The sequence below is a fragment of the Abrus precatorius genome, unplaced genomic scaffold (assembly GCF_003935025.1).
Source record: "Abrus precatorius isolate BTA unplaced genomic scaffold, Abrus_2018 Scaffold3, whole genome shotgun sequence".
NCBI lineage: Eukaryota > Viridiplantae > Streptophyta > Magnoliopsida > Fabales > Fabaceae > Abrus > Abrus precatorius.
The window spans coordinates 17,877,166-17,940,632 of NW_020874373.1; the positions used below are offsets into that span (position 1 = coordinate 17,877,166).

Consider the following 63,467-nt stretch of genomic DNA (forward strand, 5'->3'; position numbering starts at 1 on the left):
CTTCAAACATAACAAAAACACGTCCTCACCTAACATATACTTAAATCATACATTTCATCACAACATTTTCATGAATACAAGCATTCAACTTTATTAGTAACAGAATAAAGCTCTCCTTACCTTGAAATGGAAGTTTAGTAAAAGGGGTTTTTAGGATTCTTGCTTAAAACGTGAGGTTCTTCTTAAATATCACAAGAGATCTCATTTAGAAAAGGAGAATCAAGAAAATAACTAAAGGAAAAGAGAACCAAGCTTCAAGAACGTACCAAACAACAAGAAAAGTGAACTGTCAAGCTTTGATCGGAGAAAGGTTGAGATTTTTTAAGAATTTGCTGAGAAAATAAAGAGAGAAATCCGAGAGAATGTAGAAGGTTGTAACTTGAATTATAATCCAAATTTCTCAACTTGGAAACCTTTAAATACCCCTCAACTCGCAACATTCTCGCTACAGTAAGTCAATTCTCGCTACAGCGAAAAACTAGAAAAAATTGCACTTTGTTGTTTGTCATTCTTGCTACAGCGAGAGCTCCTCACTACAGCGAGAGAACGTCAAAATGCCTGATTCTGGATACTGATTTCTCGCTATAGCGAGACACATCTCGCTACAGCAAAAAATCCTGCAACTCAAACATCTAAAACTCTCCTAATTTCAAGCAATATGCATTAAGAACTTATATCAAATACAAAATTAATAAATACTAAAATAGGGGTGTTACATTTGACCTCTAACAAATTATCTGATGATTTAATTGTATTTAAATGGCATGTTACCATGATTGTGGATCTTTATTTGAAAGTTGACATATGTTTGATTATTCTGTGAATGATATGGAAATATGATTTTTGAATTGAATCCAGAAGTGTCTAACCTTCGGCATTGTTGATAATTTTATGATAAAAATGATGAATTTATATCATGATGAGAAATGAAAAAGATGAAAGTTGTGCTATGACAAAAGGTGATAGAAATACATATGGATAGTTATAGAGATACACTAAGAATATGGAAGACAGAGTCAATTTTTGAAAAATTAAAAGAAATGTAGGGTGGTAAATGGTTGTCGTTAGTTGCGCGTAATTAATAAGAGCAAAAATATTGCAGGCTTTATACTTATTTCTTGTCTATATTTTTTGCTAAAAAGGGTGGTATTGGCACACATTGTATCCATATTACTAACTAGCGATTATCTGTACTTATGGAAGACTTCAAGGGATCCCAAAGATAATGATGGTGTGATTATAATATATGTGTTGTAACATAATGATTGTATAATTATAATATGAGTTGAAACACTAATATTAATATGATTATAATGTATGTATTGTAATACATCGACGAACGTGATTATAATACATGTGTTGTAACATATTAATTAATATTATTATAATACACGTATTATGACATATTGATTGGTGTAAACATATATTAAATAGTATGTTCTTAGTATATATTTTAAAATATTGTTGATATGATTGTCATCATATTTAATATGTTGTGAATTTGTTGAATCATTACTTCAATTTGATTTTAATGGTGAGACAAAGACTAATTCTTGCATTTTCAAGAAATAGAGTATGACCATTCTCAAATGACTGGTTAGATTGATCCAAACTAAGATCATATTCTCTGAGTTTTAGTGTGAGAGTGATTTGCTCGTTAAGATTTAATGTATTTTGATTTTTCTTCTTTTTGTAATTATTTAATTTAAGTTCTAATGTATTTTTACCATAACTTGTAAATATTGTACTCATATATTTCAATATTACAAATGAAGTAATTGTTTAATGCTATTCAAATTTTATTTTATTTAGTAAGTTATATTATGACGAGAAATGTTTAATTATGCTTTAAATTCTATTATTTTAAGTAATTATTAAATTTTAAAGATTGACAGATGAAAAATAAAATTTTAAATTTTTGCAAGTTTTTTCGTATTAAAATTGAGAAAAGATAAGATAATCTATTTAAGATCTTAAATTCATTATAAGTTATCATAGAATTGTTTATAAAAATACAAGCATCACATTATGTTGATTCTTATAAAGTTTTATTGAATATTTTTTGATAATCTTAAAAAAAAATCTATTTTTAGAAAAGTGCTGCTTGAATAGTTTAAAAAAAAAATAGTTATTAAGCCTAAAAAAGATAGTGCAATTATACTTAAAGAATAATACACTTTGTATTTGATTAAATTAATTTCAAGTGAAATTTTTAGTAAGTTGTCAAAAATCCGACATAATTTTAAGTTTGTAGAATGAAATGGTATATCTCTCAATATTCTTTCTCTCTTCCCTGTCTCTTATTTATTTTCTCACAAAAATAGTTAATTGAATTGGATACTTTAGTTTTTGAAAGTATTTAGCTAAATCCATCAAATTTTGTTAAATACAATAATTGTTTAATCAATTGAAAACCATTTAACAAAGGCATTTTATCTTCTTGCAAAAATTTCTAAAAGAAGGAAAATCTAAATTCAACTCCTTTCGTGTGTTTCTCTATTTTCCTTTTCAATAATTTAATTAAAAATAAAGATAGGTTGACTTCTCAAAACTGGTTTTTAGAAAAGAAAAAAAAAATGTAAAAATATAAGTCCACCATACAACAATTTATCCTGGTTTACCTACCTCCAGATACTAAATGTTATGTCTAGTATTATGTACATAATAGCCTCTGTAAGATTTAGTACTTCTCGCCAACATTAAGGCTCACTACCAATTTTAGTATATTTTTCCTTATACAAGAACATTTTTGGGTTTAGATATTTGAGTCTATATAAATGCTTAAGGAAAAGATAAAATAAAATAAAATTCACTACCTTATTAAACCAAACAAATATTTCAACATAGTATGTAGTTGATGAAAAAGATGTTCACTCGTATATGATCAACAAGTTGTTCTAGACTTCAACAAGTTTAATTGCGATTAGCTCTACATTTCTTAATTGATTTTTCTCTTTTTATATGGTGGATACATTTTATTGTATCTAGTATGACAGTTAGAAACAAGCTAAGATAGGTGCTGCAATTTTTTGTGCATTTTGAAACCCTTTTTTACTGCGTTAAAAGAGTTCCCAACTTTTTGTCTGCTTTTTTATTTTTCATGTTCTGGTTGATGTGAACTTGTTGATGCATACTTACTCATTGAACTTTCTCTTGAGATCTTTCTCATAGATCTTCATTTATGAATTTTTGTAGGTCTTGTGTAGCTAGTCTTATTCATGTATTGTGTTTGTTTGAACTAGCTCATGGAACTTGCTCATATTGTCTTGTCAGAAATTTTCTCAAGTCTAAAACTCCTGTGCTTTTTGATATCTCCAAAAACCTGACATTGTTTAAGCATGATGCAATATTAATTGATTGGAAGATTTTGTTATTCAAGATAAATGGCTGTGGAGATTTTAAGTATTAATATGGTTCATTAGACTTATTTGTCTAAACATGCTCACGTGAATTTGATAAGGTGTAATCTTATGACAACGTACTTTTAAAATTTTGATTTGTGGCTTGGTTTTGCATCCATCCTTGAAAGCAAAATTCAAGCATACTTTTTTGAGCTCTAACGAATTATAACTTCACCAATTCTGCAATTCTTATATTTCTTTGACCATTAACAACATAGACAAATTGTTATCAAACTTTGGCAAGTTGATTCAAAGAGAACTTGTAGATTTTTTTCCTTTTACTAGATAAAATCACCATAATGGCTATGTGGTGCATCTAGTCTTCCCTTAATACATCTTAAAGAGTTTTATTTTTTTATATACAACAACGTATTGAATCAATGACTTAAGTCTATGAACTTGTTATCAACAAAACACAGTATACTTAGAAATATTTGACTTATACACACTTTAAACACAAACGATTATCTTGGGACAAAATACTATCATATACAAGTTAATCTTTACAACTATAAATTATTCTAAACTTATTTACATACGTAATCAAGTTAGTCATATATTTTAGTGTTGTTTTTCTTTTAAATTAGAGTTAACATTAATAATGTGTTTATAATACTGTAACTATGTTCTGTTTTTATATTTGAGCCTTATGTATAATATCGCATATGGTATCTATTTTTAGTTATTCAAACAATATAATTGTATGTACTATGTCAGAAGTGAATTTTATCATAATGTTGAAAGGATATAAGTACAGTATTGAGTACTCAATATGGGTATGGATACTAAATTGAAAAATTATATAAAAAAAGTATGAATACTAAATAAATTTTAAAATTAAAATAAAAACCCAAATACGTCTATCGTCTACCAATACCCAACGTATAGTAGATATGGATGCATTGCACAAAATAAAAATGCTCAAGCTTCATAGATGAAGGGACCAGCAGTAATTTCACCTATTAATGCCTTCTCTGAAGTGCACATGAACGACATGAATGCTTTAACCCCTCCTCATCCATCTCCTCTCCTCCAAGTTTCACGCTTTTCTTCAATGTCCTTCCTTCTTTTATGTCATGTCAGCCCTAGTCAGAAGCACAGATGGTATTGGTAAATGAATTCAATAAATGAATTTAGTGGATTAAATGCACTGGACACACTAGAACTTTGCTCTAGAACCTGCTACTTGCTTAATTGCCCATGCCCTTAAAAGAAAATAGGAATGTTTCATATGCTTGATCCTCCCCAATTTATCTTAGGCACTGCCTTCCCATCTCCCTTAACTAAGAGCAATTTCGGAATCAACATTGCAATAGTTAGGTCCATTTTATTTATAAGGCAGTAGAGAAAACCGTGACACCTTATATAAGTATAACCCTTCATTAATACACACCCTTTTTTATGTGCATACCTTGTCTGCTTTTTCCTAACTAGTATCTCTATTTATACGGCTATCCCATTACTCAAGTTCCCCAATAGAAGCAATCCTGTTTTCCCCAACAAAAGAATCTACAACCCCTTCTCTCTCCTACTCATAAGATCCATGTCTTGCCAAACAACATTCACATGTCTTTGTTTCTTGTGAAACAAAAGATAAAATTATTTCCAACTTTTTGCTTGAAGTTGGTTCTCCACTAACAACTGCCCCTCTCTATCCACACAGCTAAACTCTTCTTCTATGTGCTAAATGCTAATGCTCTGAAAGCAAAACTCTACCTCTACACCATAAAGACACCATTCGGACACTTCCCTCCATTTTTTTACCAAAGTTGGCCATGAATCCCATAACCCTCTTGCTTCTTTTACCCTTGTTTACACAGTTTTTGGAAGTTGAGCCTGCAAGACCCAAACCTCCAGGGAAAACCAGGTTCCCCATCTCACAAATCAGTGTGATGGGTTTTGTTTATTGTGATTTCTGCTCCAACAACAGCTTTTCCCGACACAGCTACTTCTTGTCAGGTGATGAGTCTCATTTCTTAACAACCTCTGGTTAGATAGTGTTGCAATGTAACTTAAGTTGCATATGTTCTATTGCTAGTAGATTAGATTCAATTATTTAGTGAAACCTTTTTTCTAACCTTATGAAAAAATAACATTTAATTTTGAACAGTATGTATGTCTTAGTTTACATTTAGTTAAATAATCATTTATTTTTTCTAAATAAGCTGAATCAGAAAATGGGATGCTTCTTAGTTCTTACTCTTGTTTTTTTGTTTTCTTTATAATCATCTCCAGGTGCTGAGGTCAGAGTAGATTGCATGTTCAAAGCACTCTCTGAGAAAACTGCAGAACAGATTTCACTTTCAGTGAACAGAACAACCAATAAGTATGGAATGTACAAGCTAGAAATCCCTTCAGTTGATGGAGTGAGATGTGCAGAAGATTCTGAAGTCGTGTCTTCATGCCAAGCAAGCTTAATAGAGAGTTCATCTTCTGCTTGCAATGTTCCTGGCTACAAAACTACTTCTAATGTCATAGCAATCAAAGCAAGAAGAGCCAATCTCTGCATATACAGCTTCAATGCTTTAACTTTCAGACCACCCAAGAAGGACATCACCTTATGTGGTAATTAAAAGAAGCAGCCTACACAAGTAGCCTAGTGCTTGGTTACTTGTGTATACATACAAATTCCAAGGAAAAAAAAACTCATAATGTTCTCTTTTTCCACTCCATTGAGAACATAGATCTCTTCTCTCACTTTCTCTGCCTCTTCATTGTTTCACTGCATTATTTGTTTGGTAATACTATTATCATATCATGCTGTGCTAAAAAAAAATGTCCTGCAAGTAGAGTTTGGGTGTAAAATTAAGATAATTTGATTTTATGCAGTTAATTAGGTCATGTTAAAATGTACCAGATAGATGTATATAATTTCTCTTGTGAAATTGTAAAGAACAAGCGAGTTGTCCAACAAAGCAACGATATGAATAAATTAGTTAATGTAATGTATATCATAGTTCCTGTATAAATAGACACTTCTTATAAATAGCAAAAATAGCAAAAAAAAAAATAAAAAAAATAGACACTTCTTATAAAGAGAAGGAAGAAACAGCATATATATCAAAATCAAAATAAACGGGGAATCTTTTGTGCAGAGCAAGTTTTACGACTATTTATACATTTTAGAACTTGAAAGATGATCGATTTTATTAATTTGAGCAGCATTGTAGGTTATAATAATTAAAAGGTACATAATTCAATATCATAATACTGTTAAATGTTATAAGTTTTAATAAAAAAAGATTATTATACATATGATTTATTATGAGTTTAATTAAGTGTTTAGTTAGACAACTGAGAATTAATTCTTACCAAAAATTTTATTAAAATATAATCTTTATTTTTTTTTCTTATACTTTATTTATTAGTCTCTTTAATTGATATGATGATACTCGGTAGTATCTAATGGGCTATATCAACTATAATGACTAAAAATAAACTATAAAAAAGAAAAGAGAGACTATATCTTAAAAAAAATTATATGAGAAGTAAATTTAAATTGTGAAACTTCAGGGACTAAATAGTTAATTAAGTTTTTTATTATACTTAATATTAATCGAAAGGCATAAATACCTATTATGGGTTGGTCTAGAAGTTTAGCTCCCTAGTTGTCTACTTACTAACAAATTCACCTTAGCAAAGTTGTCAAGGTTAGCATAAGTTCATCAGTATAGGACCAATTGGTATTTTAAGAAAACTTCCAAAAGATAGGTCATGTGTTATGCTGAAAACTAATATTTGCTAAATGCAAATTGACAATTGATAAAAAAGAAATCGCATTCTAGGAAAATATCCGAACGAGGTAACATGAGTCGTTATTTCTAAATTAATAGCCATATCTGCAATTCTAAATTCCTAATGTTATTAGATCATTCACTAATATTTTGTAGAATTTGCCACAATATCATGAAGAGTAAGTGTCCTTTGTCGATTATATACGGGCCCTCAAGCATGATGCAACTTGCCATTAACTCCAGAACCCCGTACAAAGAATATGTCGGGTAATTATCATATATTGTCTCTCTGGTCCTTATTAGCTCCACAGTGGGAGATCGATGCCACCAGAACATGTATGGCCTAATCAATTAACAAATGACAACAAGAAGAATGACAACAATATACTATTTATCAGAAATGGCTATGAAATTATGGATTTTGTTGAACTAAATATATTTTTATCAGAAATTATAACTTCATGAGTAATATTAAATATTATATTTTTCAATAAAACTTTAATCATAGAAAAATACATATGTTTAATAATTAAAATTAGTACTTTGCTTTTTCTATTTGTTTTCTTGTTTCGATTGTACTTTTTTAAAAAAAAAATTAGTCTTCTATTTTTATTTTTATATTTTGTTTCAATTTATTGCTTTTATTTTATTTTGGTCATCTAACTTTTAAATATAAATCAAATAAATCACTTTTTATTAACTATATTTAACTTTGGTAATTAATATTTTTATCTTTCTCTCTTTTTTAATGTTGTCTCCTTCCTTTGTTGGATTGATGTAGTTAAATGTAATTAAAAATACTTATTTGATTAACATTTGTAAGTAAAAGTATTAAAAATAAAATAAAATAAAGTTAAAACGATAAATCACAACAAAATATAAAATTAGAGGACAATGTTTAAACCCAATAGCGGGCATATGCTAGGGCTGATGGCTGTAATGATGTTGACGAAAAAGAGAGAATCCAATTTTTCCATTCAGCATGTCTGATTTCTCTTCAAGAACTCTGTGGGAATGGTGTGCTTCTCTTTAAGAAAATAGCACTTTAAAGAAGAATAGAATACTACTCATTGAGCCCTAAAAGTTAAAGGGAGAAAAAAGGGACTCCGGCTAAAATGAGTTACAAGTAAACAGTTAGCATGTTTAAACTATTAAATATATTTTTTAAAATATTAATGGGTCAGATTTTTTACCTATATTTAATCATTTCAATTTTTATATATTTAAGATTTAATCTTTCATAAAAATTTATAAAATTGCTCTTTAGACTTTCAAAACTTATTATTTTAGATTTTTAAAAGTTTGTATTGATAGTCAATTTTTTTTTTTCACGCAAATCTTGTATGCATATCTTATCTAAATAGTGATTTTAAGAATTAAAACTTTCACATGCACTAATGCAATTTCAATTTATAATCAAAAATAACTTTTTAAGTAATAGAATATTGAATGTCATTTTAGAACTTTAGGGATTTTTGCAACACTTATGTATGAAGTTCATGATTTTTAGAATTAAAACTTTTATATCCACTCTCATAATCTCAATTTATCATGAGAATAAGTTTTTGTATTGATAAATTGTTCAATGTCATTTTAGATTTTCTGCATGTCCTACCTGCACATTAGTCACATCTCATGCGCATAATTTTTGCAACTTTCACTTAATGCATATTCACTTTGCTTAAGCAAAAGTTGTAGAAAAGAAAAATAATTCACTAGATGAATATTACTAAAGCAGTAAATAATTCACTAAAGTCACACAAGATACTCTAAAATTTGCTTAAGCGAATAAATTTTAGCTTAATCAAATATTAAGTTAAGAAAGCCTTCATATTATATCACATTTTTGCTTATTATGACTTAAGCGAAAGAACTTAGGCTTAAGCAAATGTCTTTCAATTCTCAGTGTGTTGAGTTACATTATATTTGGATTTATAATTGAATAGATGTATTAATAATTTTTCTTATTCAATCATCTTGAAGTCATGTGCAAACCAAAACTAAACTAGGTTCATCTTTTGGAGGACAACCAGAGGTTAATTATTTTAAATATGGGTTTTAAAGAATTGAATTATAAAAATATAAAGTTTATGGTGTCTTTACGGTAATATGTTCTATCAAAAAATGTCATTGTCATTTTTTTGCCTTGCTTAGAGTTGCAAAATGTCACGACCCCTTTTATAAGAAACTGAGAACATTATTTTTACATCACAAACTTATTTAAGATAAATAAATAATAGAGAATATAAGTATAAAATTCACTTTTCATTCAAAATAAAACAAAGTTTCTTACAACAAATATCCAATAAAACAACATAATATTACATTTAGTTCATAATATTCAAAATACCCAAAATTATACTACGTAGTTCCCTCTACATGAGGTCTTAAAATATAAGAAAAAAGGACTTTGATGCAATATTACTTGACTCCAGCTTCTAACATTTCTTCACTGGCCCCTCAGCCTGTGAAGTAGATGCAACACTTACTACATCTGCTCACGTACCACCATACGATCATCGCAGTACACACGCACACAACGACATAGAAAGAAATGCAAGGATGAGCTTACAAAAATAAAATAAAATCATATATGTAGAGCAAAATATTTCTCACAGCAATAGCCCCATGCATTCCCAACCCATCTAATGCACAGCATGAAAACGGTTTCCAACTGATTTCACAGCCTAAGTAATCTAGAAGGAATATAGCCGGTCCGGGAGCGACCCATTCCGGTATCTGGATCCAGACAGCACAGCACAGTAGCTCAGTATGAACTTACCGTTACACGTCTACCCACCTAAACATGTAACTCGGCTCTATAATGATGCAAAACATATCAGCATGATGCACACCGCTAAAATTATTTTAACAGCTCAGCTAAGGCAAGTTTAAGATAGATCAGTCAAAATCTCAGCATTTTAAATCAATTAACAATTGTCACAGCTTAAAAAATAGCTTTTATTCAATAGATCTAACAAAATCATATCAAAACATCTTGAAATAGCATATTAAACCGTTCAAAATGTAGTTTATAGGTTAAAGTAAGCTCCCCTTACCTCAGAACTATGATTCACACTAGATCTACCGAATATTACTTGTTTTATAGCAAGATTCACCAAAGATTTGGCTTTAGAACAGAGTTTCTCCTAAGAACACCATGAACTTCTATGAGAAAGAAGAGAAGAAGAAGAGAAACGAACGGTAAATCTAGCTTCAAACTTAAAGAAACTTACTTCAAATCCCTCAAAATAGACGTAGAATCTCAGATCTCGCGAGAAATCTAAGTTTAGGAGGGTTTAGTATGAGAGAAAATGGTGTTATTTGGCCTTAGAACCTTTGAGAACCTTGGATATGAGTAAAGGAATGAAAATTTCGTGTGAAGCCCCCTTTTTATAGAAAATTTTTGAAATTACTGTTCACCGCGCGGAAATTACTGTTCATCGCCAGAAATACTGTTCACCGCCTTACTGTTCACGCTGAAAATACTGTGCACATGTACTGTATACGCACTGTACGCGTACGTGACGTCAGCCATGACGTCATGATGATATCACTGATGACGTCAGCGGTCACTGTACATACGCGGTTTACACTGTTTATAGGCAGTTTTACTGTTCATACGGTACTGTTCACTTTTTTTTTTTTTAATTTCAAACTCTATCTAATTATATTCCAATACCAAATAATCCTTCAATTAACATTTAACAAGTATAAAATATTATAGATTACTCAATAATAAATCATAAGCCTGACACAAAACAAATTTCAATCATGGTTGAACAATGAATTGGTACACCTTGAATTAAAATATAATTCAGAATTAAAATCAAAACAATTTGTGATACAATGATGGATTTGTGAATTACTTTTCAAAATTAATACGTATCAAAAGTTGTCATTAGTAGTTATACCAAAATTTTACCATATAAAATAAAAAAAAGCTTAGCTAAGGTCTTTATGAGTGTCTCCACAAGTTTTATCACAAGGAAAGAGTGATGTGTTAGGGTATGCAAATTATGAGAAAACAATGAGTTTAAGAGCAAAAGCAAGAAAAGGGGTGGATGATGGAAAATATAATATGTAGGAATTGAGCTCTCAAAGAAACATTTGAAAGTATTTGAATTTATTGAAAATATTCATGCAATGTCAAACATGCTTGTTGGAAATTTTGTTAAAATAATTTTCAAGAGCATCCAAATTTCAATGTCAAACCTTTTTTGTGTGGATATTTATATGTAAATGTTAGAATATAAAAAACTTTGTCTTTTTCTTAACATTATTTCTCTCTTTGTCTTTTTCTTTTAAGATATAATTTGTTAATGGTTTAGATCTCAACAAAATTATCATACTCTATTAATATGAATATAAGTGTCAACCGTGTTAGATTTAGAAAATGAATTAAATTAACGTCAAAAGAAAAATAGTTTTTAAATTAATTTATTTTTAAATGGTATTTTGGAGTAAAAATCTAAGAAATATGAGTGATTTTTACACTTTAAAAAGGTTTTGCACTAGCACCAATTTTTGAATTCTTGTATTTTTGTAATTTTTTTTTTCTAAAATCCTATATTTTGATATATGTTATTTTAAAAAAATATTTAAAAAAACCACTTTTTTTCAATCTTTATTTTGATAATTTATTTTATGATAAATTTAATATAATTCATTTTGTATGATAAAAAATAATATTTGAAGTACATAGTTTATTTAATTGCTTACTCAATAAATTAGTTTTATGTTAAAGTTTTTGTCATAAATTTAAGGTTTGTCTTGAAACACACCTTAATTAAGTGACTATTAAATAAATTATCTGGTATGAGATATTATACCTTAAATTTGTTCATAAATTTTTTTATAATGAGCTATGTTAAGAAACTTACCAAATTAAGCAAAATAATAGATAAAGTTACGTTTGTTTTGGAATATGTAAAATAAGTTTCAATGACATTACAAAAAATACTAATTACTATTAATTCAAGTTATTCTAGCAAATAGAAAAATTATTCAACAATCATTTCAGTTATTTAATAAGATTTTAAATATTGAAAAACTTAAACAAATATATTTTTAGATTTAATGCTGACCTTTATAATTGAAATTATAATAAATAATAAAAAATGAAAAGTAATAGGAAAGAAATTACTTTGTATACTTTTCTTGTATTTTAAGATTAAGATTTGCAACTATAACTTATGAGTTAGCTAAGTAATCTAAGATCAAATTAATTAAATTTTATTTAGCTGGACCAATGGTATTTTATAGTGATTAACAAATGTAAAAAAAAAATATTTTTAAATTTAAATTAATAGTTTAAATGAAGAAAAGAAATATAGTCTATAAAATAAAAAAAATCTTGCTTGAGCCTCTTTAAGGCAATTTAATACACAAAATAAAATAAAATGAATCGCTTAAGCATAAACTATTTAACTTAAGTGAATTATACTTCACTGAAGATAATAATACCTAACTTAAGCTAATAATATCTAGCTTAAGTTAATAATATCTTGCTTAAGCTAATTTGAAGATGAACCTTTAAGTTTTCTTACAATACCAAATTCGCTAAAGCAAATAAATGTCAGGTGAAGCAAAATTGAGGTAGTACAACATAATGTTGAATGAATAATTTGGCTTAAGCTAGAGACAATTTGCTCAAGTGAAACTTTGTTGGATGATTTTTCCCCTTTTGGTATCAATATTCGCTTTAGTGGATGATTGGTCGATTCAGCAAATTTGATAATTCAAACAAAAACCTTCCCTGCATCTAATTTGCTCAAGCGCAAGAGTACACACTTAAGCAAAATTGTAACAATAAGTTATGAAACAACACAAATGTTTTTTTAACATCCTTGTAACATTCCTATTTTCTTTAATAATTAAAATTTCATTATATGATAAATATGCATGTAAAAGCATGTTGGGAGAATTTTTAAGTGTTGAACTGTAAGGCTTTTACTGTAGCGAGAATGAGGTAGTAGGAATGGAACATTCTGGAGCATTCTTGCTGTAGCGAAAAGTGCAGAAAACATAATACAATTTTGTCTTATATTTTTCTGTGGCGAGAGAGAGTCTCGCTGTAGCGACAGTCTTTCGCTGTAGCGAGGAGTATTACAAGTAATCTCTCGTTGTAACAAGAATGTCACGATTCTAAGGGTATTTAAGGGTTTTCATGTATGAAAACTTCATTTCTTTACTTCTTCTCACGTCCAGAATTCATTTTCTCTGAACTTTCTCTATATTTTCTCAGATAAAATCTCTCCAAATATCGATTATTTCTCGAAGACGTTCGTTCTAAGCAAATCTAAGTAAGTTTTTATGAGTTTAATCATGGTTTTACCGTTTATTTTCTTTGAATCTCATTCTTAAGAAATAAATTCGTGTTATCTAGGTAAAAGTGCTATTTTAGGACGTTCTTCATTATCAAATATTGTTTAGATCCTTATTATAAGGTAAGGGGAGCTCTATTCTATCATTGTATGATATGAGTTATATGTTGAGTCTATGAGAACATGCTTATGTATCTATTTTGATTATGTATGTATGAGTAATGAGTCTAAATAAAGAAAGATTGCTAATATGCATATGTTTGATGGTTTGGTTGACTGATTTTACTGTATAAATATGAAGTATATGATGAGAAAGCATGATATTATGAGTAAGCTAGTTGTGACGATATTTGATGAAGGTATTGAATGTAATAAGGAAAGTGGTAAGTACCTTACATTAATTAAATTTATATTTCAAATGCATCAATAATATAAGTTATTAACTTAGCTTGATTACAAGTTTACAATGTGAAACCATTTCTCACATGACAAGATCAAGCTTCTATATGTGTAATTATGTGAATGACATTTTATATGATATACTTGATTGGGATATAACTTAGGAGATTGGGGTTGCCAACAATACAAATAGGCATAAATTATAATGTTTAGTCTCTTATACTTTTAGTATAGAGTGATATAACATTTTGCAAATTTCCTCTTTAGGTAGATACTATAATTCTGCATTATGGGTATTGGATTGGATGAATATGAAAAATGTCTTCTCAACTAATCTCTATGGACAAGTGAGTTACAACAACTGAAATATTTTTTAGTCATAGTTTATCTTTAAAATTTTAGATGATGGTTAAAATAAATTACACTCTTGAAAATTGATTATATTTAAGTAATTTATGAATGTTGTGTTTAAGATAGATGAGGACATCGTACGGATAAAAACAATTATAAGATTGTTAGAAGGACATCACAATGAATAGAAATCCACACTAAAGTCTAGTGTCAATGACTTTAACCACACCTACTTGTATTTAAGTGCTGCAAAGGGAAGATTTAGCATACAAACATTTATTTGTGATAGAATAGAAGGTGGATTCCCATTGTAATAGTCTATCTTTCATGTTGTTTTTCATTATGAAATAGTATAAAACATTTTTTAATTCAAATTCAAATACTTAGCAAAATTGATTTCAAGATAAACCAATAATTCATAAGCTAAATAAATCCACTTAAGCATATTTGACCTTAATTGTCTTTGCTATATTGTATAATAAGCTATTTATTCGCTTAAGTTATAAAGTTAGGAACCATATGTCGCTTAAGCAGATCGAACCTTAATTGGATTGGCTATATTATGTTATTTTCACTTAAGCTATTTATTTGCTTAAGTCATTAATTATTTGCTTAAGATGTGTAATATTTGCTTAAGCAACAAAATTAGGCTTAAGCAAATATTGTTGCACTTAAGCTAATTATGCAAATAAGGAATTGCTTGCATAATGTGTTTATGTGAAAGATTATGTTTGAAACAAAATAGTAGGTTATAATGCTCAAATTCTAGCATTTGGTTGGAAATTTTCCTACATTTGAAGACTTCTTGAAGCATTGGTTATAATCATCATACATTATAAAGCATTTGGCATCCATTCTCCACAAAAAGTAAGACATTCAAGACATTATGTAATGTAAGAACTTGACATCCATTATCCAAAGCTAAAACAGAAACATATACCATAAATAAAATAACATTGTCCTTCAAACATTACAAGTCATGATAAATGAAAAGGTTTCAAAATATATTTATAATCCCTCCTTTAATTAAATCATCCATAGGGTCTCCAACAACATCTTAATGTAGTTGATTGTGTACCACTTCCTTTAGTTAATGATATGCTTACATCACTTGGTCATTTGCTTCTTTTTCTAATTCTCCTATCACTCCCTACTCTGCTTCTTTTTCTACTTATTCCTTTATCACATGGTCCTTTACCACTTCTTCTTTAACTGTTGTGCTTTTTTCTTCTTCTTGTTCAAGTCTTGCTTCCTTTTCTACTTCTTCTTCTTTCAGTCTTGTGTCTTTTTGTTTAAGTCATTCTTCATTTTCTACTTCTCTTCTAGCTTGTGGTTCTCCTCCATCTTTAACCTCATGGACCTCTCCCTCCAAGATTATTGAACTATCCCCAAGTCATCTAACATGAACAACAAAATCCTCAAGTGTAGGCCAAGGGAAAGAAGAAAGGATGCATTGCAACTGGTGTAGTGTAAAACTGTAGAATGAATGATTGAATCTTGCATAAGCCCAATGGTTTGTAGCCAATTGTTGCTAAATATGCAAGAGATGACCTATTAGTTAAGTGTCCATGGCTGGTGGGGTAAAAGGTGTTAGAGTGGGAGTTGGAGGCTCAAGATGAGGATTATGCTCTACGTGCTCTAAGTGGTTAACACAATAATTTCTGCTGAAGTGGATCTTGATAGGTTGTTTGAGTAGGATAGGTGATAACTGCTCAGGAATCCTAACTTCATGGGTGTTATAAAGGATTGTGATAAAAATAAGGAAGCCTAAAGGCTTAGAGGATGTTGATTGTTGCAAAGTATAGAAAATTACAAACTGATGAATCTCCTTAGAAATCATTGTAGCTATATCTACTCTTAATCGCTTTATGATACAATATATGAGGTAGTCTCTTAGCATATGGAGATCAGATATGTGTGAGGTGAGAGCTATATTTGCATGCAAGAATGATGCCCAAATTTGCGTAAGATTCTTCAGACTTTGTCTCTTAAAATGCAGTGACTCCCCATGAGCATTAGTTTCATAAGAGTGGCTTAGAAGGCATAAAAGTTCTACTATTTCATTATCTTTGAACCCTAAAGTTGTCTTCCTCGAACGCTGATAAGTTGAGAGTTCCCCTTCTTCCAAAATCAATGGATTGCCCAACAAGACATTGATTGCATTTTAATCATAAGACACCTCTAACCTATGCTCCTAAGACCTCATGTTCATCTCTTTAGGTTTCAATAGCCAAGCATTGGAATAAAACTCCTTCACAATCTCCTCTTTAATTTTGTTTGCAAGGTTTGCCCAAAAGTGTCACTTTTTTCTTCTCAGCTCCTCTTGAAACTCCTAATATTCCTCTAATTTCAACTAGATCTTCCTCTTTGGTAAAAGCTCCCTAAACTTAAGTGAATAATACCTCTGTTGTTTAGACCTGCACTAAAACCTTAACTTGTTTAACACGAGAAAGGCTTGTGGAGAGTTGGGGCTTTGATGATGTGCTTCATTTCCTTATGGTTCTAAGTTGGGGAAGCTTCACCAAGCTGAGAAGCCTTTCTTTTTTTTCTTGTAGGGCCTAATGACTTACTATACGAGGGGCCATCCTAGATTAAAATAGCAAAACAAAGCAAAATTAATGAAAGGAAAAGCAATAGTAGCTAATGTAAATCTACAATTTTTTTAGACAAATGATTGTAAAAAGAACATAACTTTTAGGAAAAGCCAACAAATATTTTAACATCAAGAAGCGCTCACTCATTATGTAATTTAAAAGCATATACCCTAAAAAAAAGAAATGCATTATAAATCAATTTTGCTTAAGCCAATACTTACTCGCTTAAGACCACTACATTTGCTGAAGCTAGTACCTTCTTGCTTAAGTCCACTAAATTTTGCTCAAGCCAATACTTACTCGCTTTAGCCACTCTCTATTTCTTTTAAGCCACTAATTAATTGCCTAAGCTAAATTTAAGGTTCAAACATAGGTACCACTACCTGATTTTCACTTAAGCTACAATAATTTTGATTATATGATATATATTTCATTCAAGCCACTACCTACTCGCTTAAACTACTTTCAGGGTTCAAACATTAGTGTCATTTTCTCATTTTTGCTTAAGCTATATTTATTCACTAAAGTGGGCTAGGTTTTCGCTCAAGCCATGGCTAAATTGTTTAAGTTAATGTCAAGGTTCAAACATTAGGTCCTTTGCCTCGCTTAAGCTACAATGTTTCATTCCAAGCATAATCTACTTTTCCTTCAAAAATATTGGTTTCTAGTTTTGGGTTATTAAGCAAAAAAGTATGGCTTAAGTGAAAAGTAAAAGGCATTATCATTTCTATGGCCATCACAATTTCATCAAATGCATGGGATTAAACATACAAACCTAAAAATGTTTATATATACAATAACAAAACCAACCTAAAATGTTGAAACATACAAAATCATACATTTCAACAAAATAATGGTCTACCCTAAAGTTAAAACAAAGTTTAAATAATCATAACAACCATGGATTGGGTTTCAACTGAAAAGCAACAACTTAAGTAAAATGAGAGTGATTGGGACTAGCAAAGGAACAAAGAAGAAGGAAAAGTGATGAGAAACTATAAATGGGAGACAAAATAGTGATTTGGTAAAAAAAAAATGAAAGTGGAAAATTGAAATGTCTTCAATATGGTTTAAAGGAGGCAATAACCTCACTTAAGTGAATGTAATTGTTCTTAAGCGACAATAAAATTGGGAAAATATTTTTAATTTAAAATTTACTTAAGCTAATTTATTTGCGTTTAAACGCATTTATCATATGGAAAACCTTTCTACTATCTAGTTTTTGCTTAAGCAGTTAATTACTCACTCCAACAAACAATTAGAAAAATGTCTTTGTCTTCTTTGTTCACTTAAGCCAAATAATTTTACCTTTGGCGAAAATTATACAATGACCAAATAAACATTGCATTAAGGTTTACTTAAGTGAAGTTTGATTCACTAAAGCTAATTAAATAAATGATATTTACCTGTATAATTAGCTTAAGCGCATGTTGAATGACTTAGGTGAATTCTAATATTTTAAGAAAATTTTTTAACGATATAATTGATTATTAGTAGCTTAATTATTTAATGGATTAAGCAAATATATTTACATTATTCAATTGATTCCTTTTTGGAGATTCATTTGAAAAGGTAAAAAGATCTTAACTGTTATTGCATCCTTCATTAATGTATTATTTTCACTTTTGTGATTCAACTGCTCTCACATTCAAAACTTACAAAATATGTAAAAATAATAAACTACAAAGCAAAACAAAGTTAAAAATTTGGATGTTTCTCGTGTGCATGCAAACTTTAAATCTGTCTCAAAAGTTAGTACCTAAAGCAAGAAACTTTTAATTATCATAAACATTTATATATGTAATAAAGGGAAAAATCTTGTCACACTAGTGTAAGTCTAAAAACTCTTACACTCGATCTAAGCCTTTCATTTAACTTACATCTAACGGATTATAATTTATTACTTCACTAACCGTTAAATGTAAGTTAAATGAAAGGTTCAGATCGAGTGTAAGAGTTTTTAGATTTACACTAGTGTGAGAAAATCCTTCCCATGTAATAAATATATTATGAAAAACTAAACCACCACAAAAATTATGCATCAAATTAATTGTTCAACAATACTTACCTAGTTAGCATTGTAATTCTCATTTTCCAAAGACATGTCATTTTCTTCATGTGGCAAAGATGATTCAAACATAAATTGCATCATTTTTTGAAATCGATTAAGTGATGGACATGTATTCTTATTATGACTGTAACGTTTACATCCTGAGCATTTTCTTGAGCCTTTTTTAACTTCTTTGCCATATATAATGAGGACCGATTGCCACTACTTTGCTTCTAATAGTAGTCAGATCTTTTACTGTATTATACATAATGTCAACTTCATCCTTATCACTTTGACCAATAGAAGCATTCTTTGACTTTAGGATCTTAAGTTCTCTTGTGCTTTATCTCTTTTATGGTAGAAATCCTTTGAACTTTGACAAGAAAGTTTAGTCAACTCCTTATATTGGTGCATCAACATAGCAAGTCTAGGAATGGAATGTGAGTCCCAATAATTTGATTCGTTATTCAAAATGCCTTAAATTGAATTCTTTGCATTATTTGTCCATTTATCTAATACTAGACATTTTGGCAATTCTACAATGTTCAAAAAAATAGCAGTGCTAGAATATGGTCACATGAAAGACCAAAAGATTCTATCATTTGACACCCATATTTAAATTCATAGTTAATTGGAAAGATATGTGTTACTCATGTTTATAGCCACCACACTTTGACTCTACATAAATATTTCGTGTAAATGACTCTTTACATCCAACCATAATAATTGTGGATGACCTAACAAGTGTAGCACGAAACAACAACAAAAATTTCTCTATATTACCTTAGCAGTTCCCCTTTTAATGCTTTGATAATTTGTTTGCAAAACTAGGTCACCATGCATGAAGGAAAAGTTAGTATCAAGTTCTTTATATCAAATGCGATTCAAGCACATGTAAAATTATAGTAAAAATTTTGTTAAATTACACATTGAGTTAACAAATTTTCTAATTTAGGAGTGCAAACCCTTACATTAAGAAGTAGTTCTAAGGCTAGCAAAAAGATTATCACGTATATGACATGTGGCTCATATCTTCCTCTTTTGATACATCTCTATAACCTAACCATTTTCTTGCAAATCAAACTTATCCATAATTTTACTACATTTACGTCAAAACTTACCTACACCATAATCCAATAACATGAATTTCTTAAACTCAACAGCAAATGCAGAAATCCTGACATTTGCAATTACATTACAAATCAAATATCATGCATACAATCTTTGATGTATATTGGGCCATACTCTCTTTATGGCATTTCTAATTGCCACATCACCATCAATAATAACTGATATAGGTGTGAGCTGTACAATGGTCAGATGAGAGTTATGCAGTTGCAGAGTTGTTTAGTTACTTTGTTTGATATGTTTAAAAATAGGAGTTTTGGTGTAGGGTTTCTCGCTCAAGCGAGACTAAGTTGTACTGAACTAGGCATTCTAGAGCTATCTCGCTCAAGCGAGATTAGTCTTATCAAGCGAGATAGGATAATACCGCTCCAACTATCCTCTCACCCAAGCAAGAAGTGATCTCGCCCAGACGAGAAGGAGTCTCGCTTAGGCGAGATAACGCTTTCCTAGCGAGTGTAGGGTTCGCTCAAGCAAGAATGCACGCATTTAGAGGGGTATTTAAGGAACCACAATCTTAAAAACTTTCATTTCTCACCAAACAACTTATCTTTCTCATTTTTCTCTGTTCTATCACCTTCTCTTCATAGAAGAAACCCCTTGAAGCCCAAATCTCTTCCCAATCTGAGTGAAAACGCCCATATCGTTCGGATCTAAGTAAGTTTTTGGAGCTTAGTTCTCCACCTTCACTCCTTATTCTTAGTTTTCTCTTTCTCAAGAGCTTCCTACCTTGTCATACTAACGAGATCTTAGTTCTTTGGACTATATATTATATCTGGACGTTGTAGCTCTTTCTTGGGACTCATGAAGAGAGTGATCTAAGAAAACCCACTTCCAGATAAAAAGAGCGTACCCTAAATGATCACTATTTATTTAGATAAACCTTAGGGTAGAAACCAGAGTATGCATGATTTGTGGGATTCTCTATTATTGTATAAATGGTATGGAAATTGATCTTGCTTGAGATGAATATTTAGAATGCTATAGTAGAATATGACATGCTGAGAACCGTAATATAATGTGTTAAAAAGGTTTAGTATATGCTTAAATTCTATTATGTTGAGATTGGCTGATAAATATTCTAAAGTATATTAATGACTGTCATGCATCATGCTAATTTTCATCATTCTAGAGCTGAGTCACATGCTTAGGTGGTTAGACATGCAACGATAGAAAAATGTTCAGTTGTGCAGTGCTTTGTCTGGATCCAAATATCGAGATGGGACCAAAAAAAATTGTATGTTTCTTCTGGATTATTTGAGCTGTAAAATCAGTTGGAACTGAGTTGTTATATTTGTATTAGATGGGCTGAGAATGGGCTGAATTGTTGCATTGATTTGCTGAAATTTACTAATATATTAAGTTGTATAAACAGTTATATTTATATTATGTATTTTATGACTATGGCTATTTGTTGTGTAAGCTCACCCTTGCATTTTGTCTATGTTGGCATATGTACTGCGATAATCGTACGATAATACGTGAGTAGACGTGATAAGTGGTGCGTCTACTTCCCATACTGAAGGGTCTAGCTAAGGAATGATTTGAGTCTTACATTTTTGGGATCTGTAACTTTACTTGTTATTTGAGGTCTTAGTTATGAGTCTAAACTATTCAGCTATATATTTAGTCATGGAATGTAATTAATTGTTTTTAACTTTATATTCTTTTGAACTCCATGTCAAGCAACTTTTGTTTATACGTATATTTAGAATTTTATTAAAATGCCTTTTTGACGTTTTACTTCACCATTGAGATGTTGAAATTTTTATTTTTTTCATTGATCGTTGAGTTAACTTTCAATTCTTTTCAAATATTAAAAATTTATATAGATTTTAATTGGATAGTATGTCACAGATCCTTTCCAAAATAGGGTTGTGACAGTATGACTTAAGAAAAAATTACAGAGAATGAGTTTCTTCTATTTTTTACCATTTAACCACATCCCTTTAATCATTATGCCTATTCTGATTTAGGCAAGTTATTTGTTGTTGTGAAAATTGGGATGAGTATATAATGCTTTTAAATTTAATTAATTCCACTTATAAAGATCACAATTCAAAGTATGACAATGTAAAAAGAGTATAGTTTATTTAAGTTGTTAAATTTAGGTAACAAGTTTGCATGCAATTCAGGAAAAAAAAAGGAGGAATTGAACAAAACTTCTACGATACTATTTCAAGCAAAAATTACTTGATTATTTAATATCTTGCTTTGAAAATCTCTTTCAGAGCTTTTTCGCTTAAATTTTAATTACAACAACTGAATCTACTATCAATTAGTTACTAGAATTACAAAAAAAAAAATGTTTGAATTAGCTTTGAGAAATAAAGATAGAAGTGAATTTAAAAAATAAAGTTGAGTTTTACGTAAATAAAAAATAAAGAAATTACTATAATTATGTTTTTAAAAAATATTTGTCTTTCAAAATACTTTAAAAGACTTCTTTTAAATATCTAATATTTTAAAATCTTTAACCTATAAAATTTATCAAAAATTAAATTATAAATACTATAACTTATAAAACATATTATAGCAAATCATTATCTTAACTTATCTGTGAGTCATATAATACATTAATTTACCATGACCTTCACCGAATAAATGACTCTCAAAATAATATTATCAAAGAAATAAAATTTAGTCAAATGTTATAAGAATTTTAATACTTTTTAAGAGATTTATCTCATAAATTTTAGAGTTAAAGAACGAATTTAAAATTAAGTTAAAACTTAAAAAATAAATTAAAAGACTAAATTACTGATTTAACCTTAAACTAATAATTTAAAAAAAAAAAAGTCAACCTAAGTGTTGAAGAGGCAGTAAACATGATTATCCTGTAAATATGCCAAAGAATACAATACAAGCATAGTAATTACCAAATTCCTGAATTGACTAGAATTATAATGGTAGTAATTAAAAATAAAAATAAAAAATGGAAGGTCTTCACATTCAGAAGGCAACGAAATCAAGAAGCTGAAGTATCAAATGGTCAGTGAATTGTACATGCCAGCATGGCTCAGCACATGCTTCTCCTGCTAAAAGTTGTCATCAAGAGGTTGACAAACACTCAATTAACGCTGCAGCACTTGGACTAAAAGTACACACCATAGAAGCTTGGATCGTGATTTTCTTTGTCGGAAAATGTTAACATATGTCAAAGAAAAAAAATATATATCGTTATACACTTTTTATCCAATTTTTTTTTATTAAGGTTAATTAAAATATAAGTGAATTCCATTAAATAATAAAGTCTCACTCCCTAACAAATATGAACTAAAATGTATATTGTGTTGTGTGAATTATTGTATGATTCGCTTGTATTAATAACACGTCTATAGTGTGTTTTCCTCTTCTTTTTTTATAACAATACATTTCTATTTTGTGTTGCCTAATATTAATTTTCTAGCGTACCTCATGAATACGAAGGTACGTCTCTATTGAAGATTGATTTTCCATTTTCCTTCTTTGAACAAATTATATAGTTTCCAAAATATGCTATGGTACACGAATGCTATTTTCAACGGTTCTACCCTCCTCCATTCTAAGCTGTTAAGATTTTTGACACAACTAAAGAAATGAAATGCTGTTGGGCAAGGCATCGAAGGAGAAAAATGTCATCAAAACTCTGCAACAACAAATAGCAAGAGTGCATGACGCAGAAATTTGATGCACTCTTCGTAACGTTATGATGTTTACAACAGCAATAAAGAACTTCTGATCATTTACTGAAATAAGTAAACAGCGCACATGCTATGTTAGTGTGTTAATCGCAAAAAAAGAAGCAACTTTCCATTTCAAGGGGTGAAATTCTGATCCATAGTGCGAGTACAAATGTCTGTGTGCCTCTGTGCAGTGTGCCCCCTAGTCATACTCCATAGTCAAACAACTTATATTTCCATGTGTAATTTTAAATTAATTTTCTTAATTATTAAATAAAAAGTATTAAATATTTTTTATATTTTTAAGATAATGAATAATTTTTTTATTTTTTATTTTATAAAATAGTATGAAGATTAGCATGATACTAAGCTGAAAAATATAGCAAACTCCGTTCATAATCATTTTCTATATTTATTTTTTATACTCTCTATTATTTTCTCTTTCATCTATCCAGTCATACTCTAAAGGTGAGGTTGAATTTCTATAGTCAAACTCAACTTAAAAAGGTGATTTCTAATTTTAAATAAAATTTCACGCAAGATAGCTTTCAACTAAAATTGATTGAGAAGTAATTTTTTTTCGTCATTAAATTGAGTGACAAGTGTAAAACCCTGACGATGCTTACACAATCAAACTCTTAACTATTTGGACCTCTGCACTTCCAAAACCAATCTATACATGGCTTATGCAATCTGGAAAAAATAACTTTATTTCCATTCTCTTGTATCACTTCACCAAATAAGAATTACCCTACTATTTTTTTAACAAGATAATAATAGTAAATAACTAATTATCAATATTAAACCACCTGACATTACTAATTCTTTTGAAAAAAATCTTTTTTTATTTCTATCCTTTAATTTTGTCTCCATGGACGAGCAAGGCGTATACGCTGAACACAGTTGTTTTACCATCAACCATGAATTTCAAGCACGATTCAACCTTGGCCTGGAAAGTAGTGTCTGATTGAAAACACGTTAAGAAACTTGGAAACATGAATTCAAGAGAGGAGCAACAACTAGTAGTGCATACAAACATGTTATGGGTGGACTCGTCAGCATTCGATTTTGCATGGATTGGGAACACAACCAAAGAACTATTGGCAACGCAACTAAAAGCATCTCATGGGACAAGTACATTAAAGAGTACCACGTACGTACAATTATAATAAAAAGTGGAATTAATTATATAGTTATGCAATCTATCAATATGAAAAATCCCCTATCTCATTATCTATGGAATAAATGAAGACTTCTTTAAAGTGAATTTATTTACAAAGTGAGAAAGCAAAGAGTTACGTGATTGTTGATTTAATTTTAACTATACCATTATATTAACCTACAAGAATTTAAGAGTGAATAATTTATTACTTTTTCATTTTACAAACAAATTCACTTTGAATAGCCTTTTTTTAGAGTTAAATTATAAGGTTAAAGGTTCGTAAGCCAACTTATTTTTATGAAAACTTGCGATGTTTAGACTTTTTTCAAAATAACAAATTATTATTTACAAAACCATGTAAGTGGGCTGGCATGGTAATTTGTAATCCAACTTACATCAACCCACTCAAAATTCCATCGTATTTGTTTACACGGTACTGGACAGGAATGGGATTTTCTCAATCGAACTCGCTTGTTAGAGTATATGGATTGCATGTTGGCTTTTGTGTAGAACGGAGGAAGAAACCCAAAATCACCTGCATCTATCCACAATTAAAACTTGCCAAGCTCAATTCATATTTAAGTTCAATTCATAATCCAGAGTGTTTGAGTCGTGAAACTTGCTTAGCAACAACCCAAACTCACAAACATGTTGCAAGGTGAGACACCAAATACTAGCAGCATGTGAGAAGGGACATCACTCAGCTCCACAATCACACACTGTTCCTCTCCAAAAAAACATCCAAGTTATGAGATTAATGTATCAACTCGAGATGCCCTTTCACTGCACAAGTTCGAGATCAGTTTTTGCTACAGCCAAACAGTATTTTAAATTGAGTAATTAGTGGAACCATGTCGCAGTTTTTATTACTATCATTGCAGATTCAGTTATTGTGATGTATTTCCGGATTTATTTTATATTTTTACGTATTATAACATTATTATTTATATTTAAAATCACACGTCTTCTTATTTGTTTTAAATTTTCTCATTTTTTTTATCACAAGCTATGGATCATCCTAAAATTCCTCTTTCTTTTATAAATTTTACTAAATCTATTAAATAAAAAATAATAATATAATTTGTGTGTGATTCCACTAATTACTGTAATTGGATATCTGCTACAATCCAACACAGCTGTTGCACCTTTTGCATTGCCATTGCTACATTAGGTAACAATTTTTTATAAATTTTAACCACACTCCATTTGAAACAGTGAGTGCCAATTGTTCAATTATAGAACTTTGTTGGGTTCTGAACGATGCTGCTCTAGTTCTTAATAATTTGATCTCATAAATGTAGCAGATGCGACGTTGACGATACTTCAGAACCAGAACTGATGGAATATACGCAGAGTGAATCGATCCATATACTAAGGTAAGTCTTCTGTTCCAGATAAAGCCATTGACAGCAAAATAGTTGGTAGCTTTTGTTCATCATCCACATTGGAAATCTGTAATAATTGTCTCAACTTAAGATGCGTTTATGATTTTTAAAAGATTTTTCAAAATTTTCAATTTAAAACCGAGTAATTTGTCAAGATACGTCACTTTGATTAATGATATCATTAAAATTTATTTTGTATAAAGTTTGAATAATTTATTTTTGAGAATGTATAAAGTTAATATACAAGAAATAGTATATCCTTGTTTTTCGAAAGACTACGTCCTATTAATATTTGATAACTACATCGATCCTTATTGATCCAATGCTTTAGATAATCTACGGATGATGTGTTCATGTCCACACTTTGGTAAAAAGTACTTTCCGTTAATAAGAAAAATAAATAATTAGACTACACAATATATAAATATAAAAAAAAATAAAATTCTGCACCCTTATCTAAAACAATCCTATAGCATATGCCAATTTCAATCAATTTACATTAATTTGCTCGGAAAAATAACTTGTACATTAAATACCAACCAAATCAATTGCAATCCTTGTACATAAATCTTCAAATTCTAACTTATTTGAACTCAAATCAAGATGTTTTGGTAGGTGTTGGGTATAAAAAATTTTGCTGGATTACGTTTCACTGTAAGTTTTATTTTTCATGATCAGAGAAATCTAGATTACCTAAAGGGCGCATAATCTCACCTAAACAAATCCCACAAAGATCCAATTCTAGTGAGAAAGTTTGTGTCACTCTAGAAAGCACCAAATGTTTGTTAAACTGCTGAAAATTTTGCATATAAATTAAATTCATGAACAAAACATAAGGGTGGCTTTAATTATTGATGATTAGCACCAATAAATTCATAAACAGAATAAGTCCTCTCTTTTCATTCAGGAAACAACAGAAACATAAGCTAAGAAATAAATAACAGAATCATATATAATTAAAATATATAGATGACCCTATATCTGCATCAAATCTTGGAAAATCTTCATGACAGGAGCTGGCAACCCCAGAAGCACATTGATGTTTCTCCTCTCTTGGCCATGAGAAAGGAACAAAATCACTTCCTTCTCTGGCAATGACACAGGACCTGACAGCACAGGCTCTCCCCATCCAAAATCAGTGGTATGAAAAGAAAGCCTTGACCAAGTTGTGATGAGAAGGGTGCATGCTAGAGAAGGCCTTGCCCTTGTTACCTCAAAATAGTCTATAGCTGATTTCATGTAACTGTCTGTGACCATTTTGATTGCATCTTGAATGAGACTCACAGCAAATGAGAAGGGCTTCTCTGTTAGCTCACCAGCTTGACACACAGAATTTGTTAGCACAATTCCATTGCCACAATACCCTTTTGGAAGAGAAGGGTTGAACTTAGCCCTCCCATCAACAGCAAAAAGAAGCTTTGTTCGCTGATCTGGCAACATTTTCAGTGCTTTGGTTCTAGCTATCCATACAAATGCTGAGAGGACTTCAAATGTTGTGCAAGTGTCAAGAGCACCATCTTCCATGGCTTTCATCTTCAGTTGCTTTAGTTTCTCAGGATCAAAACAGAAGGACCTGTAAACCATCTCATCTTCATACAAGCTATTGGTGTTGGACTTGTCTTCAATGTCAGCAAATTCTTGGTGTAGATGCTCTATCTTTGGTGGGTTTCGTGCCTTGAGTATGCTTCTGTCTAGTATTGGAGGGATTGAGAGAGGCATGTCTCTGGCTACTTCACCCCAAGAGTTCACAAACTCCATTGCACCAATGCCATCAAACATACAGTGATTCATGCACAGCCCAAGAGCAAAGCCTCCACATTTAAATTTGGTCACCTGAAATATAGAGTTAACAGTCCAAAAATGAAATAATCAATGCAAAGTGAGACACCTTCTCTTCAATCATTTTCATCCTCTCGGTAAGATTGAATTGACCGTTTAGTGTTTATCACTATTATAAGAACAAGGAGAAATAATTATGAGATACTATGATGTTGGAGTACTGACACAGAAATAGCAACTGAAGTACTTGCAAAATGCATAAGCCGGCTGTTCCTATAGCATGAAAAATAAGATCTATTTGATTTCAGAAACCTATTTCATTAAATAACTATAAAAAATGTCACCATTATTTATTATTTTATTTTCTGTTTTGAAGGACTTACACAAGAAATAATAAAAAAGATATATAATCTTGTTTTGTTTCCTATATAATACAAATTCTTAGAAACAAGAACCAAAGCAAAAACAAGATAATATTTTTGTAATTATTTATAAAGACATAAAAACAGGAAACATTTTCTCACAGCAAACGTCCTGATGTTGTACGGTTTCTATAAACATCCACAAACTAAAACTCATTTTAGTCAGTGAATATCATCATCCCTATACTCCCCTCAACAGAATGCTGTGCTGCTAACCTATTAAGAAACTTGAGAGAACTTCAAAACAACTGCCACGTGTTTTCATATATAAATTCCGACAAAGAGTTTGACAATTATATATGCTAGATGTACTAGTCTTTCTTGACAGTTCTCTATTCTCTATAGTAATGAACTTGGCATATGTTTATAAACACCTAGAGTTATGTAACCAAAACAATAAAATAAAACCTCTCACTCCGCGTGATTGTTTACATTAATATCAAGCACAAGAGCCAAGACAAAGTGACAAAACTCACCTGGGCCACCAAAGGAGGCATCTGAAGAATGTGTTTTGCACCAGGAATGTCATAAACAAGCATTCCAAGAGTTCCAGGGTCTGGCTTTGTGATGTCACCAATCTCTTCCATTGAACAGTTTGCTTCAGCTTCTACAAAAAGTGCACCCTCACCTGTGCACTCCACTATGAGTTTCCCTTCTGAGCTAATATTCAGCCTCCCAGCCAGAGGGTAATAATGCACAAGAACTTTCTTCAATGCATTCTTGATCATTTCCCCAGCTTTCTCGTTCCCTCTCTCAGCCGTTTTGAAGCAATAAACAGTTCTCACAATCACTGCAATGTTCTGGTCAAGGTTAGATAGGAAATACAACCCCTTCTTTGTTTCTTCTGCAGGAGGAACTAAAGTTGGTTCACTTAGCTTCACACTAAGTTGGAAACCATTCTCTTTAGCAATTTCCATCTCAACTCAAGCTCCTTATTAACCTGTACGATAAAAAAATAGAAACATGTTGAGTAAATAGAAAAGGAAACAGTTTAGAGGGGTCTTAGGAGCATGCAATATTGAAAACATCATCAGGAACACATGTGTTGTGTTTATCATACCTGGGGTGTCCCTCACACAATATGGTAATATGTGTCTTTAAGAGAGAAAGTTGAAAGGTATATATGTATGATATGGGCGGAGTAGTTCTTAGATGTTCAAAACATTGCATTGGCAGAAAATAAATATAATGTGAAGGTGAGAGGTAGTTGTTCATACACAACGGTGCAAGCTACAATGCGTGGTGTCCTTAGAAGACTTGATGACATTCCTTTTTTTTAAAAAAAAAAAAAACTTTGTGTGCATTGTGGACTTATGGGTGAGAGTAGGCCACTAGTAAAGAGACCAAAGACAAAAGGAACCCAGTCAGAAGAAGAAGGAAGATGGGCCTGTTTGGTGTGGTTGGTATCCCACATTTGCTAACCTAATATTTTGTTTATTTAGTTGTTACTTTCCCACATCATCATTTTGGCAGTCAACTTAAAAGTGCCATGGTTGTGTTTCAGTACCATAGTCTAATTTTGAGAACCTTGCTAACGTGATCTTTTAAAGAACCTTTTTTCCTATTTAGTGCATGTTTAATTTTGATTACAATAATAATATTTTTACACCTATTTTTTGATAGTTTACTTGTACCCTATTTTTTCTTATACTTTTTTTATTACAGTATTTATCACACATCTCAAATTTTTCTTTTAAATTAATTTTTTTTATCTCTCTCTTTCCTAGATATGAAAAATTATTTTATGATTCGGGACCATCACGTATGCATAATTCTAGCCAATTTAAAAAACTAACATACGTTCAAATCAAGAGAAAGTGCATAAAAAGTTGATTGCTTCTCATTTTATAATTGGCTAAGACTGTACATATACAGAGATTTCAGACCGACTAAAAATATCAACACTCTTTTGATTAATATTTACAAAATATTATAAAAATTTTGAATATAAATTATTTTAACGTCATTACTTAATTACTTTGGTACGAAAGTGGGACGAAGAGGAGGGGTGCAAGAAATGTGTAATGGGAGGGAAATCAGACCAGGCTTGTACACAAATTTTGTATCTAGTAATGATTTATTATTTTGAATATAAAATAAATTAAAATCAAATACATGAAGCAGTTGTTAAGATTGTTCCAGCTGAACTTAAGTTTGAGTTTCAGTTTTAAATAAAATTACGTTAAATACTCATAAAATTATTTATTTTTTATAATAGTTCTATTCGATTCAAACATGATTATCTAGTAGATTATATGTATACTTTAGATAAAAATATATATAAAACAAATACCTTCATACACTTGATATATTGTATTAAATATTTCTAATGATTTGCTAAACATGTAATGATTATTTTCATAAGTTAATATTTTTAATCCTTTGCTTTTATATATTTTTAAATTTTTCTTTTTAAAATTATGCTACTTTTGTTAGCAAATGCTTAATTTCAATCGACCAAGCACATCATAAAAATCTTCATTTGACTTTTGGAATTGGAACATTTTCCCGGTGCCAAGGACACGCAACATGCTTATTTTTAAAAGTTTTTGTTCCGATTTGCATTAGGAAATCTCAGATTGGATTAACTTATATTCGAAACATCTATCTAAATGATGATTATTGCACGATTTAAAGTGGTCCATTTTAATGAAGGTGGTGGTTTATTACAGATAGAGACATCCTTTGTCTTTTTGCCTTTACCGGGCAAATTTTCAAAGAGAATTAATGATTCTATGGTTCCCATTTTCAGATAGTTATCCACTGCCTTTAATTGTTTGAGCACTGCAATAAACCAATCCTAATTTTAGTTTATTTTATCTGCCACTCTAGCTTTATGACCATACTGAAGATGAGAATGAAGCATTAATTGAACAAGAGCATATATTACAAAGTCTACGGAAGTTTGATGGACGTTGAAGACTTTTATGACATTTCTAGCTGTTTTCATTGTGTAACGCGGATATTATTACCTCATAAGCAACTCGGGTTAGGTATAATTGATCGTGCTCACTAGAAGAGGTCTGGTAACCCAGAAATGAAACTCATTCAGGAGTCGCAGTCAACTTTAGATAAAATTGGATGCACCAAAATTGCTAAATTTGTAAATCTGACACTTCTGGGTACTGAAAAATCCAGTAAATGTTGAACGTATATATATGGATCAAATGATATTAATAGCATACTTAAAGTTACATTTAAATGTATATGAATATATTTTTACTCCATCATTACTAATTATAACTATTATGTTAAATTCACAATCGCAGGGTAAATATCAAAATAATAAAATAATATAATCAATAACTTGGCATTAAAAGAAAATTTTACTAATCATTGAATTTAAAGTTCTTATAATAATATAAATCAAAGTTAAGAATTATATCCCGTGTTATCACTAAAAGTTTGACATGCATGGGCAAGGCACTAGACAACGACCAAGATATAAATACGATGTAGAAACCGCAATGGCAAGCTTATTTTGGCCCGTACTTCAAGAAAGATTATATATATATATATATATATATATATATATACAAACACACACAAGACAAATGCACAGAAAGGTAACATTATTTTTCTCCGCTGGATTACCCTTTTACTTGGGTATTGCCGACAAATATGTGTAATGTGTTGCGTAATACAAGCTCTCACAACAAAGCAAAACGGAAGAGGAACAATTTTAAAATTTACAGACGATGTATCCTTTATTCACCATTATGTCAACAAAGTTGCAACAATTTTTGTTACACAAATACAAGAACTCGTTTGACGTATCGATCAAGAAAACATAACTGCATATACTATCACAAGTAACTAGCCCTCACTAGCTTTAGGGACAGCTATACAAGGCCAACAACAGCAACTAATGCAAGCTATTTTAGGAGGCAGTTTTAACAGCTTTGAATATTCATCACTCAGCCTCTGGTGTGCTTTTGCTTCCCAAAATGATCTCCCATCTTCAGTGCGATCACAGACCTCAAAGTCATGCCTGGCCACACCTGCTTAGGCAAGCAATGCCCTCTTCTAGATAATCTTCCCTGTTAATCCAAAACTCTGGTGCATCCTGGGTTTTAACCACCACCACCAGAGTTGAACTTTCTTAGATGATGGTTGTTCAAACTGGGGAATACTCTCTAGCTTCCGCAGCTACAAGGATAGTAAGCTATAGATAGAGAACAACCTAAAAATTAACAGTTAAGACAAACCTTCATTATTCCAGCAAGGACAGCACCTCCGAGGTACACCATGTGCTTCCTACGTGGTGGATCCTCAATTCTTAATCGTAATTTCTGATTATCAGAACAGAAAAGATGAGAATAGGTTGCCAGAACAATGAGTTGGGTCAAGCCATGATTATAAATCTCTCTCTCACCCAAATAAAAAGAAACAAAACGTCAGCTTACCTTCAGTCCATCTCTGTTGCCCTTCAGAACAACGTCAAGATAACGATCAAGTATTTCTTTTTCCAATCTGAGAAGGGGGGGGTGGAGGAGGAACACATTTTTACCAACTTTAACTTGGAAACACGCAAAAATAACCAAATATTTTAGAAAACCAGACAGCATGCTCACAAGATTGAAAATAAAAAACTGAAAAGGGCTTCCAAAATGATTTATTTAAATCTTAAACTTGATATGCAAAATAATCTAGATTCTAGAAATATACTAATTTATTTAAATCTCAAAGTATTACATAACAACAAGAATTAGGCATCTTTAAATTGATATGATTTTATCTATTGAACTAACAAGAAAGGAATCCAGTCTTCAGTTTTCAAATAAATTACCAATATATAATTTAGAGCTCTAGAAGTTACGTTCAGCCAAAGAAAAAAAATGTGCTAGGAGGTACTGTAAACATTCTGAAAAATGGACAACAGGCAATCACATATGTAGCCCTACAGATATGACTTTAATTGCCATTATATACAATTAAAATATCATTGCATGAATCTAGCAGAAAAAGAAACTAAAGGGTGAGATAAGAGTCATGTAATAGATGTTGTGTGAACATATATAATAATAAACACCAAAATCTCAGAAAACCAAAGATTAAGGACAATTAGAGCCAATGTAAAGGAGAAATAACAGACTACCGGCTTGGTAATCCAGGATACATGGTGCTCCCTCCACTTAAAACTATGTGTTGATAAAGCTGCAAGACAAAAAATAAATTGCATGACAGTTTCAAAATACAATAGTAGAGCAGGATGATAAAACGTCATTTTGTCTATTTATTCATATAAATTTGGGTGAAACTTGTCATGATTTTAAATGATTAATACTTATTTCAACCAAATTTCTTATTTATTGCAAAATAGTAAATTTGGTTCATGTATGTTTTTAATAAAAAAATTTATTATGAAATTTGATGTTTTAATTAATTATTTTAAAAAACTCATTGAATATTTTAGCCATATTTTAGATAATTATTGTGATGAGATTTATATTTTTGTTAACTATACTTTTTTAGGTTTAGGATTTAGAAAATGGATAATTTAGAATAAAGATAGAATGTTGAAGATTTGACGAAGATATCAACAAACAGAAATGAAAAATGTCTTATCAAAATCTCAAATTGAATAAAGATAATGAATTAGTATAGAAGAAAAGTACTATAAATGAAGCTGAGGAACACACTTGATACAACTCTCCATTCTCATCCACACATCATCACTTTCTCTTTTCACTTTAGATTCATTCTCTTTCCCTTTGGTGAAGAGATGCAAAAGTCAAGGAGATATTTCGAAATTGTTGCTGATCTTTCCCTAGAGTCACTACCAGCTCATTTTGAGGATCTATTGCTTGTCTCAACCTCATCACTTCGACAAAGGTTTTTCTTCTGTCTTACTTTTGCTTCATTTTAATTTTCAATTACATTTGGTCTAGTGTTCTTATTTCAAATTTGAATTTCACTATACATAACTAAATTTATACCTAGGGTTGTGATGAATCTTATGTTGCAAATATTAGTTTGATTCCTTTTTCTTTTAATGAATTTATGTTTGTGTCGATGGAGTTTGTTTTATTACTTTAATTACGATCAACATCTTGTCAACCTTGTTATAGAAGTTAAATGCATGATACGTGATCGAATTTAGATTTTGGTAGGGTGATATCTTTGAAGTTATTGATCGCATAAGACACTATTAATATCATTAGTCCCTTTGCCTCACAAGTTGCCTCAAGCACTTTTGAAAGCAAAGTTTTAGGAGGATTTAAAGGAGTTGATCCAAGACATTCCACAAGCCAAAAAGATTTTCATAGGTGGAAACGTAAGTGGTCATGTTGGTTGTGAGGCAAGACAATTTATAAGGTTTCATAGTCGTTTTGATTTTAGAGAGTTAAACAAGGAAAAACAACCTATTCTTGATTTAAGAAGAGGGAAGAACATTTTATCACTTATAAGACTAAGGTCTCAAGGTCACAAATTGATTTCTTTTTGGTAAGGAATCTAGTCAAAAGAATTTGCAAAGATTGTAAAGTGATTCTAAAAGAAAATCTTACTACACAATATAGGGTATTGGTCCTTGATATTTGTTTCAAGATTGGTAAACAAAGAACTTCCAAAATTATTCCAAGAATCGAGTGGTAGCTACTTAAAGGTGAGAAACACTTTAACTTTAAGCACTTAGCAGAAGAAGGTAGCTAGGATGCATAAACTAATCCTAACATCATTTGGGGCAAGATGACTACAAAGGTCAAGAGAGTTGCCAAGGTAATTTTGGGTGAATCTAGAGGTTTTGGACCAAAACACAAGGAATGATGGTGGTGGAATGATAGTATGCAAGAAAAGATTAGAGATAAAAGGATGTGTTTTAAAACTCTGCGTGTATTCAACAACAGTAAAAATTGGGCAAGGTATCAAAATGTAAAAAATGAGACAAAAAAAAGCAGTAAGTAAAGCATGATATAAGGCTTTTGAGGAATTTTATCAAAATCTAGGGACAAAGTTTGGTAAAAAAAGATATATAAGTTTGTCAAAAGTAGAGAAAGAAAGTCTAGATATTTGGATCAAATTACGTGTATTGACGATGAAAAAGAAAAAACATTAGTAACAAATCTATCAATTGTTATTATGTACATGAACTTTAAAAGCTGATAAGGCACTTTTATATGATATATCTTGTACCTTATATTCACAAATTACAATTAAAAGAAATCTCTCAATCTATCTATGGACGTAGGTTGCATTGATAGGACTACGTTAATTCTCTGTGTTCTTCTTCCAATCACTCTTTTTCATTTCTATCATAATAATTGGTGTCAGAGTTGCTTATGCTCAAACTAATGATGGAAAAATAGAGTCAAATGCAATAAAATGTATATTTATTGGGTATGTCACAAATGTTAAAGCGTATAGATTATGGTGTATTGAAAAGAATAGGACAAAAATTTATTTTTAGCAAAGATGTTAATTTTGATGAGTATGCTTTGTGTGGACAGAAAGTGGAGGTTAAAAAAGGTTCAAATCAAGGAGTTCATTAAAAGATGAAGATTGATGTCCCAGACAAGAAAAATTAGAATCCTGTAAACCAGCCTAGTGAAGTACATGATGAGTCACAAAGTATAACAGTAAGAAGAACAGAGAAAAATCAGAGACCATGTGAGTTATACAGAAATGGTTAATGTTGTTGATATTAACTATTTCTTATGCCTTGGTAGGGAGTGAAAATCTTGATTTTGACGAGCCTAGATCTTATAAGAAGGCAATTTGGAGTAAAGAAACATCAGATTGGTTAGTTGCCATGAATGAGATGTAATCAGTTGGGAAAAATTATACATGGGACTTAGTACCATTACCAAGGGATGTAAAGTCAATGGATTACAAATGGGGGTTCAAGAATAAAAAAGAATTCTTGGGGTTAAGCCATCAAAGTTCAAGGTAAGGCTTGTGGCAAAGAGTTTTTTAAAAAAAGAGGGGATTGACTATCATAAAGTGTTCTCACTAGTGGTAAAGCATAAAACTATCCAAACTCTCTTAGCTAAGGTGAGTACTTTAAATTTGGAGTTGGAGCAGCTTAATGTAAAAATTGCTTTCTTACATGGAAATCTAAATGAGCATATTTATATGTCACAATCTGATGGGTTCCTTGACGCTAGAAAGGAGAATTATGTATGTTAAAAAGTTCAATGTATGGTTTAAAAATGAGCCCACGACAGTGATATAAGAAATTTGATACTTTTATGATTTTTTATAATTTTGTTTGCAATTAGTTTGATAATTGGGCCTAGAATACGTTGTCAAATGGTTCATATATTTATTTGTTGTTATACATAGATGACATGTTAATTGCAACCAAGAGCATGGTTAAAATTAACATCTTAAAGTAGTGTTGTGCAGTGAGTTTAAGATGAATGGCTTGGAAGCAGCCAGAAGATTTTGAGCATGAAACTTTAAAGAGACAAGAGTGCAAGTCTACTATATGTATCTCAGAAAAAATACATTGAAAAGTTATTGTAGTCTTTTTAAATGGAGAATTCTAAGTTAGTGAGTACTCTCTCGACAACACATTTTAAACTTTGATGGTAGCACACTCCCAGTACTAATGAAGAGAAGGAGTATGAGTGACATTCCTTATTCTACTTTGTTGGAAGCTTGATGTTATGTCATGGTCTACAGTAGAACAAATTTGGCTCATGCTGTTAGTGTGGTAAGCAGATTTACAAGTAATCTAGGAAAAGCTCATTGGGAGGCAGGGAAGTGGATTATACAATATCTGAAAGATAGTAGTGATATTGGTCAAATTTATGGTTATGATGGAATTGGTAATAGTCTTGTTGGCTATGTAGATTCTGACTATGGAAGAGATCTTGTAAAGAAGACATCGTTGATATGTTATATCTTTTCTCTTTATGGATGTGCTATTAAATGGAAAGCAACACTTTAGCCTACTATTGCTTTGTCTACTACAAAAGCAAAGTACATGTAATTGACAAGAGTTAAAGGTATATGGTTGCAAGGTCTTATTGATAGTTTGGGTTTGGATGTGTAAAGACACATTCTTTATTGAGATAGTCAGAGTGCATTAAACTTAGCTAAAAATCTAATCTATCGTGAAAGATCAAAGCATATTTATGTTGAATTGAATTTTATTCAAGATGTGATTGAAAACAAATTGTTCTCCATAGAGAAGATAGTCACTTCAAATAATCCAGCAAATATGTTTAATAAGCCTTTGCATACAAAACAAGTTCAAATATGGCTTTGACTTGATGAATGTTTGCATAGCTTGAAACCTTTCGGGGGTGTTTTGGCAAGAGAATTGTTTTTTGGTTATTGATGTTTTGGGAGAATTCAAGTTAAAGTAGAGAATTGTTGACATGTCTTGAATTTGTGTAATGACTTTTCTGATATAGGTGACAATTCTTGTATCTCTTGAGTTTCAGCTATTATTTTCTTTAATAGGTTGTAATGGAGAATTATAAGTTATTATGATACAAATCATTATGTACATGAGTTTTAAAAGCTAATAAGGCATTTTTTTCTAATGTATCTTGTATTCACAAATTACAGTAGATAGAAATCTCTCAATCAGCGCGTGAACAGAGGTCACATTGACTAAACCACATTAATTTTGTATGTTCTTCCTATCACTTTGGAAATGTATGGGAGAACAATGAATTAAGTGACTTACTAAGCTTTTTAATGAGATTTTGAAATCTGTGTGTTAGATGATGTAGGAAGAACACTTTCGTGCCTATATACAAGAGCAAGAGCGATATCCAAAATTCTGTGAACTATAGAGGGATTAAACTTATCAATCATACAATGAAGTTGAGAAAAGGTGATTGAGCATAAACTACAAAATGAAACTGAGATTGCAGAAAATTAATTTGGTTTTATGTCATAAAGGTCTACATCAGAAGGTATGTAACTTTTACAAAAGTTGATTGAAAAGTATCGTTATAAAGAAAAAGATTCACATATGATTTTTGTTAACTTGGAAAAGACATGATCGTATACTAAGTGTTATGAAAGGCTTTAGAAAAGAAAGGAGTTTGCATAACATATATTCAAGCTATACAAAACATGTATAAAAGGATAATGACGTGTGAGAACTTTTGCAAGCATATCTAAAGACTTTCCTATAGGGAAAGGTTTATATCAAGGCTCCATCTTGAGCCCTTGTTTAACCAAGTCTTAGATGTGTTTACGAATGACATATAAAAAATTATTCCTAAGTACATGTTCGTTAAGGATGACATAGTATTAATTGAGAATTTAAAAGAATTTAATATTAAACTTTAGTTATGGAGGGAGACTTTGGAATTTAAAGATTTTTTCTTGAATAAAAGTAAAACGGAATATATATATTGCAATTTTAGCAAACAAAAAAAATGAGAATCCTGCATTAAAAGTTAAAATTGGAGATGATATTATACCACAAGTCTTTAAGTTTAGGTACTTGTGATCAATTCTACAAAATGATAAAAAATTAATGAAAATATTACTCACAGTTTTATCGTACTATAATACGATTAGTTATCCTACATGGTAGTGAATGTTAAGCTTTAAAGAACAACACGATTAAAAAATGAGGGACAAAAATGAGAATGTTAAAATGAATGAATGGTCACATGAAAAAGACAAGATAAAAAATGATCATATACATAAGAATGTAGAAATAGTACTTATAGTGAAAAAAAAAGTGACTAAAAATCACCTAAAGTGATTTGATTACATGCAGAAAAGACCACGAAGTCACTAGTGAGGAGTGTAGAGGACCTAACTTTGCATTCAATAAAAAAGAGTAGAAGGAGCCCAGAATAGAAGTTATTAAAAAGGATTTATTGATTAATAATAATTTTAAAAATTTAGTTTTTGACCAAAGTCACATTATATAATCCATGTAGCTGAGTTGTTGACCTTACCTAAAATAGGATGAATATCTTGATAAACAACATAAATGAAGTCAAATGCCTTACATTAGTTCATATTCAAACCTTGTTATCATTATTTAGCTACTCTAGATTCCTTACTTTTTTTCCTTCTTCTCTTTCTTAGTGTGATTTATTTCATTTACGTTTCTTTTATGTTCTCAATGCTATTTTTGAACAATTTCTTTGTAGGATAATATTTTAGGGTTTTCAACAATTTTTTTATTACTTGTCAACAGATGCTTGTCTGTATTTTACATAACACAGAACTGCTCTATGTGGATTATAGAAAAAGGTCGAGACCTTCTAGAGCTACAATGGTTCAATCCATTAATGAAACTTCTTCAATTAAAGGAATATTATCACAATAGCATGGTTGTTAAACTTGTGTTTTAATTCTTAAACTCATACGATCATATGAATTTACGATCTTAGGTATGAAAATTGTGCCAAATTGCAGGTAAACTCAGCTGAACTTGGGTAAATTTGAGAGTTTACAACCAATTTTACAAGTTTAACAAAACAAAGAGAAAATCACTTCTTTTTCATCAAAAACATACCATTTGAAATTAGGGCACCACTTTTATTCCCTCTCTGCAAGTTGTGAAACACCATATTTATAAATAGGGTGCCAAAATCATATGATTTTAACTTTATTATTGAGATTTATATCATTATTAGGTGTTTTTTATTATTATTTTTGCATGAGGTAAACTCTTACAAGTTTACTATTCGAGTTACAAGTTAAGTTTATGGACACTCCACGAGTTTACATTAATTCTCGAGTTTAACAACCCTGCACGATAGTAATTTGGATAGATGGCAAATGACAATGTAATTTAGTCATGAACCATTACAAATATCTAAAATAGTAAAATCAGCTGGAGGTCACATAATGCCTAATGATCTGGTAGAAACAAGACGAATCAAAAGATCAACACAAAGACTGAAGACTTGCTCGGTTGAAAAGGTAAAAAGGTGGGAAATTAAGGATATAATGAAAATAATTTTTAACAAAATAAATAATAGCCCAAAGTGAAATGAAGTCATATTTTTCATCCCCTCAAATTCTTATACCAAGTATCAAGTGATTTTTATTCCAACCAAAATGTCCCTTAGAATTGATAAGCAGAGGAAATGAGAGGCAAGGAATGGCTTGTGAGACTTATAGATTGTAACACTTCAGATGCATGGTCAGTTTGGAGGGACTGACAAAAGGAAATTTACAGTAATTCAGTATCAATCACATGACAACTCCAAATTCAATAAGAAAGCACAAGGGAATCATACAATTAACCTAATTTACAACACATGAAAAAATGATGGGGAAAACACAGTGGATCCGACAAATATGATGGCTGGTTGAAAGTTGAGAACAAGAAAAACATGATAGCCCCATGGCATGTTTACTAGAAAAAAGAATAGGCTGAAGAAGGGGAAGGGGGTGGGGGAAGAAGCTTAACGGAGGTGATGGATCATGTGCATATATGAAGGAGAGGCAAGAGAGGGATTGGAGAAAATGGGAAAACGACCACTTCAGAGAAACACCCTACGGGAGGAATTCATTGGAAAAGAGAAGGAAGGTTGTAACATGGATTGATAGCTACACTGAATTACATTGAACAGAGATGGCAGGTGAAGATTGAGCCAGGAAAGGATTGAGTGGTTTGAATATTCTGTTTTCTGCATAATCTCCATCATTAATATACAGATATTTTCTGCATTTAATATACGGGTACATGTGGCCGTGATTAGCTTGGTCTCCCTTTTCCCTATCTTAATTTTTAAAAATTTATCAAAATCAAAGAAAGATATGTCCATTTTCCAACAAAAATTAGAAGGGGAAAATGAAATCTAATAGGAAGTGATGTACTTAGTTGCCATTGGTTTAATCTTAGAAATGGTAGCCAAGTATTAATATTAGGATTTTGCTAACCTTAGCCCTAAGGGCTAAATTTAAGCACCCAAAAATAATATATTTATATTTAAAAAAATTCATTTAGTACATTAAAATTATAAAAGTGTGATAAATGCTTCTTTTTCAATAAAATCTTACTATTATTAGTTAAACTCAACCATAAGGGTAAAAGTTAACATTTTCCTTAATATTATGATAGAAATTGGGTATCTTAAGAAGAATTACGAATGAACCCAAATTACAAGGATAGGACACTGCAGTTCTTCAAGGACTGCTCCTCCCAAGCCAAAAGCCCTAACTCTCTCACAATTGACAAGCTCAACTCTCTCTGTGTGCCTCCCTTTAATTTATAAAGGCAATATGCCTTGTTTCTTCTAAAATCTCAACCTGCCCAACTACTAACTAATTCAGGCTAATTAATCCATATGTGTTGACTACACACTAGAACATATATTTATAATAGGAACCATCAATACAAAATAAGAAGTTACCGTAATTACAAAGATACTAATATTCTTATTTACAATGTTAGTATAATTACATAATTTCAACACTCCCCCTCAAGCAGAAGCATATAAATCATATACACCAAGCTTGTTGCATATATAACTAATTCAAGGACATCTTAAAGACTTGGTATAGAAATCTGCCAGATGATCATGAGAATTTACAAAGCTAGTAGTGATGTCTCAAGTTAAAATCTTCTCTCTCATGAAGTGAGAGTCTATCTCAATATATTTAGTCCCGTCTTATGAAAAACTGGATTTAACACAATATGTAGAGTTGTCTAGTTATCACAAATAAGTGTAGTCTGTCTAACTTCTCCAAATCTCAATCGTTTGAATAGTTGTTTAAGCCAGATAAGTTCACAAGTGGCTAAAGCCATGGCTTGAAACTCTGCTTCTACACTAGACCTTGCAACTACACTTTGTTTCTTGCTTTTCCTCTGACTATCCCAAAATCTGAGTATGTCCTTTATCATCATATAAGAGACCTTTTCCTGAAGCTCTTTTCATATATTTCAAAATGCAGATTATTGCATCCCATTGTCCATTACAAGGAGAGTTAAGGAATTGACTCATCACACTGACTACAAAATAGATATCTGAGCGAGTTAATGTCAGATAGTTTAATTTTCCAACAAGTCTTCTATACCTTTTTAGATTTAAAAATGGCTCCTCCTGACTTGGTAGAAGTTTGGCATTAGGATTTATAGAAGTATCAACAGGTTTGGCCCCCATCAATCATGTTTCCTCTAGGATATCCATTGCATATTTCCTTTAAGAAATCACAACATCACTTTTGGCTTGTGCCTCCTCAATTTCCAAAAAGTATCAAAGTCTGCCAAGATTTTTTGTTTGAAAGTGCTGACAAAGGTGTTGCTTTACTTGTTCAATATCATAATAATCACTTCCTATAATGACAATGTCTACATACACAATTAAGTAAAAACACCCTGAGGTTGAATGACGATAAAAAATAGAGTGGTCTATTTCACTTCGAGTCATGTCAAATTGTTGAACCACCATGCTGAATTCGCCAAACCATGCCCTCAAAGATTGTTTGAGATCATAAGGTATTTCTAGAGACGACAAACGAATCCTGAAAACTCCCCTTGAGCAACAAATACAGGAGGTTGCTCCATATAAACTTCTTCAAGATCACTATGAAGGAAAGCATTCAAAGTCGAATAACAGCCAATGATGGATAGCAGCAGCCATAGTCTAAACGAAATATTTGTGTATAACCTTTGGCCACCAAACAAGCCTAAAGGCGATCAATCTTACTATCAAGACCAACCTTGACCATATAGATCCACCTACAACCAACAAGAGACTTCCAAGGAGAAAGAGGAATAAGTTCTCAAGTACCACTATTCTGAAGAGTACACATTTCATCAATCATTGCTTGTTTCCAATTGGGATGAGAGAGAGCATCACCAGTAGACTAAGGAATAGAAACAAAGGATAAAAAAAACAAACAAGTATAATGGGAAGAGGACAAACAATGGTAAGCCAAAGAAACATAAAGAGGAGAGGGATTACAGGTAGAGCATATACCTTTACGAAGACCAATGGGAAGATCAGTCTCAAGAGGCAAGCCAGAAGGAGAGAGGGTGAGTGGCACTAGAAGCAAGTCAAAAGTGGGAATCAACTAGTTGTATCTCAAGACAAAGTAGATAACTTGAGAAGACTTGGTACTAATTGTTGTATCTCAATTAAACGGGGATGTCCTAACTGAGCATGAATGAGAAGAGGTGAATCAACTTCCGAACCAGCATGAGCAAAAGTATTTAAATTGTAGGGACAATAAGACTCACATCTAGTGCCAATCACCCTCCCCGAACTTTGGTCCTACAAGTAAACAGAATATTTCATGAAAGAGATAATACAATCAAGGGAAAGTAAGTTAAAAGGGGATCTTGGAACATAAAGAACATGATCAATTGAGGAGGGAAAAAGGTGGAAAGTACCAATACCTTGAGATTGTGTTTGGGACCCGTTAGCCATTGTGACAGAGGGTAAATAATCAGATGTAGAAATAGTGGAAAAAAGGGATTTATTACCAATGATGTGATCAGTGGCCCCAGAATCAAGGACCCATGGTCCAAAGGAGGAAGAGGAAGAGACACCAACAAAAGAATTACTTGTGTACACAACAGAGGCAATGGGACTAGAGGCCTAACGCTCCTTAAACCATCGAAGAAAGTCATTGTATGTGGGTGAATGACCAAGGGCAGCCATTTAGTTGCTGAAAATAGGAGTGTCTACTTTCGGAGGGGTAGAGGCAGTCATGGCGCAGCATGAACAGTACCAAACAGGGCGAGAAATGCAAAAAAAATATCAAGGACCAGCAACCTGGATTGAAGAATAAAGGCAGATCGGAGTACAACAGCTTGTGGCGACTCTGACGAAGCAAGCGGCAGCCAGAACTCAATGTTGGACGAGCCGCCACGGGCCAGCATTGGTGCATTGAGGAGAGAGAAAACCGAAGAAGAGAAGACACGCATGAGGGTGCGTGGGACCTCTAGTTGGCACCAAACTTTGGGAACAGGCTGCACGGAGTAAGGTGAACCAAATCCAAGGGTGGTCGCCAGGGAAAAAAACTTGCCAGAAAGTTGTTGGAACAGTACATGGGGCGGTTCAATGTCCAAACAGCCAGAAAAAAATGCTGAAAACTGAATATGAAGAACAGTTTTTGGAAAAAAAAATTTGCACCAGTGAGCAGTGAGTCCACTAGGTAAAACGAATTAGGATTATTCTACATTAGCTCTAGATACCATGTTGTGAAAGGAGAATAAGAAACATAAGATGAATTCATGTGTGTTGACTACACACCGAAACATATATTTATAATAGGAACCATTCATACAAAATAACAAGTTACCATAATTACAAAGATACTAATATTCCTATTTACAATATTACTATAATATATAATTCCAGCAGTAACTAACTATACAATGGATCTCTAACTAACATATCATAACTGACTATTAATGGGGGGGAGAGGGGTTACCTAACAGTACTTTCCCCTTAAAATTTCGTTGTCCTCAAGGTGAATAGCTATAGCAGCCTCAAAGAAAGTTCCAACTAATTGAAGCATGATGATCAAGCCAACTACACCCTACAATCCAAAAATAGTTTTCACTCCTCTTGGATCAACAACAAATATACAAGTACTCCCAAGCTCCTCTAGTGCTCTTGTTTCTTCATATTTTTGGCCATGAAATTGAGCATCATCACAACTGCAATAGTTGTAATGACATCCTCAAATCCTCTTGATTGTACTATGATAGAACTGGTACAAAATTACTGAAAAGAACTTCTGAATTTTTATTAAGAAAACCCTAATTCCTAAACCAGTACCGAAGTGATAGTGATTTAGAATTGGGTGAAGTAATTACAACTGATTACCACTGGAGTTATTTGAGAGAATCCCACTCTCCAAGCCTTCCCAATTACCAATTACAAAAACATAACTACTCCACTAATTCATCATATGACTATTTAACAGTAACTAATACAAAATTACAGCTGTCATAATGGCTAAAATGGCTAGTTGTTGAACTTCCCACTTATCCCCTACCTCTTCTTTCCATTGTACACTCTTGTGAACCTATCATACTGTTGCGCATGATTGCAGATTATGAGCTGTAATATGGGAAATGCACTTTGTTCCTTGATAGCATGCACTACTGCTGCTTTTGGCTGCTTCCAGTTTTTCTGTTAGCATCTTTTTGGCTCTACCTCTTCTAATCAACATACGCAAAGGTCATTTTGGCAAGGGTAGTGGGCTAACCCAACTATTCAAGACCTCCATGGCTGTCATAGACAGATCAGGGTTTGATGGTGGGGGTGAGCTGACCAATCCTCTCAATCATATTCTGTTGAACTTGATTGTAGTCATACATCCTTATCTTCACAACCCATATGATGCTCTGTTTGTTTCCTTTCTTCGCATCCCATATGATGGTTTTCCTTCTGAATTTTTCCAATCCTTTGAACTTTCTCAATTCTGATTCTTGATCCAAATTATGAACTTATTCCCTTTGGATTTCCTGCTCTTATCTCCAGTTCCAAGGTAACCACAATTCTTGTTATTTTTCTTGGACAATTGTTGTTTTTTCAGTGTTTGTTTCTGACCTCCAAGCAGTAGGTTCTTTGTCTCCAAACTTTCAACTTTTCTACATTCTGGCACCAAAGAACACTATCTTCAATCCAAACTGGCATAATGGGTCATATTCAGGCTGATATTGCTTGAGCATTGCCTTCAGAAAAATCCCACCACATTGCATCATGAATTCTTGCTTTCCAACAATACCACCATGTAAGCACTTTCCAATCTTCAACAGCTAACTAAACCCACAATAACTTCTTTTCTTCAAGTATTTCTTTCTCTGCAAAATACCTTTCTACACTGATCAGCCACGCTTCCTTCCCACCAAACTTTGGAATCATTTTCAAGATTCAATCCCACAACTCCAAGCTTGGAACTCTGATAACAGTGATTGAAACTGGGTATCATCTTAAGAAGATTTAGGATGAACCCAAAATACAAGGATAGAACACTGCAGTTCTTCATGGGACTGCTCCTCCCGGTCAAAGGCCCTAACTCTCAATTGACAAGCTTATATCTCTCTCTCTGCCTCCCTCTTCTATAGCGGCAATATGCCTCCAGCCTTTCAGTTGATTCTTTGTTGTGATTCGATCGGGCCTCTTCTTCGTCCTCCTCTGTGCCTATCCCTGTTTTTACATCCACAAACTTAGTAACTGTTTGATTTCATGAATATCATCCATGTTCTTCATCTCAGACATGCTTGACTCCAAAGATCAAAACTTACTTGCAGGTGGTTTTCTTTAGAAACTCCATTGAATTTTCCAAGGACTCAATCCTATGTTCCATTGCAGCGCAATGATTGATCCAGCAAGTCAGATCAATTTGTTATGAACTCAGATAATATAAAACAAAATTGTGTATGAGACAAAGAGAAAAGTAGAGAAATAAAGAGTGAACGGAAAGAACTTCAATAGATTTCAGTAGTGTCCACTGTCCAAGTAGCCTAGCATCCTCCAAGGGAATTCCCCTACAACTCACTGAATCCTTATTTTTCCACTTGCCTCCCAAAAACTAATTCATTCCTATTTATATGGTTATTCACTAATAATAAACCTAACTAAATAATAACAATAATAAATAATGACAATAATAACCTAACTACTAGTCCTAATTGTTATTTCCCCTTTTACCCCCTCTTACATAGACACTCCAAACTTTATCAGTTTGGGGCCTAACAGTTTACCTAACATATTATTTCACACATGCATTGTTAAATTTCAATACAAGATACTGTCTCATCTTGTCAAAGCCTAAAACCTCGATAACTGATACCAACATTTTTTCACTTAGTGATATTAAGGAATATAGATTTCAAATAGAGTATCATACCATCATCCGGTTGTCAATATCCATTTCCTGAATGCAGCGAAATACCATGTCAGCCATTCCATCACCTTCTACATCTATAAGTTCCTGCAAGAATGTCAGGCAATCATAAGCCAGCAAATTACATGCTAACTAATTTAGCCATAATTGCACAGGCATGTCATGAAAATACTAAAATTAAGTTTAAAAGAAAAAAAAAATCCTTCTGTGCTATAATGGCTCTCACAGGATTGGAACTTTGAAGAGTTGTTTTTGAAAGAGATAGAAAACAGAAAATATAACTACATACGACTTTAAAAGTGGAAAACATAACTCATATGGGCACCAACTACCTACCGGAGTAAAAAGAGCCTCAGGAGCCTGGAACCTTTCAGTGCCTACTTTAATGACCCTTCCATCTGGAAGCTGATTCAGAGGGTGTAAATCAATAAGTGATACCAACATAAACATTGTATTAATGACAGCTACCTCATGCTTTCATGAAACATATTTAACCCTAAGCAAATGCACAAAAACAACAATAATAATTATAATCGTGTATTACATACATGCATTAAGGCACAAGAAGTATGAACGTAGTTGCAGAGGAGCTTGAAAAGCATATTAAAAGAAAATACTCAAGAACAAGTTAAAGGAATAGCAAGACCTGAGCCTCCTGTTCCTCAATCTTCAGGCAAGCCATTTCAACCAGAATTTCCAACTAAATCAATAATTATTTACAGAGCTAGTCCTATAAAGATTGCAAGAAATTCAGGTTATCAACTTACAGTATAGTTCTTAACAAGGATAGTGGTTTCAAGCCCCAACTGATATTCCCTCTTGTAGTCATAGCTGCAGGAAAATAGATGTAGCCATTAAGGAAACATTACAGAACACAGGAAAGAAAAGTGCTCCTTGAGATTTGTTGCCAACCTTATATAGCATAACTTCTCTTTAATTTCCCTAACAGTCTCAAAATCGGCAGTCTGATTCAATGCATAACTTAAGGAAAGAAAATTGTGCTCCAGTTAGAATTGAAGCATAAGATAAAAGAATCAGTATTTCATCATACTGTTATGACACTGAAATGAAAGAATTATCCCTCACCCCCTCCTTGAAAGCAAATCAACAAGATAGGAGGTGATATGTCGGCCAGCAACATTCATTCGTTTTGTTAGATGAGGGAAAGAATAGCCATCAACAACTGGCACCTGTATAAAACCGTTCATTGTTAACAGCTTTAGAAAGTTAAACAATAATCGAGTCATAGTAATGACAAAATACAAAACTTGTTAACCACCTTTTACTCCCATATCATAAACTGTGATGCAGGCAATATAATATTTGTGAGTGATAGGTGATCAATCAGTGTATCATTCATAATCACTCAGAAAGAAAATAGATAGGAGGGTCCCCATTCTCAATAAGGAATGGAAAGAATGAATTACAACATTTCACTAGTTCAATCTTCCATCATGAAAATGCCATGAGAGAGCGCAATATTTTCTCTTGAAGAATTGATTTAAATTCTCTATACAAATCTTAAATTATTTCCAAACTGCAAGGAACAGGTGGCAAATAATGAATGAAGGGTATTTCTTAGACCTCCCTCTAAAAGGGTATATGTGAGGCAAAGAAAAAACAATAGAAAAAGAACAGTAACAATGACTATTGGCACTGCACAAAACTGTAGGAAAATTGTAATTGCACCGCTCTGTCACAGTAGAGAGAAGCTGATAGATTAGGAATAAATTGAAGAAGGAGTGGAAACAGAGTTAGTAGGGAATTGATACAGAGTAGGGGAGATTAGGCAGGGCTCTTCAAGTTTTGAGTACACTGGTAGAGATTGTAATTCTTTTTTCTTTCCTCTGTATATCAGAATTATCTTGTTCCTGTCCATTGGGAGAGGTAGAGAGGTATTATCTCAACAAAATTTCTTTTTATTTTATTCCAATCTGATCTAGTTCTATCAGTATGATCTGGATGTCCTTGAGGCATGTAGGAAAAAGCTACTAACAGGCCTGAGCAGAGAGTGGTGGTAAAGAGAATGTTGAGAACTCATATCGAGTATCGACTACAAATATGGCTAAAGAAGTGTTCATAAAAACTAAGGCAATCCTTACTTTACAAACTAGCTTTTAGGGTTAAGTCAAGTCAAGCCCAAATTCAAGATAATATCAGAGTCTACCATAAATCTAATATTGGGACAAGGTAACTTTTAGGGTTGAATTAGCCCTAGCCTAAATTTAATATAAAACCAAAACCTATTATAAATCTAATATTGAGTCATCTTTGACAGTTAAAAAAGTAACCTAAACCTACAGATTTTCCCAATGCAACTAACCTGATCCTGTAAATTTTCTAATGCAACCTACCTAGCCCCACAGCTTTTCCAATGCAGTCTACCTAGTACTGCAGCTTCCCCAATGCAATATATTTATAAAAAGGAATTCAGTCCAATAACCTCCACACATATCCAACCTCACCTAGTGAGATAAGGCTTTTGATTGTTGTTGTATGATCTCCACACTCCAAATGTCCAATTTTGTGTGAGAAGGGTGCATTGAGATCTTAAATCAACTATAGATATCGCCAAAACAAAACTTATAAAGGTTAAGGCAATCCACACCTTATAAACTAGCTTTTAGGGCGTGAGATAAATCAATCTCAAATTAAAGAGAGAATTTGAATAAAAATTTATGGTGCTCTGAGGGCTACCAACTGCATTATCTAATCATACTTATTTTGATACCTTTGCACTTACTTTGTATTACAATTGTAATTCCAGTGGAATTCTGCCTCTTGGAAAATTGGAATGTATTGTTTGATAAATAAAATTTCATATCATAAGGTCACACCATTTAACAACACCTCATGGAAAATGACTATCAATCTAATCATTGAATTAAAATTACAAAAAAAAAAAAGTTAGTCTTGCACATTGATCATCAAATTTTAGAAAAATTAAACTTTAAGCATGCAATCAAATGTTTGACATAAAATGGGAGGTTAAAATACATATTTACGAATTAGTCCCTATACCTAAAAAGATTATGTTTTAGTCCTTACATGAGTATTTTATTACATTTTGATCCTAGACGTTATAACATCATCAATAAAATTTACTGTTCACTAAATTTCATTTTTCTAACAGGGTTATAACCGTAGACACCAAAACGTAATGAAATTTTTGTATAGAGACTACAATGTGAGTTTTTTTAAGTACAGGGACTAAATAATAAATGAACGTTAACTACAGGGATTAAGTCTATATTTTCCTAAAATATATAATTCATTATAAGTTGATGGAGTACAAAAGAGTGTTAATCAATATAAAATTTTATGAGAATGATATGCATGGTCTCTGAGTTTTGAATCAAAGGTAGATTTCAAGAAATGATGATCATACACAAAGTTATTCATTGATGTAACACTGGTTTTAATTTAGAATTTTGTCCACATGTCCGTTGTTATAACATCAATTTACATAGTGTAAGAGTCAATTAAGTTTTAACACTCTTTAAAAATTAGTTAAAGGATGAGCTCACAAATCTACCATTGAATTTAGAGCTTTCATCGATTAGTCATGTTTGAAAAATTATATATTATATGTTGATAAAAAATAAATTAACAATTCAATCAACAGATACAAACAATGCTAAACAATCTAACAATGATGTTCATGCATTGAATTGAAAGAAGGCAAATATGAATGTACACATAAAAGCAGGAGTTTGAAAAATTAGAAAATATTTGCAATAGAGATTATGTGCACAAGCACAACATAGTTTTTTTGTATCAATATTTGTTTATTAATTTAGAACAACATACAATATTAATTAGAAAGATCTATGACATTGTCAAATGTTTTATTTAGACACAGAATATGTACCCAACTCATCTAAGATTTGTTACAACAATCAACAAGGGCATAAGATCATATGGTTTTATATCATAGTATTTATATTTAACTAACATGAAGCAAAATTGACTATATTAAAGACAGTGGACAATGAAATAAAAGAACTAGATTGAAAAACAAGAAATAAATCTTATTACTATTATAGTAGTCAGCAGTATAATAAGTAGCGTATAAGCTAATTTATTACCACATGAGTGACACCATCACCCGAGTCAATAACTAATCCAGTCAGCAAACCTGATACAAGTAAAGAAATGTTAAAGAACTAGTTGAAAGACACCACAAAGAGAGCATATATTGATGATGAAGGAAGAGCAAGTCTTCCAGAGATCACATGTTGATGAAACAAACTGTCTTCCCTAATTCATAAGCAAACTAACAAAACCTCACAAATTGTGATATGTAATTTGATCACATGCAGTGTATAAAATTATAACAAATTATAAAATATATACGGTTTATGAATATCAATGTTATAATTAGAGTCAGTATTTTCTAAAATGGGGTAATAAGAGTTAAGGGGAGCAAAAACTACAAATAGGATGAGATAACAAAGAAAAACAAAACAGCAACCTTCACTCATCTCTATAAGCACCTTGAGCATATAACGTTAGAACAGCTTGAATTTGGATAAACACTCCAGCAAAATTGTACTTCTCAAACATTGTCTCAACCTGCCAAGTAAAACCACATAAAAGCAATAATATTTAAAATATATTATAACGCATATTAGTTCTAATTTTTCCAAAAGGCAGACAACAGAATCAGTAAACAAACCATTTTTTCACGATTTTTAGAGGGATTAAGAGGTGGATCGGTGAGTAGAATCTTACAGTCTGGAGGATTAATCTGTCAAAGAAAAACATTTAATAGAATTATATACGAACATCACACCAATGAACAAAGTCATAGTTGAAAACAACATTGAGAGAGTTACCTTCAATTCGTTGAAAAATGCATGATCCCAAACATGACACATATCATCCCAGTTTTGCACGATGCCGTTATTCACAGGGTAAGATATATCAAGCTGATGCCGCAAGTCAGCACATCCCTCACCAACAACAATATCCTAAACACGACATAACAGAAATTCCATAGCATATCATCAGAAAGAACCAATCTAAATTAATGTGATACCATATGATAAACATAATAGTAAGTTATAATATGGTTTCATATACCTTAAGCTCTTGCTCTGTGAGTGATTCTTCGTAACGGAGCATAGGCCTCCCCACCACACAAGGAAAAACCGAGGTTGGGAAATTCTCACCAGCAAAACCACACTTCACATACTGCATTCACCAAAAATTAAAATAATAAAATAAGATGGGAAATGAAAAATTCGCAAACACAGTGGAAATGAGAGTGTGCGGATTTTGCTTTTGCAAGATCCGTTGCAATGCGGTTAGATTTGATTGGAAACGGAAAGCGAAGATGGGACAGAGAAGAGAAGTACTCCGGTTCCGTTGTCGCAAACGACGACGTTTCTGCTATCCATGTTGATGTTGGGCTTCTTCTTCTGCTGATGGAGTTGTTACAGTGCGCTTGGTGCTCAATTTTGCTTCTGCCGGAGATGCCGTACAAATGCGGCAAGCCAAACCCGAGTGGGGTCTACTTGCTGGTACATCTAGTCAAGAGAATCGAATGAAACGACTTTCTCCTTTGTCGTTTCACTTTTTTAATCCAAAAGTACAGATATTTAATATTCATTTTATTTCAGTAATTAAAAATTAATTTTGAATTTATATTATATATGATTTTCTTATTTTTTATGTAAAATTTTAAATACATATTTCAAATATAAAGAATGATATAAAAAAAGATTTCTCCCTAATAGTACAAAAACTATTACTCTCTTAAAAATTCTTATATATTACCTAGACTTAGATGTGCATATTTTTAAATGAATTATTTTAACTTAATTCATTAAATATTAAAAATTAAATAAATAAATTTAAATATTTCACTTTAATTTTAATTCATATGTATATAAATTATATTTTACTTTTATTTTATTTCACATTTTAATTTAAAGATATATGTTAATGTTAAGTTTTTAAAAAAATAAATATTTATATCAAAACAAATTAACAATTATAGTCCTTCAAATTACAATTATTAATCACTTTAATCATTAACTTTATAACAACTTTATTTTAGTCTTTATTTTTAAATATATATATATATATATTTTAGTCTTTCATTTTATTTTTATCGTAATTTTATATAAAAGAAAAAAACTAAAATAAATGACATTTTATAAAGTTAAAGATTCAAATAATAGCTTTGTGAAGTCAAAATTAAAAATATTAATGCTTATAATTCAAAAGTAATAATAAGCAAGTTTAACTTTAAATTTTACTCAATCATTTAGCTCAAACAATCTCTTAGATTTATAGATAAAAATAATAATAAGAAGAAGAAAGTCTAACTATTAAATGTTTAGTTCAACTTATCTCATTATTCACATATCTTAACATCAATAATTTAGTAATTTAATTGATAAAATTATTTTATAATGCAAATATTACTTTACCATTATATAATATTACCCATATTATTTATATTTATTATGATCGTTAATTTGGATAATTCAACTCCAATATATTTTTTAATTGGGTTAATTTTTTTTTTGGTAAGTTTACGATTTGGCAATAGAATTTTAATTTGGAATCTATTTATTTCATAATTTGAAAGTTATTTCAAGACACTTTAAACCAATGCAAAATTTATATCCTTTTTGTTCTGTAACAGTACATTGCAATATGTAATTTTGTTTAACAAAATTTAAAATATACAATACATGGATGCTTTATAATTAAAAATATATAAAATAACATTAATTGTATTTATCTCAAATTCTTTTAAGAAGAAAGTATTAATTATTTTTAAATAATTTATTGATCCTCTCGAATTATATGCAATTTGTAGCAAATTTAAAGAAGGAAAAAGATTACTCTTCATTGTTGAATGACCACTTTTATTGGAACACTTTAATTTTTTTTAATAATTTCCAATAAGACATTTTCGTATTAAAATGATAATGATAAATTTTCATTTTGAATAGTTCCAAATACAAGATTTTAATAAATTATGTCAAAATATGGGATGAGTTACAAGTTTGAATCAAGATAAATGCTATAGGACCTATTTAATACATCACAAAGTTTCAAAAAATGATTTTCTAATTCTTATAGCAGTGTTATTCATTCCATTCACTAAGCTTAGTATTGATCGTCTTGGTCACCTAAAAAATAAATGTAAGGGTGAGTCATTTACATTATCATAAACATGACATGAAGACTCACCTTGCACATTGAAACATTTCCTAATAGAATTAAATCATATATCTAAGCAAGTATTAATAGATTCATTCCAACAATGTACATAACATATTCACACATCAATCGTTCGCACAAATTCATACATGAGTGCACTCACTGTACGCTCACTGTGACACTGTGATCATAGTTTCCTGACACCCTCAACCTTATGAACTTACTCAGTTTTACCCCATGGATGGTTGCTGGTTAGCCCCCGCCTCACGGATACAATGTGTGCAGTCACGGGTCCTTAGCAAAGGTATTAGTCAGAGACTGAGTCAAGAGAAGAGTGTGTGGCATGTGGTGCATTCATGCTCAATGTTGGTGTTATCACTACTCTCTTTTTCCCAAGGTATTTCTGTCCCCCCTATCTTCCACACTCCTAGTGTATCGTTGTAACGATTCATAGTTTCTCACTATTTCAAACACAACTACAATCATATTCATCATGTCATTCGCACATAATCTCCAATATTTTCAATCACATCATGACATTCACTCTCACACATGGCATGTACACACATATTCAACCACATGATACTTAACCACCCGATTTTCCATCACAACCCTATTGTCATTCAAGCATTTCATCACGCACGTCACCCAATACAAAATTTTCATTAAAACACACATTCTATTATGTCTTATCTCAATCACATTCCAATAAGTAACAATATACACAAATTTTAATACAAAGAGATAGGGTAGAGTCTCCCCTTACCTTGGAATGAAAATCCACTACGAAATCAATGGTAGAAATGCTCCCTATACGGATTCTTGTCCTAAATACATGGAATAATACATGAGAAACCAAGGAGAACAGAGAAAGGGTGAAAACGAAAACCCTAACTTAGAAAACATACCTCCAAACGCCCAAAACATACTCTCAATCGTCAATCTAGGTACAAACGATCTTGGAGGCAATTTAATCGGTAAAAACGAGTTAAGGGTCAAGAGAATTAAAGGAGAGATGAAAAGAAAGAGTAGGAAATGCTTTTCCCGAGCCTTAAACCCCTCAAATACCCTAAGAGTCGTGATATTCTCACTACAGCGAGATATCTCTCATTGTGGCATCTCTCGCTACAGTAAGACCCCTTCTCGCTACAGCAAAAATATTAAACAAATCTGCACTTTTTTGTGCATAATCTCACTACAACGAGATCATATCGCTACAGTGAGACTAAACCCAAAAAACTACTCCTCTTTGTTGTCTTCTCGCTACAACGGGACTCCTCTCGCTACAGTGAGAACACAACAGAGATAGCCACATCTCCTAAGACCTCCTTGCTACAGCGAGAACACAATAGAGACACGCCAACTTGCCCAAGACATAGTGAGAATCCTCTTGCTACAACGAAAATGTCCTTACAACATACATCAGCCTATACTCTCAAGCATTTTCCATCCAATCACAAGTCAACAGCCACACTTTAAATCACCACATACACATACACTTATATATATATTCATATTCATTTATATACATACATATCAACATTACTGACATAAATTACAATGCACATCTGAATCACAACATATACATATATATATATATATATATATATATATATATATATATATATAATTGTCATAAAAAATACAAAACTCGGGACGTTACATTTATAAGTGCAATGAACTTTAAAAAATACAAAGTTCTAAATGAAATAAGCAAAACAACTTAATGTTTATTAATAGAAATTAAGATATAACATAAAATAAAATAACAAAGCAAGTTAGTTTAATCCATTAACGTTGAATCCAACCTAACTAGTTTTTAGCCAAACTATCAAAAACAAAAAGCCTTTCTTAATATGTGATTAAAGTCACACATTAACATATAATAAAATATTAATAAATAATAAATTTTAAAAAATTATAATATTTAATTTATTAATGATTGAATTTTAATCTTATGATTTTTAATAAAAAATTATTATATATAAATTATTATTTTTATCTTATTAGAGCCATATTAAAACATTACTAAAAAAATATTTTTTATTCTTTTAAACCAAACCTATACTTATTATTGACTTGGCCTTCTAACTCTCAAATTTAAGGTCTAAATCTAACCATTATCTAAAACGGATTAAAAAGAAGAAAATTTTTTACCTCTGAAACTTTAAAATTTTCTTATTTGGTCCTTACTTTATATATTTATTTTAAATTTTAATTTTTAAAATTATTTTTTATTCATATTTAGTCTCTTTGTTAGTGATCCATTAATTTGCTCTATTATCTATTAACGTGAAATGAAGTAAATTTAATAAATTGAATTTAAGATGAAATGGATAATGATTTAGTTAATTAAAGTGATGTGAAATTTCAATAATTATATTATAGGGAGAAATGTTAGGATTAAATAGAAAGTTTATTTAATGAGTCAATACCTTCTTTAAGGTGAAAGAATCCCTTGTTGTTCAATTTTCTTATGAGAATTAATTTTAAAACTTGTGTTAAAGTATATAAATTAATGATTTAGAAGAAAGAAATTGGTGGCATAAGACACAAAGAAGGTGTGAAAGGTTTGCATTTTGAACATAATATGTTACTTTAGTTGTTAAATTTTGTTTTTAAAATACAATTTCAACCTTTTTTTCTTCATCATCCATCTCCATTTTTAACAAAGTTTGCATTTTGTTTTAAAATTTTATGTCTTGTTAACCATTTGTTCTCTTTCATTAGTGTGTTCATGCATGAAGGAATGAAAGACACCTTTTACTTGTATATTCATTAGGGGTACATTTGAGCATGATCTTGTTACAATGTATATTAATGGAAAAATAGTTGTAACTATTATTGATGTGAACAAATAGTCTTATCTTAAAGTAATAGGCATACTTAAGAAGTACAAATATAAAAAGATTGTAAGTCATGGCATTTAATCCTTAGAAAATCATTACATGATAGGTTTAAAACATTAAGTTGGAGTAGTCATGCTACGGAGATGACCAATTTTGCTGTAGGGAATGATAATAATGAGGATGAGTTGTTTGTAGAACGTCATACTAAAGTGTCATAGTAAGAAGAGGACTTGATGGACAATGTTGAAAATAACATAAGTAATGGAAATAATACTAATGATTTTGAATTCGATGACTACGAGGAAGAATAGGACAAGATTGAATATGCATTTAAGCACTATAGGGTCATGATCCTACTGAATTTACTACTAATGTTAAGTTTCAAGGTGTTACTATAAGGGATATAGAGGTTAGCAATGGTATTATCGATAAAGTTATAACCGATGATGATGCTAAAATTATTGTTAGAAATGAATGTGTGGTTCCTACAAAAGTTGTATATTCTAATGAGTCAAGGCATTAGGCAAAAAAAATGTTAAAGACTACAAGGAATAAAGTCCCTAATCAATCTAAGAAGAAGAAACAAGGTGGTTATGAGATTCTAAAACATAACACACATGTGAGAAAGATATTAATAAGGCTTATAACAGCAGACTACGAATTTTACTAAAAAAGTATTAGAAAAGGTTAAGGAATTTTCACAAACTAAATTAAGTAAAATTGTTCAAGAAATACAAGGCAAATACAACATTGTTTCCCCATTTAGTGATATAATAAAGGTTCACACCCACCAATTATATAATATGTTAATTTTAAGCTGAGAAAAGTTTTGTAGCTATTTGTGAATATGTGTAACTTTTCTTTTTAAGAAGTTGTGCAAATTTGACAAAGTAAAAACTTACTTGAAAAGAAAGTTATGCTAAAATTGAAAATTTTCTACTTAAAAAAATTTGCTTCTTATTGAGTGATTGTTTGACTTTATAATAGTCTAGATTCTGTTTCCATAAAAAAAATAAACAAAACTTAAACATATAATACCACCTATGAGGAGTCTTTTTTTCCTTGTAAAATTCACTATGTTAAAGAAGTATATATACATAACAAAGTTTGTCGAGTCATCATAATTTTTCTTTAGATATTTTGAATTTTTAGATCATACCAAGAGAAGATTTGATGAATTAAAAATTTTATGTGTTTGATAATTTTGAAAAATATAGAATAATAGAAGAAAATTCACTAAATTTTTACAATAAATTAACTTATAAATCATATCATTAGGTTATATATAGTTAAAATTATAATTTAATAGTAGTATTTATTCATCATATGGCCTAACATGTAGTTAATATAAAATATTTGATATTTGTGAATAATAAGTTTTGATCATTTGGGGGTCTTTCAAATTTTAGAATATAATAAAAAATTCTTCTAAAGCACTTTTATATATATATATATAGGAGAAGGATCTTTTCACACTAATGTAAATTTAAAACTCTAACATTTGATCTAAATTTTTATTTAATTTATATCTAACGGATTAAAAATGATGCAAGAATACTAAATTATTATTAAGTTTCCTCGTATTAAAAGTTTATTACAATGTTCCTTCATGCATGTTCTATAATATTATCTATATTCACCTTTTAATTATTGTAATAATAACATTTATTACTACATATTTTTCTAACAAGTGATGTAATGTAATTGTTTAACATGTTTCAACACTTGCACCTTTTAAATACTATAGAAAAATATTTTAACAATGCACAATAAATGCTCTAATATTTTCTTACATATTACAATAGTAGACAATATAACATTATAAAATGTGATAAAAGAATGTGAAAAATATTGTAATAAAATACTTTTAGCATTGTTAAAATTGAAGTGTAAGTTAAAATATTATTGGTGTTATTTTTTGTATAGTGTAAGAAGTAATAGTGATTTTATTGTTATACAATTATTTCATCTATCACTTAAAAAAATTATTATTTTAATCAAAATTTGTGTTTCATCAAGTTGTATTTTTGGTTAACAATATATTTGGTTTGTGTTAGTATATTATTTGAGTTTAATTTCTTTAAGTAATATTAGTATGACAAATTTTTGTATATTGAATTTTTCTTTGTAATTTAATAGTATATATTTATTTTGTTATATTCAATCTTTTGGTTGACTAAAATTGATAAATTTTAGAGAATAATATGGTATTAATACATATTAGAATGATCTCTAAACAATCACACAAATAAATATGAAGTGAATGAAGATTTAAAAATAATGATAGATTTAATATATAAAGAGATAATTGGACTTAGATTTTATTTGAAAGCTACGTAGTTGAAAGAGTAATTGCTTTTATCAATACATATAATCATGATGTAACTCCTTTCTACACTACAATAAATGCGTCACTTAGTGGCAGTTATGAATAACTGCCCAGCAAAATACTTAGGAGATAATATTTAACGTCAATTTTAGTAACCGTCACAAAAAATATAGAATTTAATGTCATTTTTTTGTAACCGCAAAAAAAATATGGGATTTAGCGTTAGTTTTATGCAACCGCCACTAAAAATGCGAATTTAGCATCGATTTTGTGCAACCGCCACTTAAAATGTGGGATTTAGCATCAATTTTGTGCAACCACCACTAAAAATATGGATTTAGCATTGGTTTTGTGCAACCGCACCTGAAAAATGAATGTAAGGGCGAGTACTTTACACTACTCATTACACTAACAAACATAGAGTCTCACCTTACACTTAACTTACATCATTTCTAACACATTTCATAAAAAATATGTCTACAGACAACAATACTACTCCATTCAATTTAATTCAAACACCAATGCACTCACAACATCAAATAGTTTACACACACAAAATTAACAAACAATAGTCTCGTGCACGCCAGCCACGCTCATGGTGGCACTATGATCACAAATTTTCACTATGGATGGTCGTCAGTTACCCCAGCCTCATGGATACTGGTGTGTAAGAATCGATCACTGGGCAAGTGTACCCACTATTAAGGTAGTATTGTGAAAAATAGAATACCAAGTATCGTATCCACATGGACTGTTATTAAGAATTACTTCCTTAATTACGCAATTGTTAATGAATATGAAAAATAAATTTTGTTGATAAAATTGCTAAAATTAAAAGAATAATAAATTGAAAAGAACATATTTCTTATGATAATAAATTATAGAAAAGTATGACTAAAGGTATTCAAGGGAAATAGGCAAGTATCTAGAATGTAAATCCTCCTAAGTGTCCAAATAACTGAAATTCTTCTTCAACTATTTTAGTTCCAAACCCTTATTGCTGCAGGAGATTCTGAATTAAATCAATACCTTTCTCAAGGATAATGATTCCTAACCCTCAGTTGATCAATCAGAATCTCTTCCTTAATTAATACCCCTAGGTTGCATTAAGTTCATTATGAATTCCATAATTAGGATTAATCCTAATACAAAAAACTTACGTCTTTCTATCTCTAGAAATACATTCAAGTCTTTTTAATTGAGCAATGTTAATTTCATGCTGGAATTTTACTCAAATTCAAACAAGATAACAAGATGGAAGAAAATTGATACTACTCAATTAAACCCAAGAGAAAAGACAATGAAATAGCATTAGAAGAATTCCAGAAAATTTGGTCAATTAGGATTCATTACGTCTAGATACTCAAAGGAGAATTAGAACCTAAACATCTTAAAACTAAAATTACAAAAGAGATGAATAAAAGTGCTTGATCCCATCCTCCAGCCGTCTCTGAGTCTTTCTTCTCCTCAAAACAGTCCTCTAGGTTTCTGTGCCAAGTTTCCTTTTATATGAGTTGCCTAAGGGCTCATCTTCTCGCAGAAATTTAAATTCTGACACACGTTAAAAGTATACGCCCAAGTACACGGCCATGTACTTTGGCCGTGTACATCTCTGGTTTCTAAAAGACGCCTTTCAAAGCTTTCCATAAAAGTATACGCTCATGTACACGGCCATGTACTTTAGCCGTGTACATCTCTGGTATCTAATAATTGCACTTCACAACTTTCTTGAAAAGTACACGGCCATGTACTTTGGCTGTGTACATCTCTGGTTTTGATGATACACTTTAATTGACGCGACCAGTGAGATACACGCTCATATACACGAGCATGTATTTTCTCGTGTATATCTCTGATTTTTTGTGTGCTTCAATTCCCAACATCTTTTAAAGTTTACACTTCTTGATCCTTTTTCCTGAAATATGAATAAAATGAAATTAATAATAGTAAATTTTCTCAATGAATAGCTTAAAACTCTCAATTATCATTCATGAATTATAATGTAGGATCAAGTATAGAAAGCATTTATCAGATACCACATGGGCAGTCACGTGTCGCTTAGTAAAGGTAGTGGTCAGATGTCTAGTCAGGAAGAGAGTGTGTGGCTCATGATGCACCCGCTTCCAATGTCGGTGTCACTACCACTCCCTCTTCCTCTAGGTATTTCTACCGTACTCATCTTCCACACCTCCAGTGTATCACTAAACCATTCATAACATGTTACACCGGCGTTAATCACGCCCCATTCACACACATTGCAATATTCATTCTCAATATACAGCATAAAACCCACAGTTATGCATAATACACGGCACTAAGCCCTCGTTCGTTTTACAGTACACAGCACAAAGCCTAAATTCATTCATATTACACGGCCCTTAGGCCCACATTTATTCACAATATTCATCCAAATATACGGCACAAGTGCCCATACCCATTCACAATACTTGGCATATATGCCTTCATTCTATTACACGACATTTATTATATAATCCACATTCATTAGTTTCAGGTAAACACACATTCTTTCATCCATGCACATAATATTCACATCTCACCGCACATGGCCCACATCATATTTTGCAACCATTAACACATATTTTCTACCTTCTAATTTAGTCACATCACAATATTCAACAAAATAAACGGCTAATCACACATATTAAGGTAGGGTAGAGTTCCCCCTTACCTTGGATTGAAGACCCACACTCAAATTCAATCACAGAAGTGCTCTCTACACAATTTCAGCCTAAATGCATGGAAGAACTCCATGAGAATCCAAGGAAACCAAGAAATAGAGGAAAGGGATGAAAAACGAAAACCTTAACCATTAAAACTCAGCTCCAAGTGTTTCCCACACGGATTCAACTTTCAATTTAGCTCCTTTTAAATATAATCGGTAGAATAGGGTTTTAGGTCGAGAAAATCAAAGAGATTTGGAAGGGAAGGTGAGAAATAACCTTTCTCAAACCTTAACTCCCTTTAAATTCTCTCTGATCGCAACACTCTCGCTTCAGTAAGGTTCCCTCGCTGCAGCGACTCCCTCCTTCGCTACAGCGAAAAACTTAAACAAAACTACACTCTGATTTCTACAGAATCTCGCTACAGCAACACTGCACCCAGAAATGCAGCCCAAACTGTGACTTTGTTGCTACAGCGAGAGACCTCTTGCTACAGCAACAAAGTGACAGTTTCATCCTTCTCTCCCAGTGCTCTCTTGCTACAGTGAGAATCCTCTCGCTACAGCGAGAAAGGCACAGTTTCATGCTTCACACCCATGGGCCTCTCGCTATAACGAGAATGCCCTGCAGCAACATCCATACTTAGTTTGTTCTCAGCTTAATCAATCCAGTCCAATTATATATATTTATATACATACATTTATACATGTTATACCCACAAACATCATCATTACGTATTCAAATAGAAATTACATCTTTAACATTTACACGTACATAAACACACACACACACATATATGTCAATAATAATTAATATTACAAAAATTCAGAGCATTACAAGTTCCACTGTCACCTTTTTCTCTGCCACTACTGCCGCTACCATCATTACTGTTGCCACCATCAAAGTATCTTCTCCAACCTTGACAACCAGTTTTTGGTAATCCTCTGATATCCTTTTCACTTTCTCTAAATGGTCCTCATTCAACAACTCACACTATACATTATCTAATATATATATATATATATATATATATATATTATGATGTTAAAAATGAATAGAATGTGAACCCAAATAGAGAAAGAAAGAAATAAACAAAAAATGCAAAAGAATGGGAGAAAAGTGTAGAAGCCAAAATTTAAACAAGGCAATGTTCCTCTTTACCTAGTCTGGTATTTGAATTTCAAAATTTAGCGACAATTCAAAACTCACAAATTAATTTTGTGTTGCCAAGTTTAACGTTAGTTTTATAACTGTTGGAAAAAAATTTAGAGACAGGTAAAATCGCCGTT

The 63,467-nt window shown here is 31.3% G+C and overlaps 3 protein-coding genes across 3 annotated transcripts; 1 reads left to right on the forward strand and 2 right to left on the reverse strand.

Annotated features, from left to right (window-relative positions):
* The first annotated feature begins 4,892 nt into the window (after window positions 1-4,892).
* LOC113863511 lies at window positions 4,893-6,152 on the forward strand. Its single transcript, XM_027497115.1, has 2 exons — window positions 4,893-5,360; window positions 5,637-6,152. The coding sequence occupies exons 1-2, from the start codon at window positions 5,177-5,179 to the stop codon at window positions 5,972-5,974; spliced, it is 522 nt and encodes a 173-aa protein (XP_027352916.1). The 5' UTR covers window positions 4,893-5,176; the 3' UTR covers window positions 5,975-6,152.
* Window positions 6,153-27,164: 21,012 nt separating this feature from the next.
* LOC113863500 (omega-hydroxypalmitate O-feruloyl transferase) lies at window positions 27,165-29,519 on the reverse strand. Its single transcript, XM_027497102.1, has 3 exons — window positions 29,451-29,519; window positions 28,867-29,330; window positions 27,165-28,022 (listed from the first exon to the last, which is right to left on the reverse strand). Exons 2-3 carry the CDS (start codon window positions 29,305-29,307, stop codon window positions 27,165-27,167), a joined length of 1,299 nt encoding a protein of 432 aa, XP_027352903.1. The 5' UTR covers window positions 29,308-29,330; window positions 29,451-29,519.
* A 2,428-nt stretch (window positions 29,520-31,947) lies between these two features.
* Window positions 31,948-52,629, reverse strand: LOC113861505 (actin-related protein 2). Its single transcript, XM_027494359.1, has 15 exons — window positions 52,498-52,629; window positions 52,223-52,333; window positions 51,976-52,110; window positions 51,816-51,887; window positions 51,634-51,712; window positions 51,226-51,275; window positions 48,224-48,327; window positions 48,050-48,118; window positions 47,905-47,968; window positions 47,474-47,542; window positions 47,141-47,224; window positions 33,489-33,547; window positions 32,797-32,863; window positions 32,599-32,682; window positions 31,948-32,456 (listed from the first exon to the last, which is right to left on the reverse strand). Exons 1-15 carry the CDS (start codon window positions 52,537-52,539, stop codon window positions 32,376-32,378), a joined length of 1,170 nt encoding a protein of 389 aa, XP_027350160.1. The 5' UTR covers window positions 52,540-52,629; the 3' UTR covers window positions 31,948-32,375.
* Between the last annotated feature and the right edge of the window lie 10,838 nt (window positions 52,630-63,467).

Coding starts and splice junctions, on each gene's coding strand:
- LOC113863511 (XM_027497115.1), top strand. CDS start 5,177: ATGAATCCCATAACCCTCTTGCTTCTTTTACCCTTGTTTACACAGTTT. Junction 5,361..5,636: donor ACACAGCTACTTCTTGTCAG/GTGATGAGTCTC, acceptor AATCATCTCCAG/GTGCTGAGGTCAGAGTAGAT.
- LOC113863500 (XM_027497102.1), bottom strand. CDS start 29,307: ATGGAAATTGCTAAAGAGAATGGTTTCCAACTTAGTGTGAAGCTAAGT. Junction 28,023..28,866: donor TGCCTCCTTTGGTGGCCCAG/GTGAGTTTTGTC, acceptor TCTATATTTCAG/GTGACCAAATTTAAATGTGG.
- LOC113861505 (XM_027494359.1), bottom strand. CDS start 52,539: ATGGATAGCAGAAACGTCGTCGTTTGCGACAACGGAACCGGA. Junction 51,888..51,975: donor CATTTTTCAACGAATTGAAG/GTAACTCTCTCA, acceptor TTTCTTTGACAG/ATTAATCCTCCAGACTGTAA. Junction 51,276..51,633: donor TCTAACGTTATATGCTCAAG/GTGCTTATAGAG, acceptor TACTTGTATCAG/GTTTGCTGACTGGATTAGTT.